This window comes from Tachyglossus aculeatus, chromosome 25 (assembly GCF_015852505.1).
Source record: "Tachyglossus aculeatus isolate mTacAcu1 chromosome 25, mTacAcu1.pri, whole genome shotgun sequence".
In the NCBI taxonomy this organism is placed as follows: Eukaryota; Metazoa; Chordata; class Mammalia; order Monotremata; family Tachyglossidae; genus Tachyglossus; species Tachyglossus aculeatus.
The window spans coordinates 4,498,947-4,570,372 of record NC_052090.1 but is presented as its reverse complement, the minus strand read 5'-3'; the positions used below and the strand labels follow the sequence as shown (position 1 = coordinate 4,570,372).

At 50.8% G+C, this 71,426-nt stretch overlaps 1 protein-coding gene across 3 annotated transcripts; it reads right to left on the bottom strand.

Annotated features, from left to right (window-relative positions):
• Positions 1 to 24,922: 24,922 nt before the first annotated feature.
• Positions 24,923 to 66,024, bottom strand: GATA6 (GATA binding protein 6). Of its 3 annotated transcripts, XM_038766472.1 has the most exons (8): positions 65,941 to 66,024; positions 60,217 to 61,187; positions 55,223 to 55,389; positions 51,710 to 51,835; positions 50,521 to 50,608; positions 50,326 to 50,432; positions 26,302 to 26,418; positions 24,923 to 26,161 (listed from the first exon to the last, which is right to left on the bottom strand). In XM_038766472.1, the coding sequence occupies exons 2-8, from the start codon at positions 61,160 to 61,162 to the stop codon at positions 25,802 to 25,804; spliced, it is 1,911 nt and encodes a 636-aa protein (XP_038622400.1). In that variant the 5' UTR covers positions 61,163 to 61,187; positions 65,941 to 66,024; the 3' UTR covers positions 24,923 to 25,801. The 3 variants fall into 3 exon arrangements, with proteins under 3 accessions (XP_038622400.1, XP_038622401.1, XP_038622402.1); XM_038766473.1 differs by lacking the exon at positions 65,941 to 66,024 and having other exon boundaries at positions 60,217 to 61,296; XM_038766474.1 differs by having other exon boundaries at positions 26,068 to 26,418.
• Between the last annotated feature and the right edge of the window lie 5,402 nt (positions 66,025 to 71,426).

Genomic DNA, 71,426 nt, shown 5'->3' with positions numbered 1-71,426 from the left:
GACAGGAATGTGGATGAGAGGTCCGTGCTGACACCCAAGAGGGAAAGTTAGGAAAGGAGAGGAGAAAGTGAGGGGTGTTGGAGAGTCCATTCCTAACCATAAGGAGTGTGGTGAAGAGGACATCCGATCATCTTGGCTCCTAAATAGAGACCAAGTCCTGGGCTGGATGGACTGAGGGGCTAATCCAACATTCACTTTGATCATGGTTTGATAAACAAGGCCAGGTTAAGACCCCTGTGGACCCTGGGCTAATCAAGGTGGTGGGACCCTTCCCTTGCCACATGATGTATGACAATAGTACATTAGCGCAATGCGATAACGTCATGATATCACGTAGGTTTTCGGCTCCCCTCAGGGTTACAACAAATGAGAAGTGAGCCAGGCCAGGTGAGCCCCACTTCTCCATCTCTCTGCCCTTCTTCCCTGTCAGAAAACAACCTGGACTTTTCACCCTCAGGGTGTCTGAGTGTAAGGCCACAGGGGAATCTGCATGGCCTAATGGAGAGAGCATGGACCCGGGAGCCAAAGGATGTGGGTTCTAATTCTGACTCTGCCACATGTCTACTGTGTGACCTTGGGCAAGTCTTTTCACTTCTTTGTGCCTCAGTTACCTCATCTGTAAAATGGGAAACGAGACCGTGAGTCCCATGTGGGACAGGGACTATGCCCAACCCGATTTGCTTGTAACCAACCCTGGCACACAGTAAGCACTTAATACCACAGTTATCACTATTATTATTTTGAGAGTCAGAGGCAGAAAGAGAAACATAGACTCAGAAAAAGTTCAGAGATGTAGAAGAGAGAATTGGGATCATGGTCCATTCCTGACCATGGGTATCCGGGGTCGGGGAGAACTCCCAGCCATGGCTCTTCCAAGAGTTCTGGTGCCCTCTGGGAACCACAGCCCCAGATTGGGTAAACTGGGCAGACTGTGAGGCATCTCTCGGAGGCTGAGGTTCTTATGACTTTGCAGAACACCATAACCAAGGTGGCATCTTACAAAACCCACTGGCTGAAGTAATGGTACTTACCAAGCACCTGCAGTGTGCTGAACACAGTACTTAAGTCAGGGGTGAGTTCAAAATAAGTGAATGTAGACCCAACCCCCTGTCCCACAAGGGGCTCCCGGTCTCAGTTTGGGGAAGACAGACATTTAAAAAACAGAAATTGATGATATAGAAGGCAGGCAGCAGGAGCACTTGGAAAACAAGAGGGAAATGAATATCTAAACAGCTCTGGGATGCTCTTCCCCACTGAGGTCACGTCTTTTGGTTTCAGTGTTTCATTGATCCAACTTTTCCATCATAAGGTTCCCTGGGTTCCCAACCTCAGCCCCCAAAGGAGGGAAGGGGTTAGGTGAGAAGAGGGGTGCCGTAGCTCTGGCAGGGATGGGTGGGCTGAGAAAAGGGGCTCAGGGCCCAGACAGAGGTCAGGGCACCTGATGGCCAGCAGGCTCTGGACTTGCAAGACCCCAAAACCTGTGTGACCTTAGATGAATTACTTTACATCCTCATATGTTAAATGTGCCTCATTTTCCTCACCTGTAAAGTGAGGATTCAGTACCCATTCTTCCACCCCCTCAGACTGTGATCCCCATGTGGGAAAGGGACTGTGACTGCACTGATTGCATTTTATCCACCTCAGTGTTTAGAACTGTGCTTAGCATAAAGTAAGCATTCAACGGTGCGGGGATGGAGGGCACCATTATTATTACGATTATTATTCAGGGCTAGGGAAAACTTGAGCACTTGGTTGCTTTGTACACAATAAGTGCTCAAAAAAATACAATTGAATGTGTGAATGAATGAAGTCTTGCCTTCATCCAGGCCAGGGGGAACAGGGCTGACAATTTTATTCATTCATTCATTCATTCATTCAATCGTATTTATTGAGCACTTACTGTGTGCAGAGCACTTTACTAAGCGCTTGGGAAGTACAAGTTGGCAACATATAGAGACATTCCCCACCCAACAACGGGCTCACAGTCTAGAAAGGGGAGACAGACAACAAAACAAAACATGTGAACAGGTGTCAAGTCACCAGAATAAATAGAAGTAAAACTAGATGCACATCATCAACAAAATAAAATAAATAGAATAATATGTACAAGTAAAATAAATGGAGTAATGAATCTGTACAATCATATATACAGGTGCTGTGGGGAGGGGACGGAGGTAGGGCAGAGAGAAACTACAGGATTTGAAAGAGACCCTCTCATCCAGGGAATTTACCGAGGCTCCATCCCACCAGCAGTCTAGCTCCCCACAATAATTCAGAGCGTTTCTGCCCTTTGGAGTCAGTGTGATGGCACAAACCACTGAATGCCCACTCGACACCAACCTGAGCTTCCTGAAATCTCTCCCCTGACAGCCACCAGGAAGCTTAAGTGAGCTCAGGCCCCTCTGGACGAAGCTGTTTCTAAATTAAAATTTTCTTCTTCCTCCCTCCTTCCTTCCATCCCTCTCTCCACCTCCCCAACATTACCCCAGCACTTAGAACAGTGCCTGGCATATAGTAAGCGCTTTATTATTATTATTATTATCCATTCACCTGGTTCCATTCTTTTTGGGAAAGGAGCAGAGCTGGAGCAGCTAATAATTATTGTGGCATTTGTTAAGTGCTTGCTACGTGCCAGGCACTGTACTAAACACCAGGGTGGATGTAAGCAATTTGGGTTAGACACAGTCTCTGTCCCACGGGGGGCTCACAGTCTCAGTCCCATTTTACAGATGAGGGAACTGAGGCACAGTGAAGTGAAGTGATTTGTCCAAGGTCACACAGCAGACAAGTGGCGGAGCTGGAATTAGAACCCTGACCTTCTGATTCTCAAGCCCATGCTCTACCCACTACACCATATTGCCTTTCTGCAACACCACCCCACCCCAACAAGATCATCCCCATTGTTTGGTGGGGACCGTCTCTATATGTTGCCGACTTGTACTTCCCAAGCACTTGGTACAGTGCTCTGCACACGGTAAGCGCTCAATAAGTACGATTGAATAAATGAATGAATCATCCCATTCTTCCAAATCCAGCCTGGGCCACATCCCTGTAGACTGCAAGCTCCTCTTGGATACAGAATGAGTCTACCAACTCTGTTATATTGTGCTCCCCCAAGAGCTTAGTACAGGGCTCTCCAAACAGTAAGAGCTAATAAATTGGATTGATTGGTTCAGTTTGGCCTTCCTCTTTGATCCCCAACCAAAAAGAATGGAAACCCTTGGCCTTTGACTTTCAGGCACAATGGCAAAGTTAGTGGAATTTCATTTCACTCCCTGGATCTCCAAATGGAAAGTAACTTCATTATGGGCAGGGAATGTGTCCACCCTCTCCGTCATATTGTACTGTCCCAAGCACTTAATAAAGTTCCCTACACCCAAGAAGCTCTCAGTGGATAGAGAGTAGCAGTGTAGCCTAGTGGATAGAGTACAGGTTTAGGAGTACGGGCTTAGGGAAGCAGCATGGCCTAATGGCAAGAGCTTGGGAGTCAGAGGTCGTGGCTTCTAATCCTGGCTCCGCCAGTTGTCTGCTATGTGACCTTGGACAAGTCACTTTAATAATAATAATAATAATGATGATGGTATTTATTAAGCACAAAGCACTGTTCTAAGCTCTGGGAAGGTTACAACGTGATCAGGTTGTCCCATGTGGGGCTCACAGTCTTAATCCCCATTTTACAGATGAGGGAACTGAGGCCCAGAGAAGTTAAGTGACTTGCCCAAAGCAGTTGGTGGAGCCGGGATTTGAACCCATGACCTCTAACTTCAAAGCCCGAGCTCTTTCCACTAAGCCACGCTGCTACTCTAACTTTAGTTTTCTGTGCCTCAGTTACCTCATCTGTAAAATGGGGATTGAGGTTGGGAGCCCAGTGCGGGACAGGGATTGGATCCATCCTGATTATCTTGTGTCCACCCCAGTGCTTAGTACAGTGCCTGGCACATAGTAAGTGCTTAATAGATCCCACTGATGATGACAATGAAAATACAGTACTGATTTGCACTAGCAAAAATCTTGGAACTAGGGGAGACGTTGGACATCGGACTTCTAGACTGTGAGCCCACTGCTGGGTAGGGACCGTCTCTATATTCTGCCAACTTGTACTTCCCAAGCGCTTAGTACAGTGCTCTGCACACAGTAAGCACTCAATAAATATGATTGATTGATTGACTGATCGGACACCAGCTCCGTAACAAGTTCTGGAAACTGCCTGGACTCCGGTAGCTGCTGGACTCAGGAAAGAGGCCAGGTGAAGTCTCTTCCACCCTAGCCATAAGTCAAGTCCCAGAAGAATGGCACGCTCTCTCATTCTTCCATTCGCCTGTGTTTTCCAAGACTCCTTAACCCAGATGGCTTTCAGTCCGGATTCTCCCACCTGCTTTCTTCTCCGCCCACACCCACTGGCAGCTGCACTTCTAGGCCTTCCTTGCTGGGAAAGAAAGACCCAGAATGACTTCATTCCCCGTGGCTCAGGGATCCACTCCCCGAGTCGTGGGCTAGCACCTGCTTCTGTGGGTCCTTAAACTCCATTTCACGGAAGGAACCTGAGGTGGAGGGAAGCAGTAGGGCACAGTAGATAGAGCACCGGCCTGGGAGTGAGTTCTAATCCCAACTCCGCCTCTTGTCTGCTCTATGACCCTGAGCAAGTCGCTTCACTTCTCTGCGTCTCTGTTCCCTCATCTGTAAAGTGGGGATTGAGACTATGAGCCCCACGTAGGACAGGGATTGGGTTCAACTTGATTTGCTTGGACCCACCCCAGTGCTTATTACAGTGCCTGACACAAATGCCATCATTACTATCATTATTATTACTTGGGGGGGAGGGCCCAGTTGGCCCTTACCTTCCACCCACCCACCCCCTATCTGGGTGGGGGGACTTTCCAAGTCAAAGCAAGGACAAGTCATCCTCTTCTCATCCTCTGCCTGGGGTTTCCTCAGGATTAGAGCCAGGTGCCTCTGGAACTTCTGGGTAAAAGGAGAGGGTTCCCTCTCCCCTAAACGGATTTAGAGCCCTGCAAACGGTGATGCGGCCGCTCCTGGGAAGAGCCCAAGCCTGTGAGACAAAAGAAGGCCGAGCCCCCGTAGCAACCCTGTCAGGTGGCCGTCCAGGCGGAAAGCCCCGCTAACGGGCATCATCGTTCCCTCCCCCTCACCCCCATCCATGGCAGCTGGGGAGTTTCTGCCCCCGGAGCCTATTCCAGGCCAGAATTGTGAACAGATTTCTCAACAATGGGGAAAGGGCATCTCGGAGAAACCCAGATCCCGAAAGCAACTTTTGTGGAGGCGGCGGCAATGGCTGCCGCTAGGGAGGCGACTCCAAAGTAAACCGATGCTTCTGGAAGTTTCCAGACTTGGAAAATGTTAGCACAGTCCCCTTCCCCTACATCCCCCCCCCCCGCCCCAGCCCACCACCACGGGCTCAGCCCAGGCTTAGCTGGGGGGGCCCCTCGGAGGGAAACCAGCTTGGGGGTTGGGGGGGACTGTATTTTCCTTTCTGCCTCTCTGCCTGTGTTTCTTTCCTTTGTTTTGTTTCCTGTTTCCTGAGACTGATAGAATGAGGGTAACAAAGCTTAATGGGCCCAGAATGGAATTCTTGACAAACCAGCATACCCAGGCCCGGCTCCAGTGGAGAACCAGTGGTGTTCATACTGGGGCGGGGGGCGGGGAAGGACCATCCCATCCCGCCTCTCCTGGTGTCAACGAGAGAGGGTCTTTGTTCCTGCTTGCTCCCTAACCCCCCTGCCCCATCTCCAGAAGGAGCCAAAGTCCGGGCAGGGAAAGGAAGGGAGCCCACTCAGTATCCCGGGAGAAGCAGCAGAGAACCCCCATCTACCGGGAGAGTCAGTCCCAATTCCAAGGAGACCTACACTTGGTGGGCTCTGGGGAGGAGCAGTGCTCGAGGAAACCAGCTCTTGCCCCACTTGAAGGAAGCTACTAGATGCCCTGCCAGTCAGAAACTACAACCATGCAGAGCCAGGGACTGACTAGGCCCAGAGGAGGCAACTCTGTCCAGAAAAGCAAGGTGCCGAGCAGAGCGGCAGGTCTGGGTCAGCATTTAGAACAGTGCTTGGCACATAGTAAGCGCTTAACAAATACCATAATTATTAAAGAGGATTTGGACCCTCACCTACTGGAGTCCCCTCAGCACCGCCATGATTGGTTCCCTAACCCCCAGCTCAGAATTCAGTCCTGGGTTACCTTGGACGCTCAATCATATTTATTGAGCCCCATTCATTTCAGTCACATTTATTGAGCCTTACTATGTGCAAAGCATTGTACTAAGCGCTTGGGAGAGTACAACAACAGACACATTCCCTGCCCTCAGTGAGCTCACGGTCCAGAGGGGAAGACAGACAGTTATGCACATAAATATGCAAAGAAATAAATAGCCAAATTGAGATTTTTCTTCTTTCCTAAATGCATGAAACTAGTGTGTAGAGACACAGCATGTAGATAAGGATGGGTGTTAATCTGCTGGTAAGTTAGGTTTTCCCGTCAATTCCAAGGAGAAAAAAAATGTGAAGACACCTAATGGAAGGTATATATCTTAAATCAATCAATCAATCGTATTTATTGAGTGCTTACTGTGCGCAGAGCACTGTACTAAGCACTTGGGAAGTACAAGTTGGCAACATATAGAGACAGTCCCTACCCAACAGTGGGCTCACAGTCTTAAAGCAGGGGTGGAGGGGGAGCCTAATTAAACAGAGAGCCTAATTTGTTGTCGAACTTGCGTTCTCCCATCCTGGTAGCCTCGTAGCCTAGTGGGAAAAGCGAGAGACTGGGAGTCAGAGGACCTGGGTTCCGATTCCATCTCTGCCATCTACCTGCTGTAGGACTTTGGACGATTCACTTCACTTCTCGGTCCCTCAGTTTCCTCATATGTAAAATGGGTATCGAATATCTGGTCTCCCTCCCACTTGGACTGTGAGCACCATGCGGGGTAGGGACTGTGTCTGACCATATTATCTTGTATCTATCCCAGTGCTTAGTACTAGTAAGCACTTAACAAATGACATCATTATTACTGAACACAGAGCACTGAGCTAAGAGCTTGGGAGAGCATCCCAGAAATAAAAGACACAGGCCCTGCCCTCTAAGGACTTCCAAGGGAATGGGGGACACAAATGCTGCTCCGTGGGACCGAGTCCGGGGTCAGGTTTTGGTCTCCCCAGCGGTGGGGATCTCTCTGGTCATGTCGGTCAGAAACGCGGAACAGAAATGGAGGCAGAAGTGCTTCAGCCACATCCCAACAGCCACCACGGGTGTCAAATACGATCCCGACTGGGCCTCACAGGGCAGCCCATGGCCACCAGAGTTTCTGGGACACTTTTGGTGGCCTTTTGAGACTCTCGATTTCTGTTCCTCTACCCTCTCTCCACCTCCTCAGCAGGGAAGAAGAGGCTGCACCCAAGCACAAAGGGAAAGACTTGACTACCGACTTGCAACCATGTCCAATATTCACCCCTCTCCCTGGCCTGAAGGTCACATTTCTTAACCTTTTGGACTGTCTCTTATGTTGTTATATTGAATTGAGCCCCCCTTCTTCCTCTGCTCCTCCTCCCCTCCCCATTGCCCCTACCCCCCCCCCTGCCCTACCCTCTTCCCTGCCCCACAGCACTTGTGTATATTTGTACATATTTATTATTCTATTTATTTTCTTAATGATGTGCATATATCTATAATTCGATTTATTTATATTGATGCCATTGACGCCTGTCTACTGTTTTGTTTTGATGTCTGTCTCCCCCTTCTAGACTGTGAGCCTGTTGTTGGGTAGGCATCGTCTCTATCTGTTGCCGAATTGTACTTTCCAAGCGCTTAGGACAGTGCTCTGCACACAGTAAGCGCTCAATAAAGACGATTGAATGAATGAATGAATCACTTTCATTTTCTCTCTTCTAAGAGACACGTTGTCTGTTAAAAACTAGCTCTCTACAGCAGGAATGTAATTGAACCATTTGGTCAAGCCCTCCCTTCTTCCTGGAATTCCCTCCCACTTCAGGATTGGGAGCCAGGAGATTTGGACTCCAGTTCCCCACTGTGCCAGTTGCCTGCTGTGTGACTTGGGCCAGTCACTTCACTTCTCTGTGCCTCAGTTTCCTTATCTGTAAGAAAGGGATCCAATACCTGATAGTCCTCCGGCTGTGAGCCACCTGTGGGACAGGAGCTGTGTCCAATCTGATTATCTTAGGACAGTGTTTGGCACATAGTAAGCACTTAACAAATATTGTTATTTATTGTTAAATATTGTGAACAATATTGTTAATATTGTTATTTATTCCCATCTGGCAGTTCACTAGTCTTCCCATCTTCAAAGCCCCTCTGACATCACATCTCCTCCAGGAAGTCTTCCCTGACTCACCTCGCATCTCCCCATCTTATTTCCGCCCTACAGACACTGTGACATTTCCATGTCAACCAATCAGTCATTTATATTTATTGAGTGTTTGCTGTGTGCAGAACACTATACTAAATGCTTGGGAGAATATAATATAACAGAGATGGTAGACATCTTCCCTGCCCACCAGGAGCATACAGTCTAGAGAGAGCTTACACCTATACACTTGAGTCTTTCCCCCTCCACCCCACCGCCTCAACATTGTAGCACTTATGTACATATCTTCACATTATGGTATGTGTTAGGTTACTGTGTGCCAGGGACTGTACTAAGCGCTAGGGTGGACACAAGCTAATCGAGTTGGACAAAATCCCTGTCCCATGTGGGATTCCCCATTTTATAGGTGAGGTAACTGAGGCACAGAGAAGTTAAGTGACATGCCCAAGGTCACACAACAGACACGTGGCAGAGCCGAGATTGGAGCCCACGATCTTCCAGCACCCAGGCACATGCTTTATACACTATGCCATGCTGCTTCTCTAAAATTGAGGGTTTGTTTTTTATTTAAGCGCTTGCTGTGTGCCAGAAACTGTACTGAATCCTAGGGTAGTTGCAAGCTAATCAGGTTGAACACAGTCCACGTCTCATGCAGGGCTCACAATCTTAATCCCCATTTTGCAGATGAGGTCACTGAGGCCCAGAGAAGTTAAGTGACCCGCCCAAGATCACACAACAGACAAATGGCAAAGATGAGATTAGAACCCAGGTCCTTCTGACACCGAGACCTGCGATTTACCCACTGTGACACACTGCCAAACTAGGTTGCTTCTCCCAACCTGTAATTTAATTCACTTTCTGCCTGCCCCTGATAAATCATAAGCTCCTTGAGGGCCAGGATCACATCTGTTAAGTCTGTTGTACTCTTCCTAGTCCTGCACACAGTGCTCTGCACAGAGTAAGCATTCAATAAGTACAATTGATTGATCGGCATGTAATTCTGGTGTTTTAGTTTCATCTCAGCACTGTTTTTAGAGGTGAACCTGCAGGTCCTCAATTATGCAACAAATCATCAACCCTAGTTTCTCTCAGACCTGGATTTCTCGCTCAGAGTTCTGTCCCGGAAGCCTGATTTTCCATTCTGCCTGCAGTCGCCAGTCCCTCGGCCAATCCCATCGCAAAAGGACAAATTCTGCTTCTTCTCTGGTTTGTGAAAACAACCCTTCCCACTTCCCACTGGGAGTTCCACTAACCCGAAGCGGAGTTTGGGGGAAACCCATCCAGAAGATCGGCGGTATGGTGTTGCTCAGTGTGCCCCTGGTCCCAGGCCAGAATGGAGGGGGGCCAGGAATAAAAGGGATTCTGGGGCGCAGGGCCGGGGAGAAGGAGGGAAATCACTGGGAAGGAGGAGGCCGGAGACTGTGAGCCTTCTAGACTGTGAGCCCGCTGTTGGGTAGGGACCGTCTCTATATGTTGCCAACTTGTACTTCCCAAGCGCTTAGTACAGTGCTCTGCACACAGTAAGCGCTCAATAAATACGATTGAATGAATGAATGAGGAGACTGTGAGTCCTGTGGGAAACAAGGAAACAAGGACTGTGTTCAACCTGATGATGTTGTATCTACCCCAGTGCTTGACGTCATCAACAACCTCATATTTACTGAGCACTTAATGTGTGCAGAGTTCTTGGGGGTGACAATACAACAGAGTTGGTAGACACATTCATTCCCTGCCCATAACGAGCTTACAGAAAAGATAGTGTTAATAACAATAATAATAATGATGATGATGGTATTTGTTAAGTGCTTACTATGTGCAAAGCACTGTTCTAAGCACTGGGAGATACAAGGTGATCAGGTTGTCCCATGTGGGGCTCACAGTCTTAATCCCCATTTTTACAGCTGAGGTAACTGAGGCACAGAGAAGTTAAGTGACTTGCCCAAAGTCACACAGCTGACAATTGGCGGAGCTGGGATTTGAACCCATGACCTCTGACTCCAAAGCCCAGGCTCTTTTCACTGAGTCACGCTGCTTCTCTAGCCACGCTGCTTCTCTGTTAAGCATTTACCCGGTACACAGTAAGAGAAGCAGCATGGCCTATGGATAGAGCACGGACTTGGGAGTCAAAGGACCTAAGTTCCAATCCTAGCTCTGCCACTTGTCTGCTGAGTGGCCTTGGACAAATCACTGAACATCTCTGTGCCTCAGTTGCTTCATCTGTAAAATGAGGATTAAGATTGTGAGCCCCATGAGGGACAGGGACCGCATCCAACCCTTTCTGCTTATATCCACACCATCGTAAGCACATAGTAAGTGCTTAACAAATATCGTTACTCATAATAATAACAAATACCATAATGAAATAATTCAGAGGGGATTCTGGAGGGCAACATCCTGCCCACTGGATGGGCAGCCAAACACCCCCGCGCTGGCCATCCCCCCGTTTTCACTCGCGTGACTAGCCAGAAGCCGGCATTCGTTCCAAGTTCACTCAATCGTGCAGTTAGCGCTGGTTTGGCGGGGGCAGCAATTAGGGTAATTAGACTTCCTGTGATCAGTCTGCTGTTTGGCCCTGCCAGGTCAGAGCAAAGCAGGAGCGCAGAAACCTCCCGGATCGCCTCTGCCCCGATGGGGGACAACGCTCCCTGAGGGGCCCAGTGAGGACCAGCCGTCGGGGTCAGCGGGCGGAGGGGCTTCCCTTGGTCTTCCTGCCCTCACAGAGCTCTCATTCGTTCATTCAGTCGTATTTATTGAGCGCTTACTGTGTGCAGAGCACTGTACTAAGCGCTTGGGAAGTCCAAGTTGGTAACATATAGAGACGGTCCCTACCCAATAGCGGACTCACAGTCTCGTCAGCTGGGACAGATGGAGCCATGATCCACGGGAGGCGTGGAGGCAGGGGCAGCCCTGCTCCATTTATTGTTGTATTGTACTCTCCCAAACGTCTAGTTTAGTGCTCTGCACACAGTAGGCACTCAATAAATAGGAATGAATGAATGAAAAGGACGTTCAGCAGGCTCCAGCAGTCCGGTCTCCAAACCAGATGACTCCCACCCTTCCCCTTTGTCTACGCCGCGGCTCTCAATCAGTGCCCACCCCATCCCCTCCTGGAGTCCCTCAGATCCCCCCTCAGGAACCCTCCCTGCCCATCCAAGGAAGGCCGGGACCTACTTAGCCATAGACAGTGACCACTGTCATTACTGAACAGTAATAATAATAATAATAGTGATGGCATTTATTAAGCGCTTACTATGTGCAAAGCACTGTTCTAAGCACTGGGGAGGTTACAAAGTGATCAGGTTGTCCCATGGAGGGCTCACAGTCTTAATCCCCATTTTACAGATGAGGTCACTGGAACCCAGAGAAGTGAAGTGACTTACCCAAAGTTACACAGCTGACAATTGGCGGAGCAAGGATTTGAACCCATGACCTCTGACTCCAAAGCCCATACTCTTTTCACTGAGCCACGCTGCTTGTCTAAGTGTGGTCTGCTGGAAAAACCCAGGATCAGGGATTCAGAGACCTCAATTTTACTCCTGGCTTGGCCATTTGCCTGTTATGTGACACAATAATATTAGTATTAATAATAACAATAATAACAGTGTTGTGTGTTAAGCCCTTACTATGTCAGTCAGTCAATCAATTTTCATTCATTCATTGTTATTTGTTTTGATGTCTGTCTTCCCCCTCTTCTAGAATGTAAACCCGGTGTGGGCAGGGATTCTCTCTCTTTATTGCTGAATTGTACTTTCCAAGCATTTAGAACGGTCCTCTGTACACAGTAAGCGCTCAATAAATACGATTGAATGAATGAATCACATTTATTGAGGGCTTGCTGTGTGCAAAGCACTGTACTAATCACTTGGAAGAGTATAATATAACAATATAACAAACACATTCCCTGTCCACAGTGAGCTTATAGTCTGGAGTTTCCTGTATGTCATGCAATGCTCTAAGTGCTGGGGAAGGTATAAGATAATCAGGTCAAACACAGTCCCTGTCCCAAAGTGGGCTCATACTCCAAGTAGGAGGGAGAACTGGTATTGAATCCCCATTTCACAGATGCGGTAAATGAGGCACAGAAAAGTTAAATGACTTACCCAAGGTCACATAGTAGGAACATGGCAGAGCCAGGTCACCCAGGCCCATGTTCTTTCCATTCCCCTGGAGAAGTAATGTGGCTTAGTGGAAAGAGCACAGGCTTGGGAGTCAGAGGTCATGGATTCTAATCCTGCCTCTTCCACTTGTCAGCTGTGTGATTTGGGGCAAGTCACTTAACTTCTCTGTGTCTCAGTTATCTCATCTGTAAGTGAGTCCCCCCATGGGACAACCTGAGTGCTTGGCACATAGTAAGCACTTAACAAATACCATCATCATTATCATCATCATTATTATTATTATTAGGCCACACTGCTTCATTTGGGCAAGCCACTGACTTTGGGCAAGTCACTTCTCTGTTCCTCAGTTTCCTCACCTGTAAATGGGGATTGCAAACTTGTTCTCCCTCTCCATTAGGCCATGAGCCCCAGGTGGGACAGGAACTGTTACTGAGCTGATTATATCTACCTCAGTGCTTAGCCCATGGGAATCAATCGACCGATGGTACTCATTGAGCACTTACTTGATGCAGAGCACTGTACTAAGCGTTTAGGATTTAACAAACAATGCTGTTGTTACTGAGAATGAGAAACAGGAGCTACAGGATCAGAGAGGGGAAACCCAGCCAAGCCAGCATTTTGGAAATAGCAGTCTCTCCGTCCATGCTGAAAAACAACAGTTGCCCCTGCAAAGAACCTTCCAGCCCACTGCAGGATCTCTAGGCCACGACAACGACCCTGGGAACTTTTTCACACTCTCCTCTAGACTGTAAGCTCCTTCAGGGTAGGAAACAATGTCTACCCACTTTGTTACATTGTTTTCTCCCAAGAAGTGCTCTCCACACTGTAAGCACTCAATAAATATGATAGATTGATTGATTGATCCCTGCACTTCCCAGTTCCAAGGTCTCCATCCCCCACCCAACAGCCAGTCAATATTTCTTCAGCCATTGATCCTGCTGACGCACGCTGATATTTCCTTGTTCACCTCCTGCTCCCATTGTCTGACAGGAATTCATGCCTGCTTGTCTCCCCCATTAGACTGTAAGTCCCTCATGGGCAGGGAATGTACGTATTTTGCTTCTGGTATGTCTCTTCAGTGCTTAGCACAATCCGGGAAGCATCCAGTAGAGAGGCAGTAAATATCACCAACTGCCTGAACTGAGCCAGGACTCTGATTTAATAATAATAATTATGGTATTCATTGAGTGCTTACTATGTGCCAGTCACTGTACTAAGCACTGGGGTGGATACAAGCAAATCAGGTTGGACACAGTCCCTGTCCCACATGGGGCTCACAGACTCAATCCCCATTTTGCAGATGAGACACAGAGAAGTGAAGAGACTTGCCCAACATCACACAGCAGACAAATAGCAGAGTCAGGATTAGAACCCATGACCTTCTGACTCTCAAGACCGTGATTTATCCACCACAACACGCCATTCCCTTACCCCAAGCAGGCTGAAACTGCAGTCTTGTGGTCCAGCTGTATTCAGCTACACTCCTCCTGATGCCCCGGAAGCCGTGACACAGTCCCTCACCAGTCTTCCTCATAGCTTACAGTCACTAGAATGTAAACTTGTTATGGTCAGGGAACATGTCTACTAACTGTGTTGTATAAATGCTCTCCCGACCTCTTAGTACAGTATTCAGCCCACAGTGAGTGCTCAGTAAATACCATTGTTTGACAGAGGCAAGAAGCGAGTGTGGCCTCATGGGAAGAGCAAGGCTTGGGCTTCAGAAAACCTGGATTTTCATCCCGGTTCTGGCACTTGGCTACTGTGGCAAGTCACTTCCCTCTCTGCGTGGCCTAGTGGATGGAGCACGGGCTTAGGAGCCAGAAGGTCATGGATTCTAATTCCGGCTCCCCCACTTGTCTGCTGTGTGACCTTGGGCAAATCACTTCACTTCTCTGGACCTCAGTTACCCCATCTGGAAAATGGGGATTGAGACTGTGAGCCCCACCTGAGCCCAACCCGATTTGCTTGTATCCACCCCAGCGCTCAGTACAGTGCCTGGCACATAGTAAGCCCTTAACAAATACCAAAATTATTAATTACAATTATTATTTGCTCATCTATTTATTTTATTTTGTTAATGTGTTTTGTTTTGTTCTCTGTCTCCCCCTTCTAGACTGTGAGCCCACTGTTGGGTAGGGACCGTCTCTAGATGTTGCCAACTTGTACTTCCCAAGCGCTTAGTACGGTGCTCTGCACACAGTAAGCGCTCAATAATATGATTGATTGATTGATTGATTGATCTATAAAATGGGGGTGAACTACCAGTTCTCCCTCCCTCTTAGGTTGTGAACCCATTTGGGATAGGAACTGTGTCGAACTTTTGTTGTCTCTACCCCAGTTCTTAGTACAGTCCTGGCCACATAGCAAATACTTAAAAATGCCATTATTTTTATTATCAGTGAATGAGAAGTCCTCAGAGATGCATCCATTAACTTTACTGTACTCTCCCAACTCCATAGTTCAGTGCTCTGCACAGAGTAAATGCTCAATAAATACTATTGATTTATTGATCAGTGAAAGCCAAGAGACAGGAATAATTTTCCCCTTCCAAGAGGCAAAGTGAATCTTGAGATATTTTGGCTGTTGCAAGACAACCACACTGCTCTTTTCGTCTTAATCTGGGGCTGGTCTCCAGTCAGGTATTTCCACCTTCTGATTTAGGATCCTGGTGCTGCATGGGTCTGTACTTGGATCTATACTAGAGAAGCAGCGTGGCTTAGTGGAAAGAGCACGGGCTTAGGATCCAGAGGTCATGAGTTCTATCCCGGCGCCGCCGTTTGTCAGCTGTGTGACTTTGGGCAAGTCACTTAACATCTCTGTGCCTCAGTTACCTCATCTGTAAAGTGGGGATTAAGACTGTGAGCCCCATGTGGGACAACCTGATTACCTTGTAACTACCCCAGTGCTTAGAACAGTGCTTGGCACATAGTAAAAGCCTAACAAATACCATCATCACCTTATGAGGTAAAGTGCATAGGAACCTCAGGCCCTCTTACGCTTCACTTACACTCACGCCGAACGTAAGTTTCCAATGGCCGTCTGTTCCCAAACCAACTACTACTGAGGCAGAAAGGCAGTTGAGGCCAATGTCCAGACATTCCCAGTGTGGGAGCGGTATTGTCCAGGCATTCGCCTTTTCATCCACACCTACTCGCACCTGGTGTGTGACCTTGAGCAAGTCACTTAACTCCGCTTGCCCCAGTTTCCACTTCGGTGAAATGGGGATTAAATGCTCACAGTGTCTTCTAAAAAGAAGGATAGCTTTGTATATGGGTGGGTGGGTGGGTGTAAGATGTACAGAGCTCTGTGTAAGAAAGAAGATCTATTGAGAGGTGTGTGTGTGTTTATGTGTGTGTGTGTGTGTGTGTGTTTGTGTGTGTGTACGTTCCATAAGACTTTTGTGGTGTCCAAATTTCTATGAGGCAGTGAGACGTAGAAATACACATCCAGCTTCTTGAACAGATTCCCTCGCGGTACCTGCAAATAATAATAATGACGGTATTTGTTAAGTGCTTACTATTCATTAATTCAGTCGATCGTATTTATTGAGCGCTTACTGTGTGCAGAGCACGGTACTAAGCGCTTGGGAAGTACAAGTTGGCAACATATAGAGATGGTCCCTACCCAACAACAGGCTCACAGTCTAGAAGGGGGAGACAGACAACAAAACAAAACACGTGGACAGGTGTCAAGTCGTCAGAACAAATAGAATTAAAGCTAAATGCACATCATTAACAAAATAAATAGAATGGTAAATATGTACAAGTAAAATAAATAGAGTAATACATCTGTGCAAAAGTATATACAGGTGCAGTGGGGAGGGGAAGGAGGTAGGGCTGAGGGGATGGGGAGGAGGAGAAGAAAAAGGGGGCTCAGTCTGGGAAGGCTTCTTACTATGTGCCAAGCACTGTTCTAAGTGCTGGGGTAAATACAAACTTGTCCCACTTGGGGCTCACAGTCACAATCCCCATTTTACAGATGAAGTAACTGAGGCACAGAGAAGTTAAGTGACTTGCCTCAGTTAACACAACAGACAAGTGGCGGAGCTGGGGTTAGAACCCACGGCCTCGGACTCCCAAGCCCGGGCTCCAGCAGCCAGTGGCAGAACAAGATGATCAATAATGAGATCTTTGCACACAGTCAGCTGACCGATTAATCAATCAATGGTGTTTATTGAGCACTTACCGTCTGCAGAGCACTGAACTAAGTAAATCTGCACATAGTAAGCCCTTAATAATAATAATAATAATAACAATAATAATGTTGGTATTAAGCTTTTACTATGTGCCAAGCACTGGGGTAGGTACAAGGTAATCAGGTTGTCCCACATGGGGCTCACATCCTTCATCCCCATTTGACAGATGAGGTAACTGAGTCCCAGAGAAGTTACTACTGCTAAGTGCTTGGGAGAGTAATAATTATAATAATAATATTGATGGCACTTGTTAAGCGCTTACTATGTGCAAAGCACTGTTCTAAGCGCTGGGAGGGATTCAAGTTGTCCCATGTGGGGCTCACAGTCTTAATCCCCATTTTACAGATGAGGTAACTGAGGCCAAGAGAAGTTAAGTGACTTGCCCAAAGTCACCCAGCCGACAAGTGGAGGAGCCAGGATTAGAACCCATGACCTCCGACTCCCAAGCCCGAGCTCTTTCCACTAAACCACGCTACAATAGAGGTGGTAGACACGTCAAAGCCCACAATTAGTTCACAGATTAGAGGCACCCGGACAGAGAAGGAATGCCAGCAGGATTCCCAAGCACCAACTAGGGATTGTTGGTCAGGCAGAAGAATTTAAATAGCTAGTGTAGCCTAGTTAAGGAACAGAGCAAAAAGATGGGCCTATATCTGAATGTCAAGAAAACAAAGATCATGACAACTGAAGGTTTTTAACACATTTGTAGTGGATGGAGAGAAGATTGAAATAGTCAACAAGTTTTTCCTCTCCTGGGATCAATAATCAATAATAAAGAAGCTGGTAGCCAAGAAATAAGCCATAATTAATTTTATTAAGACTTGCTATGAAGAGCCTGGAAAAAGTCATGAAATGTGCTGATGTAACAATTGCCACAAAAATACAAATTGTCAACTCTATGGTGTTTCCAGTGACGACGTATGGATCCGAAAGCTGTACAGTAAAAAAAACAGGATAGAAAGAACATTGATTCTTTTGAAATGTGATGTTGGAGAAGGCTTCTGTGAATACCGCAGACTGCCCGAAAGACAAACAAATGAATTTTGGAGCAAATCAAATCAAAGTGGTCTTTGGAAGACCAAATGACTTGCCTTAGATTAGCACATTTTGGACACATAATCAGGAGGACTAATTCTCCGGAGATGACACAATCGTAGGAAAAGTCCAGGGAAAACGTGGAAGAGGTAGACTGGCAGCTAGGTGGATAGAGACCGTAACACATATAATGGAAGAACCGTTAGAAAGTTGTGGATTATGGTTGAGGACAGTACGTTCTGGAGAAAGTATATCATGGAGTAGCTATTACTCGGAAATGGCTTGACGGCACTTAAGAAGAAGAAGAAGTGTAGTCCAGAGTCAAATAATGTGACAAAGCAGAGCATTGCTGCGAAACTCCTGCAACACGTAGACCTGTTCGACAGGCAGCAATCTGAAAATGGGTAGCTCTTCTCAGGCCAAGACTTTGCAAAGAGGAGGACAATACGATTGAATGAATGAATGAATGAAGAATCAGACTTTAAAACAGAAGTAGGCCCTGACCAGGCCAAACGCCTCCACATGACAAGGAACCGTCTTTCTAGGAACACAGTGAGGAGTGGGTGGGGGTTATTCTGCCTCAGCCTTTCCAGTTCCAAACTCACAAATGTTTCCCCCGACTAAGCCCTCTCTTCCCCTACTCCTTCACCCTTCAGTGTCACCCTTTCACTTGGACTCGTACCCTTTAAACACTTGATATTCACCCCCCAGCCCCCGCAGCACTCATCAACAGAGCTGTATTTTAATGACTGTCTGCCCCTCTAGACTGTAAGCTCCTTGTGGGCAGATAACCTATCTACCAACTCTGTTAAATCGTACTCTTCCAAGCACTTAGTACAGTGCCCTGTCTACAGTAGACAGACTGTAGCCAGACTACCAGGCTGTGAGCCCACTGTTGGGTAGGGACCGTCTCTATATGTTGCCAACTTGTACTTCCCAAGCGCTTAGTACAGTGCTCTGCACACAGTAAGCACTCAATAAATATGATTGAATGAATGAATGAATACAGTAAATGCTCCATAAATTCCACTCACTGATTGGATCTCATCTGTAGAATCACCTTCAAAGGCAAGTAGAGATGTTATATTTTTATTAAGGAAGCCTTAAAATGGTCTCCCTATGCTATCCTGACTCCATTTGCTTGTTTTATTATTTATTGATTCATGGGGTTTTTTAATACCCCCCTTAACCAAGTACAGGCATTGGCAACACACCTAATAAACGATGTGATTGGAGGACCAGAATAACCTGGAAGGGCTGGGAGGTCACAGCACCTAGTCCCTCTCTCAGGACAAGTCATCCTGGCCCGATCCTGCCCTGGACTCTATACTCTAGTTGTAAATATGTTTATGTTTGTCTCCCTGGACCATCCTCGTGGGTGGGGAATGTGTTACTCTGTTATTCTGTGCAACCCAAACACCTAGTATGGTGCACCTTTCCCAGGTGGGAGCTCAGTAAATACTACTGTAATACTACTACTGCCACCATCACAACCACAACCACCACCACTCTCTGGTCAGCCAACCACAGCTTAGCAATATTGAGTTTTCCATCCCTGGCACTTCATAGGAAATCCGCCAATCAGTGGTATTTATTGAGAGCTTTCTGTGTACGGAGCTCTGTACTAAGCGCTTGGGAATCTGTACACAATCCCTGTCCTTTGGGAGTTTACAGTTAAATGGGGTAGACAGACCACACAGTACGCACTCTATTGATTGATTGATTAAAATAAATTACAAGGAAAGCAAAGCGTTGTCTAGTGGACAGAGCACGGAAGCCGAAGAACCTGGGTTCTAATCCCAGCTTTACCACTTATCTACTATGTGATCTTAGGCAGGTCACTTCACTTCTCTGTGCCTCAGTTTCCTCATCTGTGAAATGGGGATTTAATACGTGTTTTCCCTCCTACATAAACTGTGAGCCCCAAGTGGAACAGGGACTGTGTCCAACCGATCTTGCATTTACCCCAGTGGTTAGTATTCATTCATTCAATCGTATTTATTGAGCACTTACTGTGTGCAGAGCACTGTACTAAGCACTTGGGAAGTACAAGTTGGCAACATACAGTGCTTGGCCCTTAGTAAGCGCTTCACAAATAGCACAGTTAACTGAATGTAAGGATTTGTGTATAGGAGTGTCAGATGAGGCAGGGGACAAGTGCTGAAAGGGTGGGAAATAATAACAATGATGGTATTTGTTAAGCGCTTACTGTGTGCCAAGCACTGTGGTAGCTACAAGCTAATCAGGTTGGGCGAAGTCCCTGTCCCGCATGGGGCTCACGGTCTTAATGCCCATTTTCCAGATGAGGTAACTGAGGGCCAGAGAAGTGAAGTTACTTGCCCAAAGTCACACAGCAGACAAGTAGTGGAGCCGGGATCCTTCTGACTCCCAAGCTCAGGCTCTATCCACTAGGCCACGTTGCTTCTAAGGCAAAACACACGGCCTGTTGCTGACACGAGTCTGATCGGGTCTCGGCAGCTGAGAGGTGGGAGAGTCAATGTCGAAGGGGGTGATCATCCAGTAATACCCGAGATTTCATCCCTGTAGAGACCTGACAACCTACATAGGGTGAGCTCCCGGCAACAGCATCTTTGAATTTTCCAAGGAGGAGAAAGAAGCGAATTTATCTTTCCAATCCTCCCTCGTGGGGGGCCCACCACCCAAGGCCTGGTGTTACCGGCGGGTCACAGACACGCCCTTCACTGATGGCAGAAAGTTGGCAAACCCCCTTGAAACCGGGAACTCTCCATCCCGCCGGCTTGGTCTCTGTTAAGCCGGAAAATCCTTAGGTTGGCTCTCGACACACAGTAAGAGCTCAGTAAGGAACGCTGATTGATTGATCGGCTGTTTCTGCTCCCGTGTTGGCAGGTGTGTGCTGGAGGAAACTCCGGGCTTGGGGAAAGGAATCCCAGAACTCTGCTCTGCACAAAGGACCCCGCCGGACGTCAGTCATGCCCGCTGCCGCCGTTGTCCCACCGAGGCCCAGTCCTGTGGTGCGTGACCTGGAAGCCCCCCTGGACCTGGAGACCTCTGACCACAGGGGCCACGGGCCTATCTGGGATCCAGCAAGGCGGGAGGAAAAGCATGAGAGCTTTCACAGGAAAAGGGCTATTTCCAAGTCCGGGAACTAAAGTTCATTTTTCAATCAAAACGAATTAACGGTAACAATTGCCAACTGGCCAGGAAGCCCGCAGGCTAGCTAATGAGAACCTTAAGGAGAGAAAACTCTGTTTGGAGGGATCGTCGTTTCCTTCGGTTGTCAGTGGAGCTCTTCTATGGCTGCCCCCTGGCCCCCTCATGCCCCCTCAGGGACACTCCAGACAACCCCCACCCCACTGCTGGGGCGGGTTGTCCCTCTGAATGTTTTCTCCGATACAGCCCATGGGGCACAGATTTTAGCCTGCCTATGGTAATAATAATAATAATAATGGCATTTGTTAAGCACTCACTACGTGCAAAGCACTGTTCTAAGCATTGGGGAGGATACAAGATGATCAGGTTGTCCAACATGGGGCTCACAGTCTTAATCCCCGTTTTACAGATGAGGTAACTGAGGCACAGAGAAGTTAAGTACCCACTGCTGCTCCCACAGAGAGGTTGGGGTGGGCAGGATGCATTCCAGTCCTGAAAGTCCCTGCCCCACGGGGCCCCAGGCTCGCTGGTCTGGCTCATCTCTGGGTGGATGACCCCAGAGTTATGGCTCAGAAAGCTCTTGGCACCAAACCCACCCATTACACTCCAGCTCCCAGGCACAGACCACGGGGAATTCCCCAGGGGGTGGTGAAGGGGCAGACCGAATCCTCCCAGCCCCACCACCTACTCTGACAAGAGGGATCTTTCCCCTCGTAGACTACGCCCCTCGGGAGGATGGGCATGCAGCAGAGTGGGGCCCAGCCAACGCTGAAGTAACTGAAAAGCCTGGCACTTTCCCTCAACCTCAGTCGTCTCCTTTCAGGGTGGAGTAAAGTTGGGCCTGCGAGCAGCCACTGGCTTCCTCCACTTCTCAGACAGGTAGCAGACCCTGTACTTGTACTTCCCAAGCGCTTAGTACAGTGCTCTGCACACAGTAAGCGCTCAATAAATACGATTGATTGATTGATTGATTGATTGATGTAGAAACCAGTAGCAGTAAGTAGGTCTTATCATCCTAGGGGTGATCTCCAGTTCCTCCTCATTATTTTGCCCCCATCACTAACACACGCCGAAATCCACCGTCCACAGTCTGATACAGGCCCTGCTGAATTAATAATAATGATGGCATTTATTAAGCACTTACTATGTGCAAAGCACTGTTCTAAGCACTGGGGAGGTTACAAGGTGATCAGCTTGTCCCATGGTGGGGTTCACAGTCTTAATCCCCATTTTCCAGATGAGGTAACTGAGGCACAGTGAAGTGACTTGCCCAAAGTCACCCAGCTGACAGTTGGCGGAGCTGGGATTTGAACCCATGACTTCTGACTCCAAAGCCCGGGCTCTTTCCACTGAGCCACGCTGCTTCTCAGAGTGTATGCTTGCTCAGAAAGTATGCTGAATTCTTCACTGGTCCTGTTATAACTTTCTCCTGCCTCTGCTGTCAATCCGTGTGCCTGAACCCAGCCATTTTTCTCCCCCCGCCCCACCATACTGACCTCCCCTTCCTCCCCATGGGTCCCGCCTTCCCAGACTGAGCCCCTTCCTTCCTCTCCCCCTCTCCATCCCCCCCATCTTACCTCCTTCCCTTCCCCACAGCACCTGCATATATGTATATATGTTTGTACATATTTATTACTCTATTTATTTATCTTACTTGTACATATCTATTCTATTTATTTTATTTTGTTAGTATGTTTGGTTTTGTTCTCCATCTCCCCCTTCTAGACTGTGAGCCCGCTGTTGGGTAGGGACTGTCTCTATGTGTTGCCAACTTGTACTTCCCAAGCGCTTAGTACAGTGCTCTGCACACAGTAAGCGCTCAATAAATACAATTGATTGATTGATTGATTGATTGATTGGTCAAAGCTCTTTCATGGTCCCCAGGGCCAGGTGGTCTCATGCTGTTTGCTGAGTGGACTTGAAAGCTGAAGGAAACTCTGCAGGGCTTCTCATCATCATCATCATCCTCATCAGTGAGGTATTTGTTAAGTTGCCGGGAGTAGATACAATGCAATGAAGTTGGACATAGGCACTGTTGTGTAGGGGAAACAGCATGGCATAGCGGGTAGAGCACAGGCCTGGGAGTAAGAAGGCTGTGGGTCATAACCCCGGCTCTGCCACTTGTCTGTGTGCCCTTAGGCAAGCCACTTCACTTCTCTCTGCCTCAGTTCCCTCATCTGTAAAATGGAAATTAAGACTGTGAGCCCCATGTGGGACAACCCCATTTGCTTGTATCCACCCCAGTGCTTAGTACAGTGTCTGGCACATAGTAAGCAATTAAAAAATACCACAGTTTTATTACTATTGAAAAGGATTCCCAAGATGGCTGTAAAGTTTGGATTTGGGCGCTTAGAGGAATATAAAATGTTTTCCGTTATTGGGTCCTGGCGTGGACCATCAGCAGTGGTAACCTGGGCCATCCCCTCATCCAACCAGCCTCGGTTTCCACCTCCGTCAGATTGTCCTCTGGCACGCCCACCCTCAAAGTTAGGGACTGATTGGCACAAATCTTTTTTTAACAAATGCAACTTTACCTGATAGTGACCCAGGATCGACCTCTCATCTATGAATTTATCCAACCCCTTCTTGAAGCTATTGATATTTTCTGCCTCCACAACTTCCTGTGGTAACAAATTCCATATGCTCACCACCCACTTTGTGGAGGTTCTTCTTTTCCCTTCGGTTTGTTTTGTACTTCCCCGCCTCTAAGCTCCAGTGGAGTTCACCCCTCATCCCGGTGTGGAGGGGTCTGAAGCGGCATGGTGTGGTGGATGGAGCAGGGGCCTGGGAGTTGGAAGGTCATGGGCTCTTTTCCCAGCTCTGCCGCCTGTCTTCTGGGTGACCTTGGATGAGTCACTTTCCATCTCTGGGCCACAGTTACCTCATGGGGATTGAGACTGTGAGCCCCACGGGGGACAGGGACTGTGTCCACCTCAATTTGCTTGGATCCAGCCCAGCGCTTATTACAGTGCCTGCCACATAGTAAGAGCTTAACAAATACCACAGCTGTAATCCAGTCCCCTTTCCGCCTGCTTATGCTAAGATGGGAGAATTCTAATTTTCCGTGTCTCTCCTCATGTGAAAGCTTTTCCATCCCTGTGACTGTCTTGGTTGCCCTTCTCTCTATCTTCCCTAGCCAGATGCTGTCCTTCCTGACGGACAGGACTTCACCCAGAATTAAAGATGCCAACACGCCACGCTTTTGATCTCTGACTCCATCTTGACGACACCCTGTGTAGTCTCATTTCATTTCAGGGATGAGGTTCTCCCTAGTTCATTCTCCTACGTAGTCCAAGGCCCATGTGTGGGACAGGGACTGTGTCTGACTTTGTACAGTTGGATTTACCCCAGAGCTTAGAACAGTGTTTGACACACAGAAAGTGCTTAACAAATAACAGAACTGATTTAGTTAATAAAACAGGCTTGGGTCTGATTCAGAGCCTGTCACTGAACCAGCATCCCAAGCCTGGTGAAGAATTCGGCCTCCAAAGATGTTCCTCCCACTCGAGAGCTGGCTCTGCTCTGCTTGCATAAGCCCACAATCGGCCAGTCAGTTGGCCAATCGTATTTATTGAGCACTTACTGTGTGCAGAGCACTATACTAAGCGCTTAGGAGAGTACGATATAACAATAAACAGACACATTCCCTGCCCACAACAAGCCTATAGTCTAGAAGGGGAAAGAGACATTAATAGAAATAAATAAATGACTGATACGCACTTAAGTGCTGTGGGGCTGGGAAGGGGGGGATGAATAAAGGGAGCAAGTCAGGGAGACGCAGAAGGGAGTAGCAGAGAGGAAAGGAGGGCTTAGTGAGGAAAGCCCTCTTGAAGTAGATGTGCTTACAATCAGGCTTTGAAGGGGAGGGAGAGTAATTGTCTCAATTTTTCCCCTATTCTTTAAACTATATGAATGTCCGTCATCCCCCATAGACTATAAATTTCTTGTGGGCGGCAAATGCGTCTACCCACTCTGCTGCAGTGTACTTCCCCAGGCTCTCAACACAGTGCTCTTCACAGAGGAAGCACTCAATAAACACCGCCTGATCGAGATTTTGTTCGCAAGCCCCTGGGCCCAACCGAAGTGGAATCCAAGAAGAGAAACGTGTTTGTAAAGAAAAAACAATACCCTTTTATTTTTAAAACTCTGATAACAGAATAACGTTCCAAACAACATCCCATTTTGAAAAATGTAAACCAACCACCCACTACGGGTCGGTCCCATGGTACAGATTGCCCCCTAAAACTTAGAGATGCCTCTATATCTTATGGAGTATTTACAAACGTGTCAGTTAGGTAGTAAAGTTTCACTGCAATTTTTCTATCATTCCAGCACATATTCCAGAGGACGATAAGGGAGATCTTTGCGTTTTGGTATAAAACTTACAAACAAATGGATAAAGGCCATTTTCCTGAGAGATTTGTTCTTGAAGTATTTTTCTCTGATAATTGGAAAGAGGGGAAATGGGATGCTTTTCGTGGCAATAAAAAAGCCAAAGGAGGTCTAGTTAACTTTCTTTTCTTTTAAATTATTTGAGTACCATTAAGTTAAAAGGTTTACATTCATTATAAAAAAGTGGTTAAATCTTATGCAAATGATTTAACACTGATTGCTGCAACACAAATTGCACTTTTAAAAAATTATTGTATATATGGAAGAAAAATATCTTGTTTGCTACCCTGTTTACAAATTCCGACCGACGACAGGTCGGCCTCACAACACGAACTTCCGAAACCTCAGTCACAGTGTACGTTACAAAGTTACAATGCAGCCTGCAAAGTGAGTCGCGTTTTAGACACGAGACCTCGTTGGCCAACTCCACCTTGAGAGACCTGTACCAATCACGGCGGCTTCGATTTGATTCCCTCCACAAGGCACCCGAGAACCCAGATGCAGGGCAATTAGAGAAATCCCAGAGTCCACAGAGTGGATTAACCACGAACTGACCTTTCCGAGGGCGTTAAATGTCGAGCTCAGGACACCCACTCAGGCCTTTGTCAAAGTTTCCCTCTCTCTCCCTCCCTCCCCGTCTCGGGGTCCCACAGGGCGGAAGCCTTCCGTCCGTCCTCGACGGGCCGAGCCGCACCTGGTGTGGGAGGTGAGGGGGAGAGACAGCCAGCCCCAAGACGGAGGCAGCAGCCGGTGGTCTGGATCTGTGAGCAACGCACTGTGGGTCCGCACAGTGGACAGGGTGGCTGGGTTCCTCTTGGGATGGATCAGCTTTTCCCTGGACGAGATCCACCTTCTCTCATTTCTCTTACAGAGAGGGGGAGCGTGGTCAGGTAGATCCTCTTGGGATTCAAGGCACAGTAACAGGCCAGAGGCGGGGGTCTGCCGGCCCCCTGGCTGCTCAACAAAACGAAACAGAAGGCGTGGGATTTGCTGGGGGGCTCCGGCCCTTCCCCCGGACACGTCCCACCTCCTTCCCGGTTGGATCAAGCCAGCGCTAGGGCGCACCAGGACTCCTGTCTCACAGAGGCTGTCACCTCGGCCGTGGACGTCAGGCTGACTCCCGGGAACAGCCCCTGTTGACCTGAATATTTGAGTGCGCTGCTTTCTGGACTCCGGGTCTCTCCAGCACCAGACATGGTTGCCGAGCCAGCCTGCAGGGGGGAGGAGGGGTGGGGAGGAGGGAGGAAAAGGACAAGACACCTATCAGAGTGAGATTGGTCCCCCACCAGTTGGAAACCAGCAGCGTTCCTGCCCGGAGAAGTGAGGTGCGTCGGAGCGAGGATACAGGGCTGGGGTCGAGGGGCCAAGACAGTCCGATCACACAAAGGTACTCCCGGTGATGTGATCATTGCACCATTGCATCGATGACCTGAACGGGTAACTCAAGACTTTCAGAAATATTACCCCAACGCTCCGAGAGCAGCAGGCAGGGGCAATCTGACTCAGGCACAATCCGGACAAAGGCAGGAAAGTGGGTGCTGTATCATCCTGCTTATGGAAAGCCCCTTCGTTGGAGGAACTGATCAGGGAGGCAAACCTATGGGGTAAGTAAACAGCCCCTTAGCAGAGACCCTCTTCACATTCATCCTCAAAGACAAAGAGCAGAGACGCGCACACACACACTCACACACACACACACACACACACACACACACACACACACACACACACTCCCCAGATCCATGAGACTCGGCAGTTCTGTCAAAGACGAAAGAAGAAAACCATCCAGCTCAACGCTTTGCCTGAAAAATGACATTTCTGTGCACTGACCTCATGGAAAATTAACTCATGGTCACTCTGACTTTTATGTCTATCATTTCCCTTAATTATTCCCCAGAGAACGGGCCACTTTTGAACCAGACTCCTTTATAAAGGAAACTGAAACAGCCCCCCTGTCTGCCGTGGTCATGTCCGTCATTCGTTGAATCGAAAATTCCCATCCCTCATTTACCCGCTCTGCAGTGAAATGCCGCTGCCCTACTCCAGCGCAGGCACCAAATCCACGTTGTTTTTGAGTACTCAAGTTCAAATATGGAAGGATCTAGGAGGCCCTGATCCCGCTTCAAGTCTTCCTGCCTAATTCCCCCAGGACATACGTCTCATTTGTCAGAATTCCTCAGGATTGACCTTGCCCCCTCCCATCACCTTGCGTCCACTCCCACCCTGGGGGTTGGGAAAAGAGAGACAGTGCCAGAGTTTCAAGTCCAGAAGTTGGGGGTCACTGAGCCTCTTTAAGTCACACTCGACTAGCCCAGAGCTATTCGTCCATAAAAGCATACACCCCGGATTAAGTCCACCCCACCATTCATACAGTCCAAGGATACAGCAGGTATGGTTTGCTATTTTATCCCAGCTTACAGTTACCTCATGATACTACAACACGGGAACACGGGCATTATCTCTTGACACTTCGACCATCCAGTGCATATTTGCACGATGCTACACTAGACGAAGCAGTTTTGGTCTTCCCATCCGTGGCTAAAATTAGGGGATTAAGAAGCCTCGCATCAATTTTAAGAAAGCAGACACATTTACAAACACGACTGAAGAACAACCTGACGGACAGAAGAATTCTAACGTGAGACGTTAAGAAAGAGTTGTCCCAAGGTACTTTATAAAGGCCGTGGTTCAATCTAAATTGGACAAACTCTTCACTAATTTTGCAAAACCGCTTCCACAGTTAGCAGAGCAAGCTCCTACTTTTGTGGTGTCCTGCAGGGATTCACGATCATACTACAACTGCTCATTTAGTTATTGTTGCGATGGTATGCTTTGAATTACTTCAACAAAGATAAAGTCATTGTTTAGTAATGTAGTAGCATAACAGCACATAAAGGAACTTCATATTGTTTTTCCAGAGGCTTTGGAATGGATCCCAATTTAGAACATGTAACTCTATGGGAAAGTGTGCCCCACGATTCAGCAGTTTTCAAGGAATATTACTACTCTGTATTGTGCTTTACTTCTGTACCGAAGTGTTTGGGTGGAAAACCAGGGGAGAAAGGAGTCGAGTTCAGTCAGTCCCTAGAAACAAGGGAGGGGGGAAAAAATCAATAGGTGAATGAATAAATGAAGAGAGGAGGGATTTACAGGGTGTTTACCTATTTGTGGGGCCCAGTTATCATTTGGGGGGCGCTTCTAGGGCAGAAACTAATAAACTGCGTGTAGGTCAAGGAGAAAATATACCCCAAGTTGCAGCCATTATACAACGGTGTTGCCAAGGAAGCCATCTCAGCTGTATCATGAGGTACGCCTGTTTGTTTATCCGTGTCAGGGTAGGGTTTTCCTGAACACATTTTCTAGAAACCAGGGTGATGGTGTGAGATCTGATTGCCTACGGGGTTGTTGTCCTCCACTATCCTGCTTGCCCGACTCATTCAATCATTCAATCGTATTTATTGAGCGCTTACTGGGTGCAGAGCACTGTACTAAGCACTTGGGAAGGACAAGTTGGCAACATATAGAGACAGTCCCTACCCAACAGTGGGCTCACAGTCTAGAAGGGGGAGACAGACAACAAAACAAAAGACATTAACAAAATAAAATAAATAGAATAAATATGTACAAATAAAATAAACAAATAGAGTAATACGTACAAACATACTCATTCATTCATTCAATCGTATTTATTGAGTGCTTACTGTGTGCAGAACACTGTACTAAGCGCTTGGGAAGTACAAGTTGGCAACATATAGCTCTGAGGCTTGAGTCTGAGATCTTGGGAAGGGGAGGTTTGCAATATCAGTTCATTCAACCCATGAAGACAGGAAAAATAGGGCAATTAGGCCAAGAAATAATAATAATAATGGCATTTATTAAGCATTTACTATGTGCAAAGCACTGTTCTAAGCGCTGGGGTAGATACAAATTAATCAAGTTGTCCCACGTGGGGCTCACAGACTTTATCCCCATTTTCCAGGTGAGGGAACTGAGGCCCAGAGAAGTAACTTGCCCAAAGTCACCCAGCTGACAAGTGGTGGAGCTGGAATTCGAACCCATGACCTCTGACTCCAAAGCCTGGGCTCTTGCCACTGAGCAGCATGCCCTGCTGGTCTGCCCTGCTTTGATCAACTTCACTGGCTAATTTTTTTTAATGGTGTTTGTTAGGCACTTCCTATGTACCAGGCACTGTACTAAGCGCAAGGGAAGATACAAGCAAACCGGGTTGGACACAGTCCCCGTCCCACAAGAGGCTCACAGACTTAATCCTCACTTTACAAATGAGGGAAATGAGGTGCAGAGAAGTGAAGTGACTTGTCCCAGGTCACAAAGCAGACAGGTGGTGGATCCGGGATTAGAACTCAGGTCCTTCTGAGTCCCGGGCCTATGCTCTACCCACTAGACAACACTACTTTCATGGGCTATCCCTCACCGGGGCAGTTGAAGTCCTAGAGCAGCCAAGAGCCCCGGGCCGGTTGAAGTGGAGCTGAGCTGGTCTGATCTCGGTCCCATGAGCACGGGAGAGGGAGAGGGAGCTCTAAGCTGTGAGCTCGTCACTAGACCGTGAGCTCAGTGTGGGCAGAGAATGTGTCTGTTTGCACACAGTAAGCGCTCAATAAATACAATTTGTTGAGTGAATGAATGGGAGTGGAAGAGAGGGAGTGGGAGAGAGAGCAGGAGAGGGAGAGGGGAGTGGTAGCAGCGTGGTAGAGAAGCAGCGTGGCTCAGTGGAAAGAGCACGGGCTTTGGAGTCAGAGGTCATGGGTTCAAATCCCGGCTCCGCCACTTGTCAGCTGTATGACATTGGGCAAGTTACTTGACTTCCCTGTGCCTCAGTTCCCTCATCTGTAAAATGGGGATGAAGACTGTGAGCTCCCTGTGGGACAACCTGATCACTTTGTAACCTCCCCAGTGCTTAGAACAGTGCTTTGCACATAGTAAGCACTTAATAAATGCCATCATTATTATTATTATTAGCAGCATGACTTTGTAGCCCTGGTGGTCTGAAGATGCAGCGGTTTCAACAGTGTACGGTTCCCGTCCTCTCTCCTCTTCACACCAGCTCCAGGATGCTGGGTCTGCCCGAGGGGTTTGGCCCACCCAAACCAATACTTCCTGTTGACCATGGGAGCCAGCCGCTACCCTGTGTCTTGGGCAGAGCCCATTTAGAGGTCTATGATGAATGGCAGCAGGGGAAGCAGTATGGCCTAATGGAGAAGGCACTGGTTGGCAGTCAAGGGACCTAGGTTTTAATCCCTGCTCTGTTACTTTCCTGCTGTGTGAGACCCTGGGGCAAGACACTTAACTCCTCTGTGCCTCAGTTTCCTGCAATATAAAATGAGGATTCGATACCTGTTCTCCCTCCTACTTAGACTGTGAGCCCCATGTGGGACAGGGACTGTGTCTGACCTGATTGCCTTGTAGCTACGCAGGGCTTAATGTAATAATAATAATAATAATAATAATAATAATAATAAAGGCATTTATTAAGCACTTACTATGTGCAAAGCACTGTTCTAAGCGCTGGGGAGTTTGCAAGGTGATCAGGTTGTCCCACGGGGGGCTCACAGTCTTAATCCCCATTTTACAGATGAGGTAACTGAGGCCCAGAGAAGTGAAGTGACTTGGCCAAAGTCACACAGCTGACAAGTGGCGGAGCCGGGATTTGAACCCATGACCTCTGACTCCAAAGCCCGGGCTCTTTCCACTGAGCCATACTGCTCAATGTAGTTGTTGGCACATCATAAGCACTTCCAAAATTTCACAATGATTATTGTCACATTAATAATGGTTATTTGTTAAGCGCTTACTATGTGCTAGACATTGTTCTAAGCACTGGGGTGAATACGGGTAGGGACCATCTCTATATGTTGCACAGTGCTCTGCACACAGTAAACGCTCAATAAATACGATTGAATGAATGAATGACTGAATGAATGAATGAATACAAACAAATCAGGTTGGAAATGGTCCCTGTCCCACATGGGGCTCAGAGTCTTAATCTCCACTTTACAGATGACAGAACTGAAGTGAAGTGACTTGCCCAAGGTCGCACAGCAGACAAGTAGCGGAGCCAGGATTAGAACCCATGACCTGCTTTCTTACTCCAAGGCCTGTGCTCTATCCTCTACTCCATGCTACTTATTCAGATAGAGAAAGTCTAAGGATCTCCCAAGGGACTTCCCTCTTGACACAGGGTGGGAGTAAAGGTTCTGTCGCCTATAGCGAACGGATCAGTGCCCAAGCTGCTAGTTTTTGGTCTTCCCCGGTTTTCACCGGCCTCACTCGACCAGCTGCTAAATCCTTGACCTGCTTTCCTCATGCCAGAAGTGCTTTTGTCAATGAGGTTTTAGGCTGTTTTCCCTGCCTCTGAGTAGCAGGATGTGACCCCGGGGGATGACCCAGGCAGGCCATCCAGAGAAAGCTGAGCAGCATTCACCGATTGGCCTCTGCCCGAAAGCTCTCAGGGCATGGAGGTACAAAGCCAGAGAGGAGCTGTCCTCAACCTGGATTTTCCAAGGGTTTCACTGATGAAGTGCAAAGCTGATGTTTCCAAGAGCTTCACTGATAAAGTGCAAAGTTGATGCTGCCCAACTTCTGGGGATGCTCCTTGTAGGCTCCAGCCAGACGGCAGTACCGCTTCAGCCTTGCTCAGACTCAAAGTTCATAACTGTGGCATTTGTACTAATTGTTGGGGCAGATGCAACGTCACCTGATCAGATACAGCCCCTGCCCTCCGTGGGGTTCACAGTCTAATGGGAGAGAAGATAGTGAAGGTTGTGACTTGTTGGCATCACCTAGCAGAGAGAGCACGTGCCTCAGAGCCACAATCCTCTCCCATCATGACCCTTGGGAGCCATCCTGGTGTTGGGAATGAGGGGAAGCATTCCTCCCTGAACACGCTGACTCTGAGCCTTCCTCTCCACAGCACACCTTGGGAGAAATCCCTACATTCCTGGCCGGGCCAAGAAACCAGAGGCAAACTAATGCCCCGAGTTCATGCGGAAGGTGTTCTTGGCGGGACCATGCTGGGCTGCGCTGGAATGCAGAGGAAGTACACAGGTCTGCAGCTGCCACGGAGAGGATGTCCGGAGCACTGAGCGGTTCACCCTCCTGTCCTATGGCAGTAGATCATGCCAAGCCGGAGGCAGGGTACCTGCCCGGTGGAAGGAGTAGCTGGGCAGAGTTCAGGGCAGAGACAGGAGAAAGACATTGCAGGCCTGGATTGTGGCCCTAAACTTACCTACCTTCCTCTTCCTGCCTCGGCCCCTGCCCCCTGCCCCTACCCAAGAAGATGCCCCATGAGAACCTTCTAGCCAGGGATGGGGCACCAGCAGTGGCCTAGCCCATGGCTTGGCTCCTGGTGCAGGGCAGTCACGGGGGGCAGGCAGGGCCGCAGATTGTGTAGGGGGTAGAAAACCCTCTCCTCTATGGGAAGGAGGTCCCCGGGGACAGGAAGGGGAGCAGAGGCCAGGCCCAGAAAAATGGGGAATCAAGTAAACACTAGTCCACAAAGGCAGCAAGCACCCTAACCTCAGAACAACCGAGATTTCCACTGTTCATTTGAGATTCAATTCCTGGAGATATAATAATAATAATGGCATTTATTAAGCACTTACTATGTGCAAAGCACTGTTCTAAGCACTGGAGAGGTTATAAGGTGATCAGATTGTCCCACAGGGGGCTCACAATCTTCATGCCCATTTTACAGATGAGGTAACTGAGGCCCAGAGAAGTGAAGTGACTTGCCCAAAGTCACACAGCTGACAATTGGCAGAGCCGGGATTTGAACCCATGAACTCCGACTCCAAAGCCCGGGCTCTATCCACTGAGCCACAATAGAATAGAAGAGAATAGAGAATAGAACCAGAACAGAAGGGAATGAAATGAAAGGGAATGAAACAGAAGGCAATGGAATGAAAGGAACGGAACCAACAGAACGGAATACATCATCACCTGCAGCCAGGGCCAGGGAAGGCATTATGGGGGCTGAAGGGAGCAGTTCTTCCTAAGAAATGAATCTCAGAGAAAGGGCTACCTGCTTTCCTCTCATCCCACATGGCCAACTCCCTGACACAACCAGGGCAAAGAGAAGTCATTCTCCTAGGCTCTGGGCTTAAATCTCCTCTGAGGACTTCCCAACAGAGCCAACGCTGTCCACAATGGACTGACAGGATGGCAGGAGGATGCGCAGTGGATCTCAGAGCGGGGACTGTTTAAATCACCCTCTTTGGAGACCCCAAAATACCTCACCTTCCCCCAAAATATATATTACATATACATCATAATATATCATACCTCTCTAAAAACTGGGGGTCACTGAAAATATCGACCCCTTGATCCATGGATACGCTGTTTTAATGCAGAAGATTGGAAGCCCAGAATTCTGGGCAGAGACCTGGATGGAACAGGACACAGAATGGCAGCCAGGATCCAGGCATGGACAGACAGGATGAGGACATGGACAGGCTGGACGTACACGTGGACAGAGTGCAGACACTGGCAAGCAGGACCTGTACCCCTATAGATGAGTTATGGACAAAGAGAGGATGTGGCCATTGATGCTCAGGGCCTGGATGGGTATTCCTTTATTCATTCAATCGTATTTATTGAGCGCTTTCTGTGCACAGAGCACTGTACTAAGTGCTTGAGAAGTACAAGTTGGCAACATATAGAGACGGTCCCTACCCAACAACGGGCTCACAGTCTAGAAGAGGGAGACACACAACAAAACAAAACATGTGGACAGGTGTCAAGTTGTCAGAACAAATAGAATTAAAGCTAAATGCACATCTTTAACAAAATAAATAGAATAGTAAATATGTACAAGTAAAATAGAGTAATAAATCTGTACAGACATATATATAGGTGCTGTGGGGAGGGGAAGGAGGTAGGGTGGGGAGGATGTGGAGGAGGAGGGGAAAAAGGACGTTCAGTTTGGGAAGGCCTCTTGGAGGAGGTGAGCTCTCAGTAGGACTTTGAAGGGAGGAAGAGAGCTAGCTTGGTGGATGTGCGGAGGGAGGACGTGGGCAGGGAGTTGACGGCAGGATGGGCGAGAACGAGGTACAGGGTATTTGACCTACAGCCACCTCGACAGCCATCCGTATGACCCTCCCCTTAAACTCCTGCTCCAGAAATCTCATACCTTGGAAGCTGCTCCTTTCCTCATTCCACCCCGGGGGCCCGAGCCCAGTGGGGACTTGAGGAAGGGGGGTACACCAGGCCGCCCCTAGAGAAGCAGCATGGTGTCAGAGGTTGTGGGTTCTCATCGCAGCTCTGCTACTTGCCATTTGTGTGACTTTGGGCAAGTCACTTCACTTCTCTGGGCCTCAGTTACCTCATCTGTAAAATGAGGATTAAGTCTGTGAACCCCACATGGGACAACCTGATGACCTTGCATCCACCCCAGTGCTTAGAGCAGTGCTTGGCACATAGTAAGTGCTTAAATACCATTATTATTAATACTATTATTATCATCCGAGACTTCCATTTTGGAGGGCAGGAGAGGTGCTGGGTGGGCCCGAAGAATGGGGAATTTGGAAACCGGGACCAGGAAACGCTCAGTTGACCCACTGTACCTCCCCAGTTTCCCCCCCAAAAAGGGACCCCAGGGGAGCCCCCATCCTCTGCGTTTCAGGCAGAGGCCTAAGAGGCCGAAGCAATGCTCACTGGGGACTGAGGCGGAACGGCCTTGGAGTTGCCGGAACCCCGCCCTTCCTGGCAATCGAAAGGAGCCAGTGAAGTGGGAGTGTGGACAGGAACTCTGGGGAACTATGTGTTCTGAACATTCCCCCCACCCCACCCAGTCGTCTGAGCGCTCCACTCACGCCGGCATCTCGTTTGTCCTGAGAAAATCTGGCCACTTGATTTTTGGGGTGAGCCCACCGCTGAACCCTGACTTCACTGCCCCTCACCCTGGCATTTCAAATCTGCAAGCTCTCTCCTTCAAACAGGCAGCCACCCCTATGCTCCATCACCCCCAGCGCTGTGCCTTGGGGATGGGCCAAAAGAAGGATTCTCCCTGGGCTTCTGGAAGGAGAAACGCGGCCTAGACGTAGCATCGTGTGAACAGGGCCAGGGATGGAGCCGTCCTTTACTCTGCCAAAGCCCGCTGACTCGGGATGAGGAAACAGGCCCTCCAGCACGGGTTCACAATTGATTGCCTGGCAACCGACAGTGGGGACACACGCTTAAGAGGTTTTTCACAGAAACGGTTCCGAGCAGCTGGGCGTGTTCGCGGGCCGGGCCTGACGGCACAACGGAAATCTCCCCGTCGCCGCCACCTGTCCTCGCCACCTGCTGCCCAAGTAAACCCCACCCTCATTTAAACTTCTGTTCTCACAGCTCTACTCCATCTCCTCCACCCTCAAACCACACAGGTCTCCCAACGCACATCCCCATCCCCGTGACAGGCTGCGTGGGCTCTGCGCTCTGAACCCCAATCGTGCCAAGTGACATTTTTTATTCTAGTCCCGTCTCGCCCACATCACCTGCCCCTGCCATGCCACACGGGTACTTTGGGATCTGGCAGGGAAGATGGGGATGACTGCAGAGGAGCCATGTGGCGGGGGTGGGCAGGTAGCCAATAAAACAAAAAAAGACGTGAGGGCCAGTTTCGGGCTTCCAGAGGCTAGAGGGGCAGTGGGGAGCAGGACGACCCTCAGGAATAGAAGTTGAGAGGGGGGGAGAAAGGGGAATAATAATAATAATTGTTGTAAGCACTTACTAAATGGCAAGCACTATGTCACATCAGACTCTCTGTCCCACAGGGGGCTCACAGAAGAATAATAATAATAATAAATGTGCTAAGCGCTGGGGTAGATACAAGATAATCAGGTCCCACATGGTGCTCACAGTCTAAGTAAGAGGGAGAAAAGGTATTGGATATCCATTTTGCAGATGAAGGAACTGAGGAATAGAGAAGTTAAGTGACTTGCCCCAACCCAGGTCCCCTGGCTCCCAGTCCCATGCTCTTTCCACTAGGCCACGCTGCTTTTCATGAGTCTAAGCCTAAGTCTAAGTGGAAGAGGGAAAAGGTACCTAATCTCCATTTTACAGATGAGCTAATCGAGGCATAGAGAAGTTAAGGGACTTGCCCAAGGTCATACAGCAGCAGGGGACGAGGGACGGAAGAAAGTTGAACAAAAGATTATGTTAATGGATTTATCTGGTCAGGAGATAGCAGTGACAAGATGATTTAGGTAGGGTAAATAGGTGCCAGCCCACGAAATTGCCCCCTGTAGCCTAATCTTAATGCCCTGCCATCCCCAGCCTGCTCTCTCAGGGACATTACGAGCCTGACATGATCCAGGGTTATAGTGAGTTTTGAGCTACTCTGGGGAAAAAAAAACTCCCCACAAACCCAAGATGATGCTATTTATCATCTTCGAACTTGAGGACAAGTGAACGAATATCAAAACAAACTTCATTTTGAGATAAACAGACTTGGGCTCTTCCGTCTGCCAAGGAAATTTGAAAGCGAATTGACTCAGCTTTAAAGAAATGAAAGCAAAGTGAATTCTAATCCGAGCTATCACAACGATTCCCTTTTTGGGGCTGACAAATACTTTTAACTCCTCCACCTCAGACCCTAGAAAGTGCTACAAGCATCAGCTAATCAGGTCAGGTCTAGGAAGCATGTTAAATGTTGAGAGAAAGCAGTATGGCCCATTGGAGAGAGCATGGGCCTGGGAAACAGAGGATCTGGGTTCTGATCCTGGCTCCTCCACTTACCTGCAGGGCCTCAGTTCTCTCAACTGTAAAATGGGGATTTTCTGCTCTCCCTCCTAGACTGGGAACCCCAGCTGGGACAGGCATTGTGTGTAACCTGATTATATTGTATTTACCCCAGTGTTCAATACAGTGCTTGGCACACAGTACGCACTTAGAAAATAGTAGTAATAGTACATATGAAGTGCTTACTGTGTTCAGTGCACTGTGCTGGGAGAAAATTCACACGTAGAAATTAAACAGGGACCCTGTCCATCCTGGGGCTCACAATCTAAAATCTACTGGGGATAGTTTTAATTTAAATTTAATGCGCCAAAAGGCACCCCGATTCAAAATCTCTGAAAAGCAAGCCATACGACAACTTTCCCAATAGGATCTGGACAAATGCTTTCATTTGGATAACAGAGAAAGAACAAAAAAAGTTTTTGCTCTTTTTGGTTTAAAAGTGGCTATTGGGCAGTAGTAAGAGTAATTGAGTAGTTCATTCGTTCATTCAATCGTATTTATTGAGCGCTTACTGTGTGCAGAGCACTGTACTAAGCGCTTGGGAAGAACAAGTTGGCAACATATTCATTCATTCATTCAATCGTATTTATTGAGCGCTTACTGTGTGCAGAGCACTATACTAGGCGCTTGGGAAGTACAAGTTGGCAACTTATAGAGACGGTCCCTACCCAACAGCGGGCTCACAGTCTAGAAGGGGGAGAGTAGTAGTAGTAACAGTACTACAAATACCACAACTATTGAGTACTTCGGTGTTAGGAGACTGAAGAATTTGCTGTTTTCGAGGACATCAAACCTCCAGCAGAGCTCTGTGAATATAGAATCCCTAAGCCTCAGTTTCCCCATGGGCTGGTTTAAGGGCCGGATGGACGTTGGGGGAAAAGCACAGAGCAGCTGAAGTCATCATCCGAAGGCCCTGTGAACCTCTCCCGCTTAAGGCCAGAGCTGCAGGTTCCTTCCTTCCTGCTCTGGAAGGGGAAGGTAGAAATCCCCAGCCCACCGTGCCAGGACAGGGTCTAGCTCCTACCACCGTTGCCCCCTGTTCCCTGCTGCCTCTCAAGGTCAACCTTTCCAGCACATGCTCTCCATGGAAACGCCCCCGAGGAAACTTGAATTTGAGGCTGGACCCTCTTAGATCTCAAGGAACTAAAAGAGGGATGTCTCTCACCGGTGGCAGTCCTACCCACCTCTACAGAAGCAGCGTGGCTCAGTGGAAAAGAGCACGGGCTTTGGAGTCGGAGGTCATGGGTTCAAATCTCGGCTCTGCCCATTGCCAGCTGTGTGATTTTGGGCAAGTCACTTGACTTCTCTGGGCCTCAGTTACCTCATCTGCAAAATGGGGATTGACTGTGAGCCCTGCGTGGGACAACCTGATCACTCTGTAGCCTTCCCAGCGCTTAGAACATTGCTTTGCACATAGTAAGCGCTTAATAAATGCCATCATCATCATCATTATTATTATTATTACAGAGCCAATCTACGATAACCAACCAGAAAAGCACCAGTGGGTGACAGTTTCACTGTCTCTTTGCCCCCAAATCCCCCCAGGGCAGCATTTTGTCCATTGGCGAACTTCTCCCAACCCAGAAATCACCCTTTCATCCACTCAATCGTCCTCGGGCTCCAGAGCCGGTAAACAGGTCTCCTTGGGGGGCCTTGAAGGCCCGTCCAGCCCTCAAAATGGGGCTCATGATGCCGCTTCCCACCGGACCCCCAACAGTGGGTGTCTCCCCCGATTCCCAGGGCCAGCAGAGGACCGGGGCCTGCTCTCTGGGGTCGGCGTACGCAGTGCCCAGACGGGGTCTAATTTGTCTCAATGAGATCTCCAGATAGCTGGGAACTTTGGCTGGGGCCCACGAGTGTATAACAAATGGCTCCGGTTCCAGGAAAAGGAATGCATTTCTTTTAACGGATTGGTTTAGCAATACCACTTTGCAGCATTCTGGGCGAAATTTCTCAAACTTTTGTCATGTTTTCCCGCAACATATTTTTTCCTCTCTTTGATCATTTTTCAAGCTCTTTCTCCACAGAAACAACACTGGCAGTAGCCAGGGAGAAGCAAGAACCTGGCAGGAAGTACTTTTAACACGGGGCCGGGTTTCAAGGCCATCTTCTACATACAGAGGTACCCCTAACTTAGTCCCCCGCCCTACCTCCGCCTAGTTGACAATGATAAGGGGGAGGGGGTGAGGGGAGGGAAATCAGAGTGGGGAAACAGACCTTCCTTCCAATCTCTGACCGACCGTCCAGGGATCTGGGTGAGGCCCGACAAAGATGAAGGGCGACCGTGACCTGCAGCCCAGCAGAGACAGGGTGACGGCAGCGACCGGCCACCCTGAGCCGGAAAGGTGTTTGCTGAAGTGGGGGTGAGGGAACCAGGCATCCAGGGGACCCAGAGATAAAGTAATGAAGAAATGTTTGTGTGTGAGGGACACAGGCCCAGAGAAAGGGTCTGGGCTCTGGAAGGGGAGACCGGGCCTGAATCTAGTGAGGTGCCGGGCCAGTGTGACCCCAGGACGCCCCTCTGACCCGTAGACCTAGAAGGGAACGCTGCCAGCCTTCCCCACAGCTCCCCAGCCCCCACCCCAACAGGGAACGACTCATTTTGTTAGACAACTTTGGACTTTACCTCTGCAGGAAGGTAGACACAGGCGCTGTGTATTTACACAGTGCGCTCCCACCCTCACACCACTCCCACTCACACCCATTCTTACCCACACTCCTGCTTACACACACATCCATTCTCACGCACACATTCTCACAAACACTCAGGTTCCTACACACTCTCACACACACCCATTCTTACACACGCTCCCGCTCACAGACAACCATTTTCACGCACATTCATGCTTATACACACATGCCCGTTCATACACACACTCAGGCTAACACACACCCATCTTAAAACACACTCCTTTTCATTCCACCACTTGTTGGCTGTGCGGCCTTGGACAAGTCACTTAACTTCTCTGTGCCTCAGTTACCTCATCTGCAAAGTAGGGATTAAGACTGTGCGCCCCAAGCAGGACAGGGACTGCGTCCAACCAGATTTGCTTATATCCACCCCAGTGCTTAGTACAGTACCTGGCACATAGTAAGCACTTAACAAATACCATCATTATTACTATACCAGCACTCATGCATTCATTCATTGTCATATTTATTGAGCGCTTACTGTGCACAGAGCACTGTACTAAGTGCTTGGAAAGTACAATTCTGCAACAAATAGAGACAATCCCTACCCAACAATGGACTTGCAGTCTAGAAGGGGAGAGACAGACAACAAAATAAAGCGAAACAGTTATTCAGGCATCAATAGCATCAATATAAATAAATAGAATTACAGATGTATACGTATCATTAATAAAATAAATAGAATAATAAATATGTACACATATGCACAAGTGCTGTGGGGTGGGGATGGGGGGTAGAGCAGAGGAAGGAAGTCGGGGCGATGGGGAGGGAATGGGGAGTAGAGGAAAAGGGGGGCTCGGCCTGGGAAGACCTCCTGGAGGAAGTGAGATTTCAGTAGCGAAAGCACAACACAACACACACACACACAAACATTCACCTACAGGCATAGCCCGGTTCATAGGAGAAAGTCTCTACTGCCAAGGGTCGGTGCTACGTTGCTTTGTTGTGGCTTTGGATAGAAATCCTGGTCTTGAGAACGATTTGCAAAATGTTTCCATGAACATGATTGTAATGAAAGTTAAGAGCGTGATTAAGAAAAACTGACCTAAAAATGAGAAACACCACTCAGACTACCAAAAGAAATTCATAACAGCAGGTCCGCTATCTGTCGTGTCCAAAGCTTGAGAACAGTTCCTAACCACAGTGAAGGGATTTTTAAATACCGAGAAACAGGATTAGCAGCTGTTTGAAGATTTACAGTGGACCTCTAATAGGGTTTTAACAATAGTGTCCTGAGTTTAATATTTTAGGCTTCTGTACAGTTACTGAACCTTATTCTAATCACATTATCTCTACCAACCATGACAGTTGCTTTTCTACCCGATGACACGTATTCGCCACCTTTGATGAGTAAAACTGAACCGTTAGTTCTTATAAAAAAATCTGTTTCTGCATAAAGGGCTTCACACAAATTACAGTTCCTTTGTCTGTAAAATGGATGTCATGACCTAATAGGCCTAATCACATCACTTCAGAAGTACAAAACTCTCCCTAAGAAACTAAAAATAACCCCACTATCTTTCTCATCCAAAGACATTTTTCCAGCATCATCCAGTGGCCAAAGTCCCTTCCCCCTTCATGCCCATTTTACAACCCAAGAAACTGAGGTAGAGAGGAGTTCCCTGAGACCAGATGATGGGTGTGTGGGGTGGCGGGGAGGGAATGATGGGGGAGAGCAGGAGGGAACCCTGTACCTCTGTTCTTTCCATCTGGACAACTGGGCTGATTCTTCCGCTCGGTCCACTTCCTCGCCTAAACGATGGTATCTATTAAGCCCTCACTGGATGCCAAACACCGTAGTAGATGCAAAATAATAAACTGCACACAGTCTGTGCCCCGTAAGAGGCTTTTCATCTAAGAAGGTGGGAGAACAGGTACTGAATCCCCATTTATCTGATGAGGAAACAGGCACAGAGAAGTTGTGCCTTCCCCAAGATCAAACAGCAAAATCAGAACTAGAACCCGGGTTTCCTGACTCCCCATGAATGGTCAGTCCACTAGACCACCCCACGATGGCCCTGGGTGCACCCAACGGCCGTGGGTTTTTTTCCCAATGGAAGCAGTGTGGCCTAGTGGAAATAGCAGGGGCTTGGAATTCAGAGGACCTGTGTTCTAATACTCTCTCTGCCAGTTGCCTGTTGGGTGGCCTTGGGCAAGTCACTTGACATCTCTGTGCCTCTGCTTCCTTATCTGTAAAATGGGGATGCAATACTTGTTCTCCGGCCTACTCAGACCGTGAGCCCCATGTGGGACAGGGACTGTATCTGACCTGACTAATTTGTATCTACCGCGGCACTCAGAATACTGTTCGACACGTAGTAAGTATTTAACAAACATAGTAATAAAAATAATACGATAATAATAATTATTATAGGAAGCAGTGACCATTTCAGGTTCTCCACCTGGACCACTTCCTGCTGCCCTGCCCTACCATGACTTAGAAGCAGCACTGCCTGGAGGATAGACCTCGGGCCTGGGAGTTAGAAGGACCTGGGTTCTAATCCTGGTTCCTGGTCTGCTGTGTGACCTCGGGCAAGTGGCTTCGCCCCTCTGTGCCTCAGTTCCCTCGTCTGTAAAGTGGGGATTAAGACTGTGAGCCCCACGAGCACAGGGACTCTGTCCAACCCGATTACCTTGAACCTACTCCATCACTTAGTACATAGAAGGCTTTTAACAAACACCCCATTTATTATTATTATTATTATTATTATTATTATTATTATTATTATTATTATTATTATTATTAACCAAAGCTCAGGAGGAAGCGATCCTTTTAGGTACCAGAACACCCCTTTCTCTGGAACATGTCAACCATGAGGAAACTATCACTGCCACTCTTCTCTTCCCCTACCTTCCAGCTGTGCCACGGCAACCCCAGGGCAGCTGGGGAAGTCTATCATTGCCCTGCTGAGATTGAGAAGGTTTCTGTCCTCTGTGAAGGGCAAAACCCTGAAACAGGTCTGTCCCCACAATCACCGCACCCGGCAGGGTAGTAGGGGAGCCCAAAGGACTGGCCATGCCCTGGCTGAGTGCGGTTGGGATGACATGCTCCCTCCTGTGAGACTGCAGAGTTCCCGGCCCTGCAGCAGAAGGGCACAGAGCAGCCCGTGAGGAACCAGTGGCCAGTCAGGCTAGGGCCAAGCAGGTGGCTAAGGAAGCAGGTGGCTAAGAGTCAGCGTGGCTGGCCCTGGCTAAAGAGAAAAAGTGTCAGGGAGCCAGGGACTGGAAACCGCTACAGCCTTGTGGCTTGGGGCTTCGTGAATCTCCGGCCCTTGAGGAGGATTGAGGATCTTTTCTCCCAGAGCCACAGTCTTTTCTGGTGCCACAAAACCGTCTCACTGCCCTCATTGTCTCAGACTGGTTGTTCTGAATGGGCAGTAAATTTGGGACACCTCTCTGCTCGGCAGTGGGAGGGAGGGATAGGGGCTGGGGGACAAAGGGGAGACCATCTTGTTCTGTTGGGCTGAGGATGGGACTGGAGATATGAAGAGCTCACGGACCCAGGACAGACCTCCCCTACTCTGCAGGCTGGGAAAATTCTCTTGATGCCCTGGGTAGGGCCTCCAGAGGCAGGAGTCCATAGCCTGAGTTGGGTGGGAGAGCAGTGAGAGACGAAAAAGTGAGAGGGGGCAAAAAGAGCTTGATTTGGCTACGAGCTACCTCTTCTCCCTGCTAGACAAACTCATAGGCCCTAGACTAACAGCTGGAATTTCTCCCAAAGAACCCTTCCATATGAGCTTGTGTGCACAGGCGTGTGAGTGTGGGTGTGTGCAGGTATTTTGTCTGTGGGTGTGTGCAGGTGTGTGACGGTGTACAGGGGGAGTATTAAAACACAAAAGAAAACAGTTTTCTGGACTGGCAAGAGGGAGTGTACAGCTTGGGCATTCTGAAGCTTCCCACTGCCTGCTTGTTTTTTCTCTCGTGTCCAAATGTGAAAATGTGCAAAATAATTATTTAGAAAGCATAGGTTGCACTTATGTATTTAAAAAAGGAGGCAGGGGAGGAAGAGAAAGAAGAAAATGAGGAGTAAAATGAAGAGAAGGAAGAGGAGAGAGAAGAGATGTAGGGGGAGAAGGAGCAAGAATGAAGAGCTGGAGGAGAGGAGAAGCATGAAGGGGAGCAGCAGAGAAGAAAAGGAGAAGGAGAAGGAAGAGGAGGAAGAAGAGGAGAAGGAGGAGAAGGAGAAGAAGAAGAAGGAGGAGGAAGAGGAAAGAAATAGGATGAGGAGAGGAGGCCCCCAGGAATAAGACTAGAAATATCAGCCCTGGCTTAATGGTGTTGCTTTGCCAAGACCTAAGGGCTTTGAACTTCAAGATCCTTTGATCCCTTGGGCTGTGCCCCCGGCCCCCAGTCCCTGCCCAGCCCCAGCAGCACACTAGCTCAGCATCCTGCCCACTCTGGCAGTGCCAGGGGTGTGCCCAGGGGACCTGCTGAGCCACACATCCCAGATGTGAAAGACGTCCCGAGGAACCTCTGCACTCACATACACACACACACACACACACACTCACTTCTTCCCCACCAGCCAGGGGAAAAATCAGGATGTTCAGTCTCCTTGGACTTCAGCCATGTCCGACCTGCCCCAACTGGGGAAGCCCCGACCAAACCTGCCCCAGTCTGCCCCTCTAGCCACCTTTGAATCCAGGAGCCTCATTCCCACCCACCCGCCCCTCGGCGGGGACTGGAGCAAAGAGCAGACAGCTAAGACGGCTTGCCCAAGCATCTGTGACCCGGGGCGGGGGATTAGGGGGGAACAGCAATAGAGGCCCCATTCTTGGCTTTCTCCCCGAGGATCTGGCTGCAGCTCAGACCTCCCCCTCCCTTCCGAGGGAAAATACACTCTCCAAACCCACAGGAAGTTCAGGGCAAACCCCGGGCTGTCCATCCTGAGCCCCTGGGAAGCAGACGGGGCCGGACACAGCCCCGGGCCTGAGGCTCCTGGCCCCAGCTGGCTGCTGAGATTTCCCTTTCCCTGTTCTCCTTCCTCCCCTTTCAGGACACGCCAGCAGAGTTGGCCTCCAGAGATTGAATGAGAAACCAGAGAAGGAAATGCTGGGATCCCGTACCAGCCCCACCATTGAGTCCCGCTACTTTGCTTTGGGCCATCAGCTCCACCACTGAGCCCCTGGCCACCAGTCCCACCACCCAGTCAGTAAGTTGTACTTATTGAGAGCTTACTATACGTAAAGCCCTTTACTTGGGCTCCTTGTACATGGAAGAGTACAATATAACACTAACAGACACATTCTCTGGCCACAATGACCTTACAATCTAGAGGACCCAGCCCCATCTTTATGCCAGAGAAGGGGATGCTGTGATCTTTCACCAGCCCCACCACTGAGTCCTACCATTGAGCCCTAGGCCACCGGTTCTACCAGCCACCAGCCCCACCTCCAAACCCCAGGCCACCGGCCAGCCCCCCGAGACCGAGGCCGTCAGCTCCACCACCAAGCTCACAGTAATGCCTGTGCCCGACCCCACAGCCAACACCTTCGACAGTGGACCTTCTGAAGAGCTGAGATTGCCCACCCTGACCCTCCTCCGGGACCAAATCCAGTCCTAATGTCCCATAACACCATCCTGACTATTCCAGTCAGTCAGTCAGTCGTATTTACTGAGCACTCACTGTGTGCAGAGCACTGTACTAAGCACTTGGGAGACTATGCTATGACAATAAATAGATACAGCAAGCACAGAGGCAACAAGAGGTCAGCCAGGCCCAGGAAGGGAGAGGCAGCATCCCAGATACAGAGGCCAAGCACTCAGCATAATATAATGGCAAACATAAGCATCATTTTGCAGCATTTGACTAAGTTCACTTGGATGTAGACTATTTCTCTGTGAGGATCCCTGGGGACCCTAATTTGCTCCAAAGTCTTAGGGTTCCCTTCCCAAGTCCCTCTGAGCATCTGTGCCTCTTCCAAGCCATCACAGAAGGACACAGCAGCATTCAGGGCTGGATGGGACACTCTGGTGGTGTCCACCCAACTCTGTGACCCATCTCCCAAAGGGCCTTATCCCGTTCTGTCTTGGTTTATGGGACTACAGACGCACAAGAAAGGAGCTGCTTTACCTTCTGGGAATCTTTCCCCAGCCCAAGAATGTTTGGGAGAGGTTGCAGGTGACAGCAGTGGTAGTAGAATGGTATTTATTGAGCTCCTACTGAGGGCAATGCACTGTACTAATAGCTTGGGAAATCAGCAGGGACATGAGATGAGCAAGGTACAGGGAGGAAGTGGACTTGGGCGTAGCAAAGAGCATGGGCAGAGTAATAGAAGGAGAGATGAGAAGTCAGGTGGAGGAGGCTGCTGGAGGAGCCCTCAATCCTCTAGTTAAGGAGTCTTTCTTTGCTTATGCCCAAGGAGATGGGCTTAGAGGGATTCTGAGGAGTGGGAAGTCCTGTGTCAAATGGCATTTCAGGAAGATGGTCTGGGCAGCAGCTCGGAGTACGGACTGAAGAAGGGGAAAGGCTGGAGGTGGAGACCAACATGGAAGTTGATCCGAAGGCCCAATCGGGATCTGTCAATCGTTAAAACCAGGGCAGTCACTGTCTGGGTGAGAGGGAGAGGTGGGACTGTGAAACGGTTTGAGGAAAAATCAGGAATAGAGTGGATGGGAACCCAAAATGACAGTGAGGAGTCTAGGGTAACACCAAGGCCGTGAGCTTCCGTCACCTGGAGGGAGATGGTGTTTTCAGTGGAGATCGGGAAGTTGGGAGAAAGGGAGGGCTTAGGAGGGAAGATGAGAGGTTCCGTTTGATGACGTGGTCTGAAGAGAGGGGATAAGGTAGGAGCTGGGATTGAACTGGGCGCTTCCGCGTCTGTAGTTACTATGTCCGATCAGAACCAAAACTGGAATCCAGGTCTCGCCCTACCCTTGTCTCGGTCAGTACTAACACTTCTCCCTGCTTCTCCCCCTGTGGAAGGGGCAATACCAACCAATCGGGCCCACAGCTGTCCTATTGGGCCCAGAACAACACTTCTCCTCGCTCCTGCTTAGACTGAGCCCATCTTCAACCTGGACTCTGACCCTACATCACCATGCTCCACTCCACTGGAAAAAAGGAAGGCGTCCACTGCCAGCTGGTGGATTTCACCCAGGCAGCCTGGCAACTCACACAGCAGCCTTGCCCATCGGCCCGCCCACCCGTCAGCCCACCCATCAGCCCTCACACCGGCCCACCTGTCAGACCGCCCGCCCACCTGTCAGCCCACCCATCAACCTGCACAACAGCCCGCCCATCAGTCCTCCCCTCGGCCTGTCCATCAGGCTGCCCATCGGCCTACCCATCAGTCCTCCCATCAGCCGGCCCATTCTGCCTGTCTGCCCACCCACCCATCAGCCCACCCCTCAGCCTGCCCACAGGTCCACAGGGTGGTCAGCAACCAGCTCCACCAACACCAGATGGAGAGTCAAGGGGGACAGACCGTAGGCCCAGAAAACAAGTACCCTGCCCGGATCCACCAGCTCTCGTCACAGGTAGCCACCCTTTTCTGGCCCCCGCAGATTCAAGCTATCAGAAGACCAAATCTAGAAGTCTCCCTTCCTGAGGTCAGGGACCCCGGGCCCCAGAGGTCCTGTTTGGCCTGGCCCTCGCCGACTTGGGAGTCAGAGGTCATGGGTTCAAATCCCGGCTCTGCCGCTTGTCAGCTGTGTGACTTTGGGCAAGTCACTTAACCTCTCTGTGCCTCAGTTACCTCATCTGTAAAATGGGGATTAAGACTGTGAGCCCCACATGGGACAACCTGATCACCTCGTATCCTCCCCAGCGCTTAGAACAGTGCTTTATCAGGGAGAAGCAGCATGGTTCAATGGAAAGAGCCCGGGCTTTGGAGTCAGAGGTCATGGGTTCAAATCCCAGCTCTGCCAGTTGTCAGCTGTGTGACTTTGGGCAAGTCACTTCACTTCTCCGGGCCTCAGTTCCCTCATCTGTAAAATGGGGATGAACCCTGTGAGCCCTCCGTGGGACAACCTGATTAATCTGTGCCCCTCCCCCAGAGCTTAGAACAGTGCTTTGCACATAGTAAGTGCTTAATAAATGCCATTATTGTTATTATTTATTATTTAACACCCAAATTCTCCGATTGCAATTGTTCATGATCGTCTCCGGGGGATCTGAGGATGGGCTCACTGCCCCTCTGGGCTAAGTGTGACCTTTTCCCAAGCTGCATTTCAGCCCTGCCACAAGTGATTTGGCTCTAGGGAAACGTTTCAGCAGCCCAAATCACGGCCGGAGCGTGCCCACCTCCCTCATTAACCCTGCATTGGGCCTCTGCAGTGAACAGCTGTGGAAGGTTAGGCCTGGGCCCGCAAGTGGCAGACCAAAGCCAGAAAAGGCTGGCAGTTGTAGCCCAAGAAAATTCAGAAGAGAAGCAGTGTGGTCTAGTGGATTAGAGCACGGTCCGGGGAGTCAGAAGGACCTGGGTTCTAGTTCCGGCTCTGCCACATGTCTGCTGTGTGACCTTGGGTGAGTCACATCACTTCTCTGGTCTTCAGTTACCTCATCTGTAAAATGAGGATCAAGACTGTGAGCCCCAAGTGAGACGGGGACTGTGTCCAACCTTGTATCCACCCCAGCACTTAGTACAGTGACTGGCACTTATTATTATTATTATTATTATCATTATTATTATTATTATTATTATTATTATCCGGAGAGCTGGACTACGAACTCTCCAGCTTCCCTGCTCCTTGCTCGCTCATAGAGCTTGCCACTCCTGGCCTGGTGCAGAAAGCTGACCTCTCCTCCAGACAGGCCAGCCGGCTGAGCCTCCATATCGCGTGGCTCAGTGGAAAGAGCACGGGCTTTGGAGTCAGAGGTCATGGGTTCAAATCTCTGCTCCGCCAATTGTCGGCTGTGTGACTTTGGGCAAGTCACTTAACTTCTCTGTGCCTCAGACACCTCATCTGTAAAATGGGGATTAAGATTGTGAGCCCCCTGAGGGACAACCTGATCACCTTGTAACCTCTCCAGCACTTAGAATAGTTCTTTGCACATAGTAAGTGCTTAGTAAATGCCATTATTATTATTATTATTATATATCGCCAGGCAGCGGCCAAGCTTCCTGCAGCCCAGGTGACCATGTCATTTTCCTCAGAACCATGGGTCTGCAGGGGGTAATTCCAGCCCGATCCAAGGCCACAGCCCTTCCCTCCGGCCTCCGCCCCCACCCAGCCACATTGCCCACCCAGACCTGAGGAAACCATAGCGAAATCACTCAAAAGAGCCTCTGCCTTATCCTCGGGGGTCAAACCGGTCCCGTCAGTCAGTCACTCCATCAATTGTATTTATTGAGCACTTACTGTGTGCAGACCACTGTACTAAGTGCTAGGGAGAGGACAGTACCACAATAAGCAAACATATTCCTGCCCCACAACGAGCTGACTCCAGTCCCTCCAGCACAAAAACTTGCACAAACCCAGGCATAGAGGTAGGCCTGGCTCAGAGTGCAATTCTGACCACCACAAGGCTTATATTCATTCATTCATTCACTCAGTCATATTTACTGAGCGCTTACTGCGTGCAGAGGACTGTACTAAGCTCTTGGGAAGCACAAGTCGGCAACATATAGAGACAGTTCCTACCCAACAACGGGATCATGGTCTAGAAGATAGACAATCGATCTGGATCAGTCAAACCCCAAGCCTCCCCTTTCGGTTAGCCTTTCAGGGGCAACCTGATAAAGCGAGAAACGGCTGGATTTGTATCTAGCTCATAGAAACTTAGTCAGCCTGGTCTGTAAAGGTGGCCACGGTCTGGAAGAAGTTCCCCATCCTTGCTTCTTTTCAGTATTGTTCACCACCACATTTGAGATCTCCAAGTAAAAAAAAATCAGTATCTTCCCTGGAAACCGCTCTGCTCAAACTCATGCAAGCAACAGCCCTTGCCAAAGTCCAGTTTTGCTGTTTAAACCAACAAACACCCTGACTGCCGTCCACACACAACAAAACCAACTGGAACTTTTAAAGTGAAACTGCATTTTTCGGGAGTGAACAACGGGAAGGAATTTGGGCGCGTGAACGCTGAAACGTACTACCGAACCATTTTAAGCAACATGGGGCTTTGGCTGTTTGTTTTTCAACCGATAAGGGAACAGTTAAAGCTGTACGGGGAGAATTTTCATTTGAGGATGAATTTAACCCTAGATAAGAGGGAGGTAGCCACCCGGAGATCCAGGAGCAGCAGCCGTGAATTTGACCCTTTAGTAAACCTTGCCCCAGAGTCGAGCCCTGCCTTACAACGAACATGAGCACTTAGTACAATACTCTGCACACAGTAAGCGCTTAATAAATGCAATTACTACTTTCACGGCCTCCAAACGGGTCATTTTGCAGGTCTGTGATTGAAGTGCCCCCGATGGGGCTGGAGAAGGGAAGCCTCCTGTTGTCATTTCTTGAAATAAACATTGGAAATAAAACCCTTTATGCTGTACGAACCCAAGCGTCTCGATTGAACGTGGACTGGTTTAACCATACAATGATATGGATCTTAATGAAGAGCTCTGTAAAGTACTTAGGTTTGCGGTTCTGTTGACATTTCAATGTAATTTCCAACAAAAACCGTTCCTTGGCCTCAAGCTAACAAAACTGAACTGTTGGTTCAGATGATCGGACCACCAGATAAAAATCGAGATAACATCAAACGGCAACCAGCTTGCTCCCAAGGAGAGATGCGAGGCTATCTCACTCACCCCCGAGGCTGCGGTCTGCGTGGTGGGAGATGCGTTTTTGCTGCAGTCATCTGAGTTGGTTGAAGACGTGGACGTCGGGGTCATCGGGACGGCACTGTTGCTGGACCCTGAAACAGCGACGGTTCAGACTTTAAATCGGGTTCTGTCTCCGGCGGGGCAGAGGGCTTCCGAACCATACTCTCGCTCCGGACTCACCCGAGCACGACTTGGCCTTATTGATGTTTTTGGGTTTCCTCTTCCTGGTCTGAATCCCTTCCTTTTTCATCGCCAACGGCCGAGGGACCTGAAAAGAGACGCATTCTACTCAGGCTCTAAAATTTGGCACACGGGCATCTGAATGAAATCGAGCTGCATCTCGAGGTCGGGTTTTAGCCAGCCGAACCACGTTTATCCGTTATGCCTCCCGAAAGGCTCCGGGCAACGTTTTGATGTTCAGTTCCCGGGAAAGACAACAGGAGTTTCACAGGGGCAAGGCTTGAAGTTTCTTTCCCGTGTCGATACGGAACGATTTCATTTCAAAAACAGAAATGATTGTTTTTCCAGTGTTTTTCTAACGTGCTCCCTCTGTATCTATTCTTTTCAATAATCCCTCTGCCCCTGCAAAATGTCTTTCTAAAGAGCGTGGCTCAGTGGAAAGAGCCCGGGCTTGGGAGTCAGAGGTCGTGGGTTCTAATCCCAGCTCCGCCACTTGTAATAATAATAATAATAATAATCATGACGTTTATTAAGCACTTACTATGTGCAAAGCACTGTTCTAAGCATGGGGAGGTTACAAGGTGATCAGGTTGTCCCAGCTGTGTGACTTTGGGCAAGTCACTTCACTGTGCCTCAGTTCCCTCATCTGTAAATTGGGGATTAAGATTGTGAGCCCCACGTGGGACCACCTGATCACCTTGTATCCCCCAGCACTTAGAACAGTGCTTTGCACATGGCAAGTGCTTCACAAATGCCATCATTGTTACTAAAGAGGAAAAAAAATCACCTTCAGGTGTGGCATTTTCTAGGCTACACAGGATGTGGTTGGGATCAATTCTCCTCATACCATTTGCAACTCTATTTACCTGGCTTTGTACTAGGCTTAAAGAAGAAAAGGCATCCGGGCTGGTGAACGGGGAGAGGAATCTATATGTGCTCCCAGCTCGGGTGCATAGACTCCCTGATCCAACGCACATAGATGGGAAAAATCCAGCCAGGCAATTTAAGTCGTCCTGCCTTTCCCTGCGGAGAAAGTGTAACCAGGGGAGGAGGAACGGCGATTCGATGGCCAACGGGATTCGGAACGCTCGTCTGCAAGGCCGCAGCTGACCGGCTATTGACCGTACCATCAAAACCCGGGTTCTGGAAGGAAGGGGCCCAGCCAGGAATTCCCATTCCCCCCACCTACCCCATGGAGTTTCATGTACAGCCCGCATGCGTTGCACACCGGTTCTCCCTCTGCATTCCGACGCCACAGGGTGGTGGTGGAAGTGTGGCAGTTGGCACAGGACAAGCCAAGCCGCCGCGACGAAGGCTAGAAACGAGCACAGAGAGACACAGACTATAAAAGAAATTTCATTCTCACTCCTCATGCCGCACTGCTGGCCCACCTGTAAGCCTGAAGCCGCTCAGTTAATTTGCTAAAATGCGACAGGACGGTACACTGACTGAAATCTCCAGGGCTCACAACTATAGACGGAGGACCTGCATAATGAGAATGATCCTGGTATGGACTGGCCCCGGGGAAGACCGCATTAAAAGTCGGTCTCGGCCCACCGGGTTGAACCCCGCTTTGCAAATGCACCCCGACTCCGTCGCTGCTGATGGCTAGGGAGTGTGGGGGGATGAGTCCTTTGAAACAGTGGGTTGTGTTCCGTGGTTTGCAGAACAGAGAGGGCCACGTCAGTTTCTGAGGCATTCGGACAGCTGGGCCCGTGGAGCCAGAGGCCTTCACGATTATCCCTGCTGAGCGCTCACTTGTAGATGGGGATGCCAAAGGTGAAGAAAGCGTGACATAGCTTAGAATCCTTTACTGAACCTGGACCTGGCTTGATCCGTGTGGGGGTTGTGGGGAGTTGTCTCTAATCATCAGAAAAAGAAATACTATATACGTCATCGAACGGCTTCGTCATTGAGATACCGATGTCTCCCGCTATCTCCACCGACGAGGTGAAGGGAGCCATAACTAACTGTAAACTACACTGTCTGGACACTGCGAGTGACCAGATACAGGAGCCAGGAGGGCAACCGCTCTCATCACCACTGCTGTGGGGGAACAAACCACTTCTTCCCTGGAACTGATTTCACCACGGCGGGCGAAAAATCTGCCCAAAGTTTCAAACTTGGAAAAAAAGAAAAGCCAGGAAGATTTCAAGCCGTGAGATGTTTCTTAAGGTTCCATTTTCATCTTTCTTTTCAAGCCGTGTTGTAGATTTGCAATCATACAAATCACTCCCAGTTAGAAATATGTTGGAAAAATGTAAGCTGAATTCCCTAAAGGTTCTCAAACTTAACTTGGTACAAGTATTCTGAAATGTTTCGCTTCCTTCCACGAGCCGAGAAAGCAATCCTCTCCCGTCCCACAGAACGGAGGATTCCGAGTCCAGTAGCCATGCTCCTCCCGGAAGCAGTTTACAGGCATATTTGACAAATAAAAATCGGATAGTACACAGTCATTCTTTCTTTTCCAGAGTCACCAGAAAAAAAGAAAAAGGAATTCAAGAACTTTCAGTACGGTCTGGAACATCCCGTTGGAAAATGACCTTTTTTGATGCGAGAGAAGACATCAAGTTGGTCTTCGGAGTGGAATGTTCCAACTGGACAAAGATAATGGCTTTCGGAGGAAACGAGCCATTTGCCTAGCCTAACGGGGATTTTTTTTTTCCTCGTGTTGAGAAACGCGTTAGCCGTGGGCTGTTTACTGGTGAGGGAGCATGGGCTCCTCTTGATGAATTCGCAGGGAAGTCAGAAACCCAGTGTGCGGCAGCAAAGTCTCTAGAATAAACAAGCCATTTATGGCACTTTTCGGTCGAGTTCGGAGCGTCTATGAAGGAAGCGCGTATCAGAAATTGCCAGTGTTACAAAGAACTTTACGACTACGGGCTATACATCATGAGTGAAGTCAGTCCCCATAAACATGTGAAATGAAGGTGACTGGGTTATAAAAGTCCCTTGTAACAAGTGATCTCTGTTACATTCATCACTAACGAGGAATTCAAGTTACACCATAAATCTCCTATTTTGCAACTTCACATGCACAGTAACTGGTTATGTCCTGGAGGCTCAGAAAAACTTGCAGTTTTCGGAAACGTGCCCCCATCCCAAGTTCACTGGGATCATAAATAGTGCGGCCCCCTCAACCCCACCTCCCCCTGAAAATGACAGAAATTCTGGGGGCCACGCCCTCGGGGTGAGTCCGGGGTGGACCGGGTGACTCGGGCTAGCACTAAATCACCTGCCCCGGGAGTCACCCCTGGGTGCTTTGGCCGCTTGCATTTTTCCCTCCATTTCTTCCACTCGTTTGCAATAGTCCTGCATTCCTGGGCGTGGTGGTGAACCCCGGAACACCTGGACCCTTGCTCACTCCGAGTTCTCTTCTGGATACCCTGATCTGGTTGTTTTTTTTCCTTTTTTTCCCCCGTCCTCTTAACAAGAAGAGAATATGGCCTTCCAAAGAGACAAACAAACCACCTCCCCACCTTTCAGTTTTCCTGTATGAGACACAATGAAATGTCCTCGTAAATTTCCAGAAGCTGAAACCAGGAATGTACTGCACAGGGAATGACAGTGCCGTCCGAGTCGTAGTGGTAATAATAATAATCATGGTCTTTGTTGAGCCCTCACTCTGTGCCAAGCACTGTATGGAGAACTGGAGTAGATTAGCGCTTAGAACAGTGCTCTGCACACAGTAAGTGCTCAATAATAGCTCCCAAAGACGCTGCTCAGAGAAGCAGCGTGGCTCAGTGGAAAGAGCCCGGGCTTTGGAGTCAGAGGTCATGGGTTCCAATCCCAGCTCCGCCGATCGTCAGCTGTGTGACTTTGGGCAAGTCACTTCACTTCTCTGGGCCTCAGTTACCTCATCTGTAAAATGGGGATGAAGACTGTGAGCCCCCCGTGGGACAACCTGATCACCTTGTAACGTCCCCAGCGCTTAGAACAGTGCTTTGCACATCGTAAGTGCTTAATAAATGCTATTATTATTATTAGAACAGTGCTTTGCACATAGTAAGCGCTTAATAAATGCCATTATTATTATTAATACGATTGAATGAATACACGATAAGCCGATGGGACACAGTTACCGCTCAGACCTCTGCCCCTCCGGCCTTGGGGAAGCTGTCCCCTCCAACCCCCCCTCCAGCCCCAATCCTGCCTTTTCCAGCCCCAAAAAGCAAACCCCACGGGGCTCTGGCCACTTCTCTTTCAGGTGCCAGACTTGAAATTGTGATGCAACATCCTTCTAATCTACTTAACACAAACAACACGGGTTTCATTTGTTCCTGCTAATTAGCGTCGAACAATTAAATAAATTAGCTAAAGGGCAGTCTAGCAGCCAGCGGGAAGGGCTTTGACTTTAACTTTCTCTGGCGGCAAACTTTCTTCCTTGTGTCTCCTTCCCCCCACCCCCGCCCAAGACCTCCCCGTCCCCCCCAAAAAGATAGAAAACGGGGAGAATGGGGAAGGAAAATTGACGTTTGAGGAAAATAGATCGACGGCAGGTCCCGGTTCTGGGGGTCCAAGTGGGTGTAAAGGGGAGTTGGCAGCCACCTAGGCCACCCCCAAACCAGAAGGGGGGTAAAGGGGGGCCAATTCACCAGCCTGGCACCGCTGACCGAATTGGCACAGGGAGGGGGGTTATTTTTGCAGCGAGATCACTGGGCCTTGTTGGGCTGGGTTTGGGGCGGGGGGCCCCCTCACTCACCACTCGTTTTTGGGGTTTGATGAGAGGCCGGCTGAGGCCGTTCATCTTGCTGTACAACCCGCAGGCGTTGCATAGGTAGTGCCCCGTCCCGTCCCTCCGCCACAGCGGGGTCTGAATGGAGCCACAGTTGACGCACTCCCGGCTCTCGGAGAGATCGTCCAGCAGATCTGGGGAGGGGGGGAAACTGAGTCACACAAGTCGCCTATGGCCCCCCCACACACCATGACCTCTCCCGAGCCCCGGTTGTGAGGAGGGGAGCCCCTTGCTGTGGCCGGTTTGTTAGCGCTTAGTCCAGTGCTCTGCACGCAGTAAACGCTCAATAAATAATAATAATAATGATGATGGCATTTATTAAGCGCTTAGTATGTGCAAAGCACTGTTCTAAGCACTGGGGAGGTTACAAGATGATGGTTGTCCCATGGGGAGGGGGCTCACAATCTTAATCCCCATTTTACAGATGAGGTAACTGAGGCCCAGAGAAGTGAAGTGATTTGCCCAAAGTCACACAGCTGATAAGTGGTGGAGCTGGGATTGGAACCCATGACCTCAGACTCCAAAGCCCGGGCTCTTTCCACTGAGCCACGCTGCTTCTCAAATAAATAGGACTGAATGAATGATCGAAGCAGGGGGTCCGGTCTCCCCAGCCCCCCCCCCCCCCCAGGACTGGCTCCCCCAACGCCCCCGGATCCAAGCCCCGGCCAAGCGAAGGCCCCGGGCTTGTGTCCCGGTGGAAAGAGCCCGAGCTTGGGAGTCAGAGGTCATGGGTTCGAATCCCGACCCCGCCGCCGTGTGACTTTGGGTAAATCACTTCACTTCTCTGGGCCTCAGTTCCCTCATCTGAAAAATGGGGGTTAAGGCTGTGAGCCCCACGTGGGACAATCTGATTACCCTATATCTCCCCCAGCGCTAGGCGCTCAACAAATCCCATTATTATTATCCAGCGCTTAGAACAGTGCTTGGCACATAGTAGGCGCTTAACAAATACCATTACTATTATCCAGCGCTCAGAACAGTGCTCGGCACATAGTAGGCGCTTAACAAATACCATTATTATTATTATCCAGCAGTTAGAACAGTGCTTAGCACATAGTTGGCGCTTAACAACTATCATTATTATTATCCAGCGCTTAGAACATTGTTCGGCACACAGTAGGCGCTTAACAAATCCCATTATTATTATTCAGCGCTTAGAACAGTGTTCGGCACATAGTAGACACTTAACAAATCCCATTATTATTATTCAGCGCTTAGAACAGTGTTTGGCACATAGACGCTTAACAAATACCATTATTATTATCCAGCGCTTAAAGCAGTGTTTGGCACATAGCAGGCCCTTAACAAATACCATTATTATTACCCAGTGCTTAGAACAGTGGGGCACATAGTAGGCGCTTAACAAATACCATTATTATTATCCAGCGCTTAGAACAACGCTCGGCACAGTCACCGCTTAACAAATTAAGCGCTTACTACAGGGCTCCGCACACAGTAAGCGCTCAATAAATACGATCGAATGAACAACCACCATAATTAATTAATTAATTAATGAAAAGCAAGAGCGGGGAGAGGCGATCCGAAGTCCCGGCTCCGGCCGCAGAAACTCTCCTCCGGCCCCAGGCACAACCCTCTGGGAAGCAGGTTTTTTTTTTGGACTTTCCTTCTTTTCCTCCCCTGGATTTCGGTCTGGAAACGGCCCGCCTAGGCCGGACCCCGGGACCCTCAAGTCACTGGCCTTGGGGGCCAATTTGGGGGCCCAAAGACCGAGTCGAAGCCCACGGGCAAGTTCCTCGGGGCGAGGGGGGAGACGTGGCCTGCCGAACATGTGTATATAGCTATTATTCTATTTATTCTTCTAGACTGTGAGCCCACTATTGGGTAGGGACCGTCTCTATATGTTGCCAACTTGTACTTCCCAAGCGCTTAGTACAGTGCTCTGCACACAGTAAGCCCTCAATAAATACGATTGATTGATTGATTGTCTACTTGTTTTATTTTGTTTTCTGTCTCCCCCCCCCTTCTAGACTGTGAGCCCCTTGTTGGGGAGGGACCGTCTCTGTTGCTGATTTTGTACTTTCCGAGCGCTTAGTCCAGTGCTCTGCTCACAGTAAGCGCTCAATAAATACGAATGAAAGAATGAATGAACGCACAGCAGGTCTGGGCTGTGGGGGAGAGACCGGGGGAGGGGATAAAAAGGGTGAAGGGACCCTGGCGGCTCGGCCCGCGGATTTAGGCAGGCGGATTTAGGATTTAGGTGGCAGACCTGGCATAATAATAATAATAATAATAATAATGTTTGTTAAGCGCTTACTATGTGCCAAGCACTGTTCTAAGCGCTGGGGTAGATACAAGGTTATCAGGTTATCCCAAGTGGGGCTCACAGTCTTCATCCCCCTTTTACAGGTAACTGAGGCCCAGAGAAGGCCTCAGTTATCTGCACACAGTAAGCGCTCAATAAATACGATTGATGATGAAGCGAAGTGACTTGCCTAAAGTCACACAGCTGACAAGTGGCGGATGCGGGATTCGAACCCAAGACCTCTGGCTCTTTCCACTAAGCCAGGCTGCCTCCCGCAACTCCTGGCCTGGCCGGGCTCGGTGCCCACCTCAACATGCCCGGGCTTCTGGGGATTCCTCCCGGGGCCACCGCAAAGCAGGGGATCCCCTGGTCGGGAGTTTGGGCCCAGATCAGGAGCGATTCCTCCTCTCCGCGGCCTTCCCAGGTCCAAGACGCCGGGGGGATTTGAATCCCGGGAATGGGATTGGGCCCAACGCTGCCCTCAGAAGGCGCCAGTCATTTGCCAAGCAGTATCCTTGGGGGGGTCGAGGGGAGAGGGGTCCTTGGAGAACGCCCTCACCCTCCGACCCGACGGGGAAGCGAACCAGGAGGACAGGACAGTCCCTTCCCCCTCATTCATTCATTCATTCATTCATATTTATTGAGCGTTTACTGTGTGCAGAGCACTGTACTAAGCGCTTGGGAAGTACAAGTTGGCAACATATAGATACGGTCCCTACCCAACAGTGGGCTCAAGGACCCTTCCCCATCCTCCCACAGACCCCCAGGGAGACCACTCTACTAAAGACGGTATTTGTGAAGCGCTCCCAGCCCGTCCCGGCGGCCTTTAGCCGCAAGACCCCCGGGCTTGGGAGGTAAAGGACGTGGGTTCTAATCCTAACTCCGCCACTTGTCTGCTGTGAGGCCTTGGGCACACCACTTCACTTCTCTGGGCCTCAGTTCCCACATCTGTAAAATGGGGGGATAAGACCGTGAGCCCCACGTAGGACAAGCTGATGACCTCGGATTCACCCCAGCGCTTAGAACAGTGCTTGGCACCTACTAAGCGCTTAACATAAAAAAAAAGACCCCGGACTTGGGAGTCAGAGGACCTGGGTACTAATCCTAGCTCCGCCACTTGTCTGCCGTGTGACCTTGGGCAAACCACTTCACTTCTCTGGGCCTCAGTTCCCACATCTGTAAAACGGGGGGATAAGACCGTGAGCCCCACGCAGGACAAGCTGATGACCTTGTATTTACCCCAGCACTTGGAACTTAGTAAGCGCTTAACAAATACCATCGTTACTATTATTATTATGATTCTCCAGGCTACTGGGCGAAGGGCAGGGAATCCGCGTCGGAGGGGACCGTCCGGTCCCGGCCGCCTTTCCCCGCATCTCCCCGCCATCCGGGCCGGCCCTGGCAGCCTCCCCAGCGCTTAGAACAGTGCTGGGCACCTAGTAAGCGCTTAACAAACACTATCACTATTATTACTATTATTATGATGATTCTCAGGGCTACTGGGCGAAGGGCAGGGAAAATGCATCGGAGGGGACCGTCCGGTCCCGGCCGCCTTTCCCCTCATCTCTCCGCCACCCGGGCCGGCCCTGGCAGCCTCCCCCAGCGCTTAGAACAGTGCTGGGCACCTAGTAAGCGCTTAAGAAACACTATCAAACACTTTTAGACTGTGAGCCCACTGTTGGGTAGGGACTGTCTCTATGTGTTGCCAATTTGTACTTCCCAGGCGCTTAGTACAGTGCTCTGCACATAGTAAGCGCTCAATAAATACGATTGATGATGATGATGATGATATCATTATTATGATGATGATTCTCAGGGCTACTGGGCGAAGAGCAGGGAATCCGCGTCGGGGGCGGGGGACCGTCCGCATCTCCCCGCCACCCGGACCGGCCCTGGCAGCCTCCCTAGCGCTTAGAGCAGTGCTTGGCACCTAGTAAGCGCTTAACAAATACCATCGTTATTATTATGATGATGATTCTCCAGGCTACTGGGCGAAGGGCAGGGAATCCGCGTCGGAGGGGCCCTTCCAGTCCCGGCCGCCTTTCCCTGCATCTCCTCTCCACCTGGGCCGGCCCTGGCAGCCTCCCCAGCGCTTAGAACAGTGCTGGGCACCTACTAAACGCTTAAGAAACATTATCATTATTATTATCATGATTCTCAGGGCTACTGGACGAAGGGCGGGGAATCCGCGTCGGGGGAACCGTGTGGTCCCGGCCGCCTTTCCCCGCATCTCCCCGCCACCCGGGCCGGCCCTGGCAGCCTCCCGGGCGCTTAGAACAGTGCCGGGCACCCGGGAAGGGGTTGGCGAATGCTCTGTGTGTCCCCGTGAGGGGGTGGGTCGGCGGAGACTCTGTCTCCCCCTTCTATAATAATAATAATGGCATTTATTAAGCGCTTACTATGTGCAAAGCGCCGTTCTAAGCGCTGGGGAGTTTACAAAGTGATCAGGTTGTCCCACGGGGGGGGGTCCCAGTCTTCATCCCCATTTTCCAGACGAGGGAGCTGAGGCCCAGAGAGGCGAAGTGACCCGCCCAAAGTCACCCGGCTGACCTCTGACTCCCGGGCTCTTTCCTTCTAGGCCGCGAGCCCACCGTTGGGTAGGGACCGGCTCTCGGGGTCGCCCACGTGGACTTCCCCGGCGCTTAGTCCGGTAAGCGCTCAGTCAATAGGACCGATTGGCTGGTTGATTGCGACTCACCGGCGCTGGGGGTCCGGGGGAGGCCGAGGGGGGCCCCGGCGCGGCTCTGCAGGCTGTGGAGGACCGGGCCGTCGAAGGGAGCCGAGGGCCAGGCCGGGGGCAGGGAGGCGCCCACGTAGGGGGCATAGGGGCCGGGGGGCGGGGGCGGGGGCGGCGGGTAGGACCCGTTGAGGGGCCGGGCGGCGGTCAGGGGGCTGTACTGGGCGTCGCGCCCGCCCAGGGCCCCCAGCCCCGCGGCGCCCGGCCCGTAGGCCCCGGGGTGGTCCCGGCCGGCCGCCGCGCTGGGCCCGGGCGGGCTGGGGGCGTAGGGGAAGCGCGAGGGGTGGGCCCCGCCGCCGCCCCCGCCGCCCCCGCCGTACGTGGGGCTGTCGGCCGCCGTCGGGGCCCAGCCCGGGGCGGCGGGGGCGGCGGGCCCGGCCGGGCCGGGCGGCAGGTAGGGCAGGGCGGGCAGCACGGGGCCCACCCGCGTGGTGGGCACGTAGACCGGGGCCGCCGCCGCCGGGTGCCCGAACCCCCCCGCCGCCCCCTCGTAGGGGCCCGAGCCCGGCCCCGGCAGGGCCAAGGCCGGGTACATGGGCTCCTCCGCCCCCCGGCCCGGGCCCCGCAGCGGGCTCAGCTTGGCGCCCCGCCCGGACCACAGCAGCTTGGGGTCGAGCTCGGCGAAGGGCAGGAGGTCCTCCCAGCCGGACAGGGCGGACAGCGGGCACGGGCCACCGGGGGCACCGGGAGGCCGGGAGGGGAGGCCCGGCGGGGACGGGCACGTGGCCGACGACGACGACGACGACGACGACGACGACGACGACGACGAGGAGGCCGGAGGAGGGTCCGGGGGCTCCGGCGGGCAGGGGCGGGGGTCCCGGCCCGGGAAGGGGCAGCCGTGCCCGGTGCCCACCGGCCCGGCCCCGCGCCTCTTCAGCACGCACCAGCCGCCGTCGGCGAGGGCCATCCGAGGACCGGCCGCCAGCTAGCCCCTGCCAACCGACACACGGACACACACGGGGGACAGAGGACACCGTTACCGAACGGCCCTAAGCGCTTGGCACAGTGCTCTGCGCTCAATAAACCTGTTTTTGGGCAGGGATCGCCTCTCTCTGTTGCCGAACTAGACTTTCCAAGCGCTTAGTCCCGGGCTCTGCTCACAGTCGGCGCTCAATAAACCCGTTGTCGGGTAGGAATTGTCTCTATCTGTTGCCGACTTTTACTTCCCAAGCGCTTAGACCAGCGCTCTGCGCACAGTCGGCGCTCAATAAACCCGTTGTCGGGCAGGGATCGCCTCTCTCTGTTGCCGAATTAGACTTTCCAACCGCTTAGTCCCGGGCTCTGCTCACAGTCGGCGCTCGATAAACCCGTTGTCGGGTAGGAATTGTCTCTATCTGTTGCCGACTTGTACTTCCCAAGCGCTTAGACCAGTGCTCTGCACACGGTCGGCGCTCAATAAACCCGTTGTTGGGTAGGAATTGTTTCTATCTGTAGCCGACTTGTACTTCCCAAGCGCTTAGACCAGCGCTCTGCGCACAGTCGGCGCTCAATAAACCCGTTGTCGGGCAGGGTTCGCCTCTCTCTGTTGCCGAATTAGACTTTCCAAGAGCTTAGTCCCGGGCTCTGCTCACAAAAATTGTCTCTGTTGCCGAATTGTACTTCCCAAGCGCTTAGATCAGTGCTCTGCACACAGTCGGCGCTCAATAACCCTGTTGTTGGGCAGGGATCGCCTCTCTCTGTTCCCGAATTAGACTTTCCAAGCGCTTAGTCCCGGGCTCTGCTCACAGTCAGCGCTCAATAAACTCGTTGTTGGGTAGGAATTGTCTCTATCTGAAGCCGACTTTTACTTCCCAAGCGCTTAGACCAGCGCTCTGCGCACAGTCGGCGCTCAATAAACCCGTTGTCGGGCAGGGATCGCCTCTCTCTGTTGCCGAATTAGACTTTCCAAGCTCTTAGTCCCGGGCTCTGCTCACAGTCGGCGCTCAATAAACCCGTTATTGGGTAGGAATTGTCTCTATCTGAAGCCGACTTGTACTTCCCAAGCGCTTAGACCAGTGCTCTGCACACGGTCGGCGCTCAATAAACTTGTTTTTGGGCAGGGATCGCCTCTCTCTGTTGCCGAATTAGACTTTCCAAGCGCTTAGTCCTGGGCTCTGCTCATAGTCAGCGCTCAATAAACTCGTTGTTGGGTAGGAATTGTCTCTATCTGAAGCCGACTTGTACTTCCCAAGCGCTTAGACCAGTGCTCTGCACACGGTCGGTGCTCAATAAACTTGTTTTTGGGCAGGGATCGCCTCTCTCTGTTGCCGAATTAGACTTTCCAAGCGCTTAGTCCCGGGCTCTGCTCACAGTCGGCGCTCAATAAACCCGTTGTTGGGTAGGAATTGTCTCTATCTATTGCCGAATTGTACTTCCCAAGCGCTTAGACCAGTGCTCTGCACAAGGTCGGCGCTCAATAAACCCGTTGTCGGGCAGGGATCGCCTCTCTCTGTTGCCGAATTAGACTTTCCAAGCGCTTAGTCCGGGGCTGTGCTCACAGTAGGCGCTCAATAAACCCGTTGTTGGATAGGAATTGTCTCTGTTGCCGACTTGTACTTCCCAAGCGCTTAGACCAGTGCTCTGCACAAGGTCGGCGCTCAATAACCCCGTTGTTGGGCAGGGATCGCCTCTCTCTGTTCCCGAATTATACTTTCCAAGCGCTTAGTCCCGGACTCTGCTCACAGTCAGCGCTCAATAAACCCGTTCATTCAATAGTATTATTCATTCAATTCATTCATTCAATCGTATTTATTGAGCGCTTAGTGTGTGCAGAGCACTGTACTAAGCGCTTGGGAAGTACAAGCTGGTAACATATACCCCGTTGTTGGGTAGGAATTGTCTCTATCTGTTGCCGATTTGTACTTCCCAAGCGCTTAGACCAGTGCTCTGCACACGGTCGGCGCTCAATAAACCCGTTGTTGGGTAGGAATTATCTCTATTTGTTGCCGACTTGTACTTCCCAAGCGCTTAGACCAGTGCTCTGCACACGATCGGCGCTCAATAAACCCGTTGTTGGGTAGGAATTGTTTCTATCTGTAGCCGACTTGTACTTCCCAAGCGCTTAGACCAGTGCTCTGCACACGATCGGAGCTCAATAAACACGTTGTTGGGCAGGGATCGCCTCTCTCTGTTGCCGAATTGTACTTTCCAAGCGCTTAGTCCCGGGCTCTGCTCACAGTCGGCGCTCAATAAACCCGTTGTTGGGTAGGAATTGTCTCTATCTGTTACCGAGTTGTACTTCCCAAGCGCTTAGACCAGTGCTCTGCACACCGTCGGCGCTCAATAAACCCGTTGTCGGGCAGGGATCGCCTCTCTCTGTTGCCGAATTGTACTTTCCAAGCGCTTCGTCCAGTGCTCTGCACACAGCCGGCGCTCAATAAACCCGTTGTTGGGCAGGAATTGTCTCTTTCTGTTGCCGACTTGTACTTTCCAAGCGCTTAGTCCGGTTCTCTGCTCACAGTCAATAAACGCGTTGTTGGGTCGGGACCCTCTCCCTCCGTTGCCGGATTGTACTTTCCAAGCTCTTGGCACAGTGCTCTGCACACAGTCGGCGCTCAATAAACCCTTTGTTGGATAGGGACCGTCTCGGTTGCCGAATTGTACTTCCCAAGCGCTTAGTCCAGTGCTCTGCTCACAGTAGGCGCTCAATAAACCCGTCGTTTTGTTGGGTAGGGATTGTCTCTATCTGCTGCCGAATTGTATTTCCCAAGAGCGTAGTCCTAGTGCTCTGCACACAGTCAGCGCTCAATAAATACGATTGAATGAATAAACACGATTGAGTGAATACGAGACTTTTATCTGGGCGGGGGGATGGGAGCGCATCGCCCCCGGGGCTCAATCAGGACGGGATTTCTTAATTTTGGCATTATTTTATTCATGATGTGTATATGGCTCTAATTCTATTTATTTTGATGGTATTAACGCCTCTCTACTTATTTTGTTGTCTGACTCCCCCTTCTAGACTGTGAGCCCGTTGTTGGACAGGGATTGCCTCTCTCTGTGGCCGAATTGTACTTTCCAAGCGCTTAGTACAGTGCTCTGCACACAGTCGACGCTCAATAAATACGACTGAATGAATTCGAGACTTTTATCTGGGTGGGGGGATGGGAGCGCGTCGTGCCCGGGGGACGAATCAGGACGGGATTTCTTAATTTTGACTTTATTTTGTTTCTCAATATTTTATTAATGATGTGTTGTGAGCTATAATTCTATTTATTTTGATGGTATTGACGCCTGTCCACTTGCTTTGTTTTGTTGTCTGTCTCCCCCTTCTAGACTGTGAGCCCGTTGTCGGGTAGGGACCCTCTCTGTTGCCGAATTGTACTTTCCAAGCGCTTAGTACAGTGCTGCGCACACAGTAAGCGTTCAATAAATGCGATTGAATGAATTCGAGACTTTTATCTGGGTGGGGGGATGGGAGCGCGTCGACCCCGGGGGACGATCAGGACGGGATTTCTTAAGCGCCTACTACGTGCCGGGCACCGTACTGAGCGCTGGCCCCGGAGGACCCCCTTCTCCGGACAGCCCCCGCTGCCCACCGGGCCGGGCCCAAGGCCTGGTCGATTTGTACTTTCCCAAGCGCTTAGTCCAGTGCTCTGCACACAGTAAACGCTCAAAAAATAAGATTGACCGAATAAAAGGAAGCGGGGCGCGGGAAGGCCACCAGGCCCAAAAGTTCCCACCCCTGGTTTAGTGGGGGGTTTTAATTTTCCCCTCCGTAGAGGTGGGATTCCCAGTGCGGGATCCGGGCTGGGGTGACCCCAAGGCGGGAGCCCCCCGGGTCGGAGAGCGGGAATGGCGGAGCCAGGAATCCGGGGGTGGCCTAAGGACCGCAAAAACGCCTAGGACAGTGCGAGCGCTTAGTACAGCGCTCTGCGCACAGTAAGCGCTCAGTAAATACGATTGACTGAAAAACGAAACTTCCCCGGGATCAAGACACCCGTGGGCGGTCCCCGATCCGGCCTGTCCTAGCCCCCGGACATTCACACACTCACACTCACACTCACACACACACACTCCCAGTCATTCACACCGGCATTGGGAAGGGGGCTGTTGGGGTGGGATGGCCGGGGTGGGCTCAGTGTCCATTTTTGGGCCGGACGACACCCCAGAAGCAGTCCGATCACCCGCCACACGCCCACTCCCACACCCCGGGTTACCCAAAACCACACACACACAGACACACACACACACACACACACACACTCTCACACAAACTCCCAGTCATTCACACCGGCATTGGGAGGGGGGCTGCTGGGGTGGGATGGCCAGGGTGGGCTCAGTGTCCATTTTCGGGCCGGACGACACCCCAAAAGCTGCCAGTTCACCCTCCACACACCCCGGGATACCCCTCAGACACTCACACAAACTCCCAGTCATTCACACCGGCACTGGGAGGGGGGCTGCTGGGGTGGGATGGCCGGGGTGGGCTCAGGGTCCATTTTCGGGCCGGACGACACCCCAAAAGCTGCCGGGTCACCCTCCACACTCCCACTCCCACACCCCGGGTTACCCCCAAACACACACTCACACACATCCTCACACACACACACACTCACACACAAACACTCACCCACCCGCTGACCCCTCTCTGCCCGGGCCCTGGAGTGGACGGCCAAGGGCGGTGGGCTTCGCTCCCCGCTGCCCCCCGCTGCCCCCCGCGCTGCCCCCCGCGTTGCCCCCCGATGCCAGGGCGTCGGTCCGAACCTGCTGCGGGCCCTGGGCATCTGTCCGGCGGCGGTGGCGGGGTTTAGTCCAGCGGGGCCCGAGGGCGGTTGAGGGGGGAAGGGGTCCGCAGGCTTTGGCCCGGGGTCCCGGGGAGGGGGCGTCCCGGGGGTGGCGGTTTGGGACCGGTGGGCCGCTGGGTGGGTGAGCCTCTGCCAGCTGCGCTCCGTCCCTCCCTGCCGCGGTCTGCGCGCCCGGCGCCGGAGGGGCAGGGAGGAGAGGGGAGGGGGAGGGGCCCGGGGGAGGGGCCGGGGGTGGGCTTGGCTGGGGGAGGGGGGGCCAGCCCCCGGGGAGCCCCCGGCCAGCCCCCGGGGAGCCCGCGGGCTCCGGGGGCCGGGGGACGGGAGGATGGAGCGGGGGCCTCAGGGGGACCAATAATCCCCCGGCCCCGGACCGGCCCCGGCCCCGGCCCCGGCCGGTCCTGCTGCCCTCCCTCGCCCCCCGGGGCCCGCAGCGTCTCGGGCAGCCTGGGAGCCCCCTCCCCCACCCCCCACCCCCGGGACCCCCCTCCCCCCCAGCTCACAACTTGAAACAAACCCAACCCCGCCCTTCCCCCGCCCGCCCGCCCCCATTCCAGAGGCTGGGGGCTTCTCGGACACGGGATGCAAACTCGCCCTGGCTCGGGGTCTGCGTCTGCCCCTGCCCCTGCTCCTGTCCCAGCCCCTGCCACTGGCCCCTGGCCCACCCCCAGCCCCTGGCCCTTCCCCTGCCCCTGCTCCTGTCCCTGCCCCAGCCTCTGCCCCTGCCCCTGGCCCAGCCCTGCCCATGCCCCTGGCTCTTGGCCCACCCCCAGCCCCTGGCACTGCCGTGCCCCAGCCCCAGCCCCTGCCCCTGCTCCTGTCCCAGCCTCTGCCACAGCCCCTGCCTTTGGCCCCTGGCCCACCCCCAGCCCCTGGCCCTTCCCCTGCCCCTGCTCCTGTCCCTGGCCCAGCCTCTGCCCCTGCCCCTGGCCCAGCCCTGCCCATGCCCCTGGCCCTTGGCCCACCCCCAGCCCCTGGCACTGCCCTGCCCCAGCCCCAGCCCCTGCCCCTGGCCCTCTCACTGGCCCAGCCCCTGCCCTTGCCCCTGCCCCTCCTTCTGTCCCAGCCCCTGCCACTGCCCCTGCCTCTGGCCTCTGGCCCACCCCCAGCCCCTGGCCCATCCTCTGCCCCTGCTCCTGTCCCTACCCCAGCCTCTGCCCCTGCCCCCGGCCCAGCCCTGCCCATGCCCCTGGCCCTTGGCCCAGCCCCAGCCCCTGGCTCTGCCCCTGGCTCAGCCCCTGGCCCTGCCCTGCCCCAGCCCCAGCCCCTGCTCCTGGCCCTCCCCCTGGCCCAGCCCCTGCCCCTGCCCCTGGCCCAGCCCTGCCCCTGGCCCTTGGTCCACCCCCAGCCCCTGCCCCTGGCCCTGACCTGCCCCAGCCCCAGCCCCTGCCCCTGGCCCTGCAACAACCTCTGCCCCTTCCCCTGCCCCTGTCCCAGGCCTGGCCCTGCCCCTGTCCCTTGGCCCACCCCCAGCCCCTGCCCCTGGCCCACCCCCTGCCTCTGCCCCTGGCCCTGCCCCTGCTCCTGCCCCTGGCCCACCCCCAGCCCCTGCCCCAGCCTTGGAGTCTTCCCTCCCCCAACCCCCCCCCCCCCCCCGCCCCTATCCCATCCCTTCCCTCCCCGCAGCGGGAATTCTCGGTCTCCCTGCGCTGCCTGGAATTCCCTCTCTGGCTCTTTCTCCTTGAACCATCGCCCCCGTCCCCGTCTCCTTCCCGGTCCCGGGATGGACGAAGCCACCCAGGGGGAAATGGAGGAAAGACAGAGGGACAAACCCGGTTCTCCAACGGTAATGAGAAACGGGAGCGGATCCACCCACGCCCCCCGACCCCCAGGCTGGATGGGAAGGGGGATGGAAGGGGGAGGGGGGTCTTTCCTTTCCTTCCACTCTCCTCTTCCTCCTCCTCTGCCCCCTTCTTTCTTTTCCCCCCGTCTCTCTCCGCGACTGTATCTCTGTATTTGTGGGTCTCTGTGTAATAATAATACTAATAATGATGCTATTTCTTAAGCGCCTACTATGTGCGAAGCACTGCTCTAAGCGCTGGGGAGATTCCAAGGTGATCAGGTTGTCCCACGGGGGGCTCACAGTTTTTTAATCCCCATTTTACAGATGAGGGAACTGAGGCACAGAAAAGCGAAGTGACCTGCCCAAAGTCACCCAGCTGACAATTGGCGGAGGGAGTCGGGATTTGAACCCATGACCTCTAACTCCAAAGCCCGGGCTCTTTCCACTGAGCCGCGCTGCTTCTCTACCTCTGCCCCCCCCTCCCCACTTCCCTGTCCTTCAGCTCAAATGGGCTGGTCGTGGGTTCTAATCCCGGCTCTGCCGCTTGTCAGCTGAGTGACCTTGGGCAAGTCATTAGCGTGGCTCAGGGGAAAGAGCTCGGGGTTTGGAGTCAGAGGTTATGGGTTCAAAACCCGGCTCCGCCAATTGTCAGCTGTGTGACCTTGGGCAAGTCACTTCACTTCTCTGGGCCTCAGTTACCTCATCTGAAAAATGGGGATTAAGACTGTGAGCCCCACATGGGACAACCTGATCACCTTGTAACCTCCCCAGCGCTTAGAACAGTGCTTTATACATAGTAAGCGCTTAATAAATGCCATTATTATTATTATTATTTCACGTCTCTGGGCCTCAGCTACCTCATCTGCAAAATGGGGATATGATAATAACGATGATGATAATAATAATGACATTTGTTAAGCACTTACTATGTGTCGAGCACTGTTCTAAGCGCTGGGGTAGATATAAGGTAATGAGGTTGTCCCACATGGGGCTCACAGTCTTAATCCCCACTTTACAGATGAGGGAGCTGAGGCACAGAGAAGTGAAGTAACTTGCCCAAAGTCACACAGCTGATCAGTGGCGGAGGCTGGATTAGAACCCACGACCTCTGACTCCCAAACCCACGCTCTTTCCACTAAGCACATAATAATAATCATGGTATTTGTTAAGCGCTTACTACGTGCAAAGCACTCTTCAAAGCGCCCGGGGGATACAAGGTAATCAGGTTGTCCCACGTGGGGCTCACAGTCTCAATCCCCATTTTACAGACGAGGGAACTGAGGCCCCGAGAAGTAAAGTGACTTGCCCAAAGTCACACAGCTAAGTGGCAGAATCGGGATTTGAACCCAGGACCTCTGACTCCCAAGACCGGGCTCTTTCCACTGAGCCATGCTACTTCTCTTGAAGACTGTGGGCCCCTCGTGGGACAACCTGATCACCTTGCATCTACCCCAGCGCTTAGAACAGTGCTTGGCACATAGTAAGCGCTTAACAAATGCCATCATTATTATTTATTATAGTTCTCAGTTACGTCATCTGTAAAATGGGGATTTAAGACTGTGAGCCCCTCGTGGGACAACCTGATCGCCTTGTATGTACCCTAGCGCTTAGAACAGTGCTTGGCACATAGTAAGCGCTTAACAAATGCCATCATTATTATTTATTATGGTTCTCAGTTACATCATCTGTAAAATGGGGGTTTAAGACTGTAAGCCCCTCGTGGGACAACCTGATCGCCTTGTATCTACCCTAGCGCTTAGAACAGTGCTTGGCACATAGTATGCACTTAACAAATGCCATCATTATTATTTATTATAGTTCTCAGTTATGTCATCTGTAAAATGGGGATTTAAGACTGTGAGCCCCACGTGGGACAACCTGATCACCTTGTAACCTCCCCAGCGCTTAGAACAGTGCTTGGCACATAGTAAGCGCTTAACAAATGCCATCATGATTATTTATTATAGTTCTCAGTTACGTCATCTGTAAAATGGGGATTTAAGACTGTGAGCCCCACGGGGGACAACCTGATGACCTCGGATCTACCTCAGCGCTTAGAACAGTGCTTGGCACATAGTAAGCGCTTAACAAGTACCATCGTTATTACTATTCTCTGTGCCTCAGCGCTTAGAACAGTGCTTGGCACGTAGTAAGTGCTCAACAAATACCATCATTATTATTCTCTGTGCCTCAGTTCCTTCCTCTGTAAAATGGGGGTTAAGACTGAGACCCACATGGGCCAACCTAATGACCTCGGCTTCCTCAGCGCTTAGAACAGTGCTTGGCACATAGTAAGCGCTTAGCAAATACCATCGTTATTATTATTCTCTGTGCCTCAGTTCCCCCCTCTGCAACATGGGGATGAAGACTGTGAGCCCCACGTGGGACAACCTGATGCCTTCGGATCTACTCCGGCGCTTAGAACAGTGCTTGGCACGTAGTAAGCGCTCAACAAATACCATCATTATTAATCTCTGTGCCTCAGTTCCTTCCTCTGTAAAATGGGGATTAAGACTGAGACCCACATGGACCAACCTAATGACCTCGGCTTCCTCAGCGCTTAGAACAGTGCTTGGCACATAGTAAGCGCTTAGCAAATACCATCGTTATTATTATTCTCTGTGCCTCAGTTCCCCCCTCTGCAACATGGGGATGAAGACTGTGAGCCCCACGTGGGACAACCTGATGCCTTCGGATCTACTCCGGCGCTTAGAACAGTGCTTGGCACGTAGTAAGCGCTCAACAAATACCATCATTATTAATCTCTGGGCCTCAGTTCCTTCCTCTGTAAAATGGGGATTAAGACTGAGACCCACATGGCCCAACCTAATGACCTCGGCTTCCTCAGCGCTTAGAACAGTGCTTGGCACATAGTAAGCGCTTAGCAAATACCATCGTTATTATTATTCTCTGTGCCTCAGTTCCCCCCTCTGCAACATGGGGATGAAGACTGTGAGCCCCACGTGGGACAACCTGGTGACCTCGGATCTGCCCTAGCACTTAGAACAGTGCTTGGCACGTAGTAAGCGCTCAACAAATACCATCATTATTAATCTCTGTGCCTCAGTTCCTTCCTCTGTAAAATGGGGATTAAGACTGAGACCCACATGGACCAACCTAATGACCTCGGCTTCCTCAGCGCTTAGAACAGTGCTTGGCACGTAGTAAGCGCTTAGCAAATACCATCGTTATTATTATTCTCTGTGCCTCAGTTCCCCCCTCTGCAACATGGGGATGAAGACTGTGAGCCCCACGTGGGACAACCTGATGCCTTCGGATCTACTCCAGCGCTTAGAACAGTGCTTGGCACGTAGTAAGCGCTCAACAAATACCATCACTATTATTCTCTGGGCCTCAGTTCCTTCCTCTGTAAAATGGGGATTAAGACTGAGACCCACATGGCCCAACCTAATGACCTCGGCTTCCTCAGCGCTTAGAACAGTGCTTGGCACATAGTAAGCGCTTAGCAAATACCATCGTTATTATTATTCTCTGTGCCTCAGTTCCCCCCTCTGCAACATGGGGATGAAGACTGTGAGCCCCACGTGGGACAACCTGGTGACCTCGGATCTGCCCTAGCGCTTAGAACAGTGCTTGGCACGTAGTAAGCGCTCAACAAATACCATCATTATTAATCTCTGTGCCTCAGTTCCTTCCTCTGTAAA

What these genes read in the sequence shown, in the direction of transcription:
- GATA6 (XM_038766472.1), bottom strand. Translation starts at nt 61,162, where the DNA reads ATGGCCCTCGCCGACGGCGGCTGGTGCGTGCTGAAGAGGCGCGGGGCC. An exon ending in CGCAGACCGCAGCCTCGGGG is followed by an intron (nt 26,419 to 50,325) that starts GTGAGTGAGATA and finishes TCCCCCCTGCAG; the next exon opens with GCTGGCTCGGCAACCATGTC. An exon ending in GCCTGACGTCCACGGCCGAG is followed by an intron (nt 26,162 to 26,301) that starts GTGACAGCCTCT and finishes TTTGTTGAGCAG; the next exon opens with CCAGGGGGCCGGCAGACCCC.